This window comes from Podarcis liolepis (genome assembly GCF_965112155.1).
Source record: "Podarcis liolepis genome assembly, chromosome: 9".
Classification (NCBI taxonomy): domain Eukaryota; kingdom Metazoa; phylum Chordata; class Lepidosauria; order Squamata; family Lacertidae; genus Podarcis; species Podarcis liolepis.
The window spans coordinates 70,924,412-70,995,778 of NC_139564.1; the positions used below are offsets into that span (position 1 = coordinate 70,924,412).

Genomic DNA, 71,367 nt, shown 5'->3' on the forward strand with positions numbered 1-71,367 from the left:
TATGGTTTTTCCTGTAGTGATGTATGGAAGTGAGAGCTGGACCATAAAGAAGGCTGATTGCTGAAGAATTGATGCTTTTGAATTATGGTGCTGGAGGAGACTCTTGAGAGTCTCATGGACTGCAAGAAGATCAAACCTATCCATTCTGAAGGAAATCAGCCCTGAGTGCTCACTGGAAGGACAGATCCTGAAGCTGAGGCTCCAATACTTTGGCCACCTCATGAGAAGAGAAGACTCCCTGGAAAAGACCCTGATGTTGGGAAAGATGGAGGGCACAAGGAGAAGGGGATGATAGAGGACGAGATGGTTGGACGGTGTTTTCAAAGCTACCAGAATGAGTTTGACCAAAATGCGGGAGGCAGTGGAAGACAGGAGTGCCTGGCGTGCTCTGGTCCAGGGGGTCACGAAGAGTCAGACACAACTTAACGACTAAACAACAACAAGGAACCCTGAGGAGTCCAACCTTCTGCAGTGCAGGAATATGAAGCCGTCCCAAAGGGAGATTGAACCTGCAACCTTGACATTCACAGCACCATGCTCTTACCAGCTGAGCTATCCAGATTCATAAACCACTTCACAGCCAGAAGCCACTTAAACTGCATACAGCAATATTGCGTATTAATGAAACTAATGTGTAGATTTAATTTGTGCTTTAGAAAAGTTTCGATGTGTTGCCCATAAATTATCTTCATAATTGTTAAAACAACTTTATAGGGTACAGCAATATCAGAAGCAGCTTTTTCTAAGCTCAGATACCTCTTCAGTGCTGAAATACCAGTGGCCTTCACACACACACACACACACACACACACACACACACACACACACACACAGTGGTACCTTGGGTTAAGTACTTAATTCATTCCGGAGGTCCATTCTTAACCTGAAACTGTTCTTAACCTGAAGCACCACTTTAGCTAATGGGGCTTCCTGCTGCCGCTGCGCCGCCAGAGTACAATTTCTGTTCTCATCCTGAAGCAAAGTTCTTAACCCGAGGTAATATTTCTGGGTTAGTGGATTCTGTAACCTGAAGCGTATGTAACCTGAAGTGTATATAAACTGAGGTACCACTGTATATATTTAAGGTGAACAAAATATTCCTATATACTGTCTTTGAAATGGCATTTTGGAGCCTTAGCCCACCAAGGCAAAAATGATTTTGGAGCACACTACGACTGATTAAGACAAGTCCTTTTTCCCCAAACCAGGTCTATCAATTCTCCGAACTGAAAATAAAACCCTGATTAATTTTAAAGGAACAGAAATCCCTTTCCCAATAGTACAATAGGACCGATTATGTTCTAGTTCACACTATTTCTGAATCTGAAAATAAATTACCTCAAGTTCTACAGGACACTAAATCTGAAGGTCCTTCCTCCTTGAATCAAAGTGTCCCCTTTCTAACCAAATTTTGGGTGAAACCTTCAAGGCTGCTTCAAGCTCAAGCAAGGAAGTGCTACAACAACAGCATAGCCCACTCCCATGGTGAGAGCACCCGCCAAGTCGCAAAAGGGGGGGGGGGTCCAAATTGGCGTAGAAAGGGGAGGTTTCTGTCTCCTGAAGACATCAGAATGTCATTTCTTGAGAAAATGCATGCCTCAGCTGCTGGAGCGGGGATGCTGAGGATTCAAGACATCCTCCTCTGAATTATTTGACACAGTAGGTTCTCTGGGCTCTGCTGGTCTTGTCTCACTAGTATTTTCCTCTGTGGAAGAGAGTTCAGCTGGAGCCTCTTCAGGCATTTGTGATATCCGGCGATGAACAACTGTTGGAACACACAATATAATACAGCAGATAAAAGTAGTGTTATAGATTAGCACGCCCACCATCACTCAGGTGATGCAACTATAGGGTTGCAGCGCTCATCTCGCTTTCAGGCCGAGGGAGCTGGCGTTTGTCCACAAACAGCTTTCCGGGTCATGCGGCCAGCAGGACGAAACAGCTTCTGGTGCAACAGGACACCGTGATGGAAACCAGAGCGCACACAAAACAATTTACCTTCCCGCTGCAACGGTACCTGTTTATCTACTTGCAGTGGTGTGCTTTTGAAGTGTTAGGTTGGCAGGAGCAGGGACAGAGCAATGGGAGCTCACCCCGTCATGAGAATTCAAACTGCCGACCTTCTGATCGGCAAGCCCAAGGGGCTCAGTGGTTTTGATCACCTCTCCAACAAGGAGGACTACGTACACAGCTCCAGATCCTGAAGACACCCTTTATGAATATGGAACCTGAATCAGTATTTAGATTCGCACACAGAACCCACATTCCATATGCAGATGGCCTGGAAGAGCCCTAGCGTAGCATCCTTTTCTTAAACGGTACCTTGCATAGCAGAACTGTCGAATGTACTTTGCCCTTTTTAACTTCTGGATTCCTATTCAAACATTTCTTATGGTGACTCTTCTTTTGATTTAGATTTGATGGTCAATTCAGTTCCCGATATGATTTATCATTTGCTTAAAAGCACTTCTAAACCACTTAATCTTTCAAAAGTCTCTAAGCAGTGTTCAAAAACCTCTGTGTGGCATCATCATCATCATCATTTATTCAATTTCATACCCACCCTTCTCCAAAATATTCAAAGGCAGTTCACAGCCAGTGGAAATGACAATATTAATAGAAGTTCAAAACAAATACCAAATTCTCCAAATTCCCTTCCTTCACTAACATACTTTGTGTTATGTACTGAAGTTCTCACCCTGGGCCAGCAGGGGGATACTGTAGATAGTTATGCAAATAAGGGATCAAAAGTGACGTTCAGTGATTGGATAGTTTTAGAAAATTGTTACAGTTACGTTGTACTGGAGCTCTATATAAGTAGGCTGACTGAGCCGTTCAGTTCTGTTCTGGCCTCTGAATAAACAAGAGCTGTTTGAAGAATCGCTGTGTCATCTGATATGTTCACCCACAACTTAACACTTTGCCTCCTTTGCCCATTAGAGTAATGAAAGCTTATACTAATGGCAAAATCTAGCAAATGCTAAGCACAATCCACTAAAAGCTATGGAATGGGAATTAAGTTGTTACTCCTGTTAAAATAAATGACTAAAGTGCACTTAACATGTAGGATTGTGGTTTAAGCGGTCTGCAAAAATGAGGTATACACTTTCAGTGTCTCCCAGATTTACTACTGTGGTCAAAACACCTATCGGAACACGGTTACATATTTCAGATCACTCATTTGCTGCCTAAACACTTTAACTCTAGTCTTATTAATTCTTGCTTATAGCTTTGCACACTCCCTTCTCACCTCTTTCGGGGACTGATGCTTCTTCACCTCTTATTGCAAAATAATTTTCCTTTCTGAGCTAATCTGGGATTTGCCATCCCCATCCCTATTGTAAAGGTAAAAGTAAAGGGACCCCTAACTGTTAGGTCCAGTCGCGGACAACTCTGGGGTTGCGGCGCTCATCTCGCTTTACTGGCCGAGGGAGCCGGGGTACATCCCTATTAATAAAGGTAAAGGATCCCTGACCATTAGGACCAGTCGTGGCCGACTCTGGGGTTGCGGCACTCATCTCGCTTTATTGGCCAAGGGAGCCGGCGTACAGCTTCCGGGTCATGTGGCCAGCATGACTAAGCCGCTTCTGGCAAACCAGAGCAGCGCACCAAAACGCTGTTTACCTTCCCGCAAGAGCAGTACCTATTTGTCTACTTGCACTTTGACGAGCTTTCGAACTGCTAGGTTGGCAGGAGCAGGGACCAAGCAATGGGAGCTCACCCCGTCGCGGGGATTCGAACCGCTGACCTTCTGATCAGCAAGTCCTAGGCTCTGTGGTTTAACCCACAGCGCCACCCGCGTCCCGATACGTCCCTATTGTAGAAGTCATTAAACTCTGCACAGCAAGGTAAAGGTTAAATTGCAGGTGAGGTTCCAAGTTCTTATGCTGAGCGTGTGTGTGGACTCAATGTCAATTTATGCTCTCTGCATGACATTTCAATACCATCCTTGAGTAAACCGCATTGATCTGAATCGTAGATAACCTTAAGATTACACTGTAAAATAATCAACTGAATCACAGTTCCATCAGGTGAGAAACATGAATGTTGTAAAGAAAATTGTCTCTTCCTGCTATCTTGTCTTGTTAATATTCTACCAACAATCCTTTTTTTTTAAAAAAAAAAATCTAGATGAATGCTTTAGTTGAATACTGACTAGAAACAGGTTTAAACCAGCTTTATTTGGCTTTCTCACGCTCGGAGAGCAACTGAACCACAAGTAAAAAATAAAAAAGGTTAAATACCGGTTGCAAAAGGGACACGGGTGTTGCTGTGGGTTAAAACACAGAGCCTCGGACTTGCCGATCAGAAGGTTGGCAGTTTGAATCCCCGCAACGGTGAGCTCCCGTTGCTCGGTCCCTGCTCCTGCCAACCTAGCAGTTCGAAAGCACGTCAAAGTGCAAGTAGATAAATAGGTACCGCTCCGGCGGGAAGGTAAACGGCGTTTCCGTGCGCTGCTCTGGTTTGCCAGAAGTGGCTTAGTCATGCTGGCTACATGACCCAGAAGCTGTACGCCAGCTCCCTCGGCCAATAAAGCAAGATGAGCGCCGCAACCCCAGAGTCGGTCACGACTGGACCTAATGGTCAGAGGTCCCTTTACCTTTACCTTACTGGTTGCAAATAAGACTGCATAAAATCTTTACACCCACCCATACTGGCAACACCCGCCTCCCTTTCCAGGATTTGGGTGAGGGAACAGGAAGTGCTGTACAGTGGTGCCTCGCAAGACGAAAAGAATCCGTTCTGTGATTCTCTTCGTCTAGCGGTTTTTTTGTCTTGCGAAGCAAGCCCATTGACGGATTAGAGAATTAGCGCTATTAGCACTATTAGCGGCTTTTAGCAGCTTATCAGCTTATGGGATCAGCTGATAAGCGGCTTAGCGGCTTAGAAAAAGGGGGGGGGGAAACCCGCAGGAACTCGCAAGATATTTGGTGACTATGGATCAGGGCATGACTTGGAGCGCAAATACCACTGCTCTGGTGAAGAAGGCCCAGCAGAGAATTTATTTCCTCAGACTTTTAAAAAAGAACAATCTGAGTGAGAGACTGCTGGTGTCCTTCTACCGAGGCTCCATAGAGAGCATACTTACATACTGTATTTGTGCTTGGTTCTCCAGTTGTACAGCTAGGGAGAGGAAGGTGCTCCAGAAGGTCATAACCACAGCCCAAAGGATTATTGGTCACCCTCTCCCACCTTTGGAAGAACTGTACGGTTCCCGTTGCCTTAGGAAAGCAAACAACATCCTGCAGGATCCATCTCACCCGGGATACAGTCTGTTTGCACTACTGCCTTCTGGCAGGAGGTATAGAAACATCAAGTCAAGGACAAATAGACTGAAAAACAGTTTCTATCCAAGAGCTGTGGCCTTTTTGAATGCTGTAACTCGATAGTGAGACCTGGGAGTTTGATGGGTGTGGGTGTGGGTGTGGTTGGAAGGTGGTTTGTTTGGTTGTTGTTGTGTTTTGCTTTTGTTGTTTTTAAGGGATGGCATCCAATTTCGTTGCACTTGTGCAATGTTGCACTAGTGTAATGACAATAAAGAATCTATCTATCTATCTATCTATCTATCTATATTTTTGTCTTGCGAAGCAAGCCCATAGGAGATTCGTTTTGCGAAGCACCTCCAAAACGGAAAACTCTTTCGTTTAGCGAGTTTTCCGTCTTGCCAGGCATTTGTCTTGCAGGGCACCACTGTATAACGTAACTCCCCCCAAAAGCTAGCTGTGTCATGCTTGTATCAGTGAAAGGAGAAGAAATAATTGTCCTTCTCTCTCACCCCATCCCAATAGATGAAAGAGGGTTGATTTCTTTTATTCTTATAATAATTTTCTTTTATTCTTATATAAGAATAAGAATAAAAGGAAATTATTATAAATTAGTTTGGTATTTAATGCCAGTCAGACTAAATCAAATAAACAAGGAATATTTGGCGTTATGTTGGCAGGGGATGCCAGGAAACCGGGAATTATGTTCACATGTGGTGGGGGTGTAATGATGCACATTTTTTCTGGCAAAGGGTGTTTAAGGAGATAACAGAAATCACTGGGTTAAAGCTGACCAAAAGTCCAGAGGTAGCCTTATTATCAATTTACGATGGGGTGGAAGGTTCGTAGGCTATGAAGGACTTGCTCACAAATTTATTGACAGCTGCACAAATTATTATATAGCCAGGAAGTGGAAGGGGCAAACAGAATATAAAATGGAAAAATGGTATAAAGAGGTGTGGGATATGGCTATTAAGGATAAATTAATATGTGCTATTAAAGTAATACAGGGAATATGCAGGAGAAATGATTTTGAGGAGATACAGAGGGCGTTTGTGGAATTTGTACTGTTAAAATGGAAAGGGGTCAAACCATCGCGAGAGGTGTTGAAATTTTGGGAGACTGGATAGTTATAATGGAATGGTCTCGGTGGTGGGGTGCACATATTTCTTCTTATTTATGTATGATTGTTACTTTGTCAAAATAGAAGAAGAAGAAGAAGAAGAAGAAGAAGAAGAAGAAGAAGAAGAAGAAGAAGAAGAAGAAGAAGAAGAAGAAGAAAGTTGGTTGAATACCTCACAATGTGGAAATGCAACAGAACTATCCACTCTCAGAGGCCGTTGCTCACTAATCAGCCATGTGGGCAAGTCCTTCAATCAGGAGACACTTTTAGGTCCATGACTCCTGCAGAGACACCACTGGGCAGTCTCTTTTGAAGGGAGAAGTGGTTCTGGAGGAAGATTGGAAGAAATTTAAAATTTATTTGCAGAAATACTGTAAAATTTATGAATGTTAAGGACATTGAAAAGAATCGCAGGGGCTTTAGCAACAAAGTAAAATGTAAGATTGGACCAACAATAGATAAATTAATAGGATATGAATTTGCTGAATTGGTTTTTAAAAAAAGGGATACAAGAACGGGAGATGTGAGGAAGTCGGGAAAGTAAGCTAATTGAAAATGAGAAATTAAGAAAGAGGGAATTTTTGTTTTTTGTTATTATATGAGTTTTTATCTTTTTTGATGTGTTTAATGTTTGTACTTTTCTTTTGTATTGTATTGTTTTTTGTGATTTTCTTTGTTTATGCTTGTCTATTGTGGAAACTTAATAAAACATTTACAAAAAAAGAAGAAGTGGTTCTGCACTTTTGAGGAGTAAGGTCAGTTCTTACACAGTATATAATCATGGGAAACAAAACGAAACAACAAACCCTGTGCCTCAGCTTAGAAAACACAAATGTAGAACCTCAGCATTGTTCATATTCCTTTTATTACTCCACGAGAAGTTCCACAATTACTTGTCTGGAATTTATATAAGCAATATATTGAAAAAGGGAGGTCTCTAGTTACTGGAAGGGACGTGGGTGGTGCTGTGGGTTAAACCACAGAGCCTAGAACTTGCTGATCAGAAGGTCGGCAGTTCGAATCCCCGTGACAGGGTGAGCTCCCGTTGCTCGGTCCCTGCTCCTGCCAACCTAGCAGTTCAAAAGCACATCAAGTAGATAAATAGGTACTGCTCCAGTGGGAAGGTGAACGGCGTTTCCGTGCGCTGCTCTGGTTCGCCAGAAGTGGCTTAGTCATGCTGGCCACATGACCTGGAAGCTGTACACTGGCTCCCTCGGCCAATAAAGCGAGATGAGCGCCGCAACCCCAGAGTCGTCCACGACTGGACCTAATGGTCAGGGGTCCCTTTACCTTTACCTAGTTACTGGTGGTATCGGGCTAGGCTATACAGTCATACCTCGGGTTGAAGTAGCTTCGGAATGAGTATTTTTGGGTTGCGCGCTGCAGTGACCTGGAAGTAATGAAGCGCATTACTTCCCGGTTTCGCCGCTCATGCATGCACAGACGGTCAAAATGACGTCATGCGCATGTGCGGAAGCGGCAAATCGTGACCTGGGCACACGCAGCCACAGGTTGCGTTCGCTTCTGGATGTGAACAGGGCTCCGGAATGGATCCCATTCGTATCCAGAGGTACTACTGTACGTGGTCCCTTTTTAAAGAGCTGCTGGTTCACAAGGTGTGAACCAAATGAAATAAATCAAATAAATAAATCAAAATGTGGATCAAAATGAAATAAATAAAAATAAAATATGAATAAAATCAGAACTGTGCAAGGCTACATTTTCATTCCATGCTTTTATTATTTAAGCTGGCATCCGATCTCAATTCTTTCCCCTCTGTAGTGAAAAAGTAACCTAGGCTTTTTGACCTGTTTGCCTTCAGTAGTTTTTAAAAATCTAGTTTGATTCCTTTTTCTATCGAGGAAAACAAATGGGACAGAGCAACAGCTTATGTAATCAAACACATGGAATATTCTAATTAAAAAAGCCTTGTACACCTGTGATTTTATTATTATTCTTTTGTTCTTCAGCTCTATGGCTGCTGCTAGATACTTACCCAACACAGCCCGGAAACACAGTATGACAAATACAACCAATGCAGAGACAAACAAGGAGCCCAGGAAGTAAATCTGCAAGGAATTCAGAACCTTGTATTAGCCAGAGCACAAAATGCCAGGCATTTACTCAAAGAACAGTGGAGTTGTACGCACCAGACTAGAATGCAAAGTTGTCTTCCAGAAAACACGCAGGTGGAAATAAAGCAAAGCTAAAGTGCATGGACTGATTGATTCTTGGTTGCTATAGCTCCAACACCTACGGACAACAATAAGAAAGACATCAATGTCAAATAAAAAATATGCCTAGGACCCTCGTACCTACGGGACCACCTCTCCTGGTATGTCCCACAGAGGAACTTACGGTCTTCAAACAAAAACATCCTGAAGGTCCCAGGCCACAGAGAGGTTAGGCTGGTCTCAAATAGAGCCAGGGCTTTTTCGGCTGTGGCTCCAATCTGGTGGAACACTCTGTCACAAGAGACTAGGGCCCTGCGGGACTTGACATCTTTCCGCAGGGCCTGCAAGACGGAGCTGTTCCAACAGGCCTTTGGCCAGGGCACAGCCTGACTTCCTCCTTTGGCAATCTTCACAGAACTCTAGCCCAATGGTTGCCATCAATTTGATTTGAATTAATTTTATAATGAAATGATTTTAGAATGTTGTACTATTTTATTGTTGCTAGCTGCCCTGAGCCCGGCTTCGGCTGGGGAGGGTGGGATATAAATAAAATTTATTATTATTATTATTATTGTTGTTGTTGTTGTTGTTGTTGTTGTTGTTGTTGTTGTTGTTATTATTATTATTATGGCTCTCAGCAGCCTGTCGCAAGAGCAGACAAGGACTATGCAGATGAAGGAGTAAAGCCAGGCAGATAGAAGGCTGGAGTCTTAACTGGGGCCATCAGTGACAGGGCACAGACTTTCCTTCCACATCAAAGAGCCCATCATATGGTCTTCCACCACCACCTTATGACATGTTCTCATTTATTAGTTGAGCTACTGTGATTAAAATTATGACCAGCTGTTCAGGTAGCTTGAGGAAATGGGTGCAGCTCTGATGAGAGTTGAGGAACAATCAAAAGGTTCTCAACCATCTAGAACTTGAAGATTGCAATCCTAAAGCTACTTCCGTTGATGTCAAATTCAGCTTCTTGGCACGAAATTTTGAGTAAGCATGCTGCCTAGGCTTGTGGGGAAGTTTTGGATCTTGCGTTGTTTTGGAGAGAGAGGTCTTCTTAGTCAGTGGTGGCTTCAGAGCCTCCTTCAGGCATTCTCACCTGGGTAATTACAGTCATGAGGTGGAAGAGAGTGGGACCGTGTCCACAGGCCCCAGAACTGTCATCCATGTGTTAGAAGGGAAACTCTGAAGAGCGAAGTCTTTTTCTGTGCATGTAGGTTCTCCTCGTGATTTAGAACATGGTGAAATCCATAGTCTGAGTCAAAGGCCAGCAGGAGAAAGGATATATGCACAGAGAATGTTTTTCCTCTTCAGGCCTTCTCAATGTGGAGGACTCCCTGGTCCTGAATGGGGTAACTGTGTCCCTGAAGGATCAGGTGCACAGCCTGGGAGTCATTTTGGACTCACAGCTGTCCATGGAGGCGTAGGTCAATTCTGTGTCCAGGACAGATGTCTACCAGCTCCATTTGGTATGCAGGCTGAGACCCTACCTGCCCGCAGACTGTCTTGCCAGAGTGGTGCATGCTCTGGTTATCTCCCACTTAGACTACTGCAATGCACTCTCCGGGGGGCTACCTTTGAAGGTGACCCAGAAACTACAACTAATCCAGAATGCAGCAGCTAGACTGGTGACTGGGAGTGGGTGCCAGTCCTGAAAGACCTACATTGGCTCCCAGTATATTTCCGAGCACAATTCAAAGTGTTGGTGCTGACCTTTAAAGCCCTAAATGGCCTCGGTTCAGTATACCTGAAGGAGCGTCTCCACCCCCATCGTTGTCCAGCTGAGGTCCAGCTCCGAGGGCCTTCTGGTGGTTCCCTCACTGTGAGAAGCGAGGTTACAGGGAACCAGGCAGAGAGCCTTCTCAGTAGTGGCACCCGCCCTGTGGAATGCCCTCTCAGCAGATGTCAAAGAAATAAACAACTATCTGACTTTTAGAAGACATCTGAAGGCAGCCCTGTTTAGGGAAGTTTTTAATGTGTGAAGTTTTGTCGTGTTTTTAATATTCTGTTGGGAGCCCCCCAGATGGGTGGGATTTTAATAATAATAATAATAATAATAATAATAATAATAATAATAATAAGTTGTTGTTATGTGTAGATGTCAAGGAGGAAGGGCCAGCAGACACAGGAGAACACTTGAAGAGGCCTAGCATTCTTTTGGAAGAGTACTGTGGCCCAACAAGCCACCCTGTTTTGCTGTTCTTGGTGGCTTGTCATAACTTTTCCATTCCCCAAGACCAGGAATTCTCAAGCTTTCTACCTTCAGGAAAATATTTCCCCCAGGATTTGCTTGCCAGAGGAACTTCATGGAGCTCAGGGAACACATCACTTCACAATGAGCATGGGCCCATTCTGAGGGTGCTCAGAGCTTCTCCTGCAACTTGCACGCTGCATGGAGAAAATAGTGGCAGACAGAGAGTTGTCTTCCAGGAAAGGATTTGCCGTTACTGATCTTCTCTTTGAGGAACTCTTGGTATGCTTCTGACAGACCCCAGGGTCCCCTAGAATACGTTTCGAAGACCACCATCTTAGGCATTTTAATGTTGTTGCCAATTTTATGGCATCTTGCTATTATTTCTGTTGCTTCACATTTCACACCGTGCTAAATAAAAACCTGTTCTTAACGTTTTAAGGACGGCAGTGATGGACAAGAACAGTCTCACCTTTCATAAAGCTCCTGGAGCACGTTTGCATTACTGGAGTTGACGGTCCTGTCAATTCCTAAATGATCTAAAATGTGATGAGGGATGGAATAGCCTTCTTCCAGGAGAACAGCCAAATTAAAGAACCCCTGCAACGAGCAAAACAAAGGCATTTCCAGTCAAACAATTAGTACTCCATGGCTCTGTGGCAAAAGGTGTTGGGCATTTTTGCTTTTAAAGGGGACAAGGAGTCAGAGAAGCTGGTGAATAATTCACCAAGACAGATAATTCAGCCCAGGAGCGAGAAGCTCCCTTGTCAATTCATAAATTACAACCTGCAAGAAATCTCAACAGCTTTAGCCTCCCCACCCCCCAAATTGGGGGCACTGGGCGTTTTTTTGCACCCCGGCGCTGCATAGCGTGTTCTCTCTCATGGAGAGCACAGGTTGCGGGCGGGGCTGACGAGACACCTCACTGTTGCTAGGCAAATGGTTTGGCCATCCTTTAAGCAGGGCCCGGCTGTTACTGGGGAAATCTAGATGTTGCCATTTGTTGATTGACAGCCCTATTTGTTAAATACAATGCTCGCACCGAAGAACTTCCTCTTTTCATTGCGTGTTTCGGATCAGTAATTTTAGGCTGTTTGCTTGACCTTGCTATGCCTGTCATGGGGTCGTCTGCTTTGGGGCAGGGGTCTAGTAGGAATTTTGTCCATTTGGCTGATTAGTGTGTGCCATTTGGTTTTTGCCTACCGCGTAGCAAATCGTCACAACTTGTAAGGTTTGCGGTTAGGCATTGGTCTGGAATTGGTTGGTGGAGGGATATGGATTGGGCTGTGCCTGCCCCTCCAAAATGCTGCTGCTGCTGCAAGGGTTTTCCGTTAAAGGAACCCAGGGGCTCCCCCATGCTTTTGTCCGAAACCCCTGGCAAGGGGCTAGGGCCACGCAAGAGCCCCTGGGAGCATTCTGGGGAGAGGTGAGGCATGGTTCCCAGTCCCGTCTCTCTCCCCAGGTGACTTACCCTTGCTGACTTCGCAGGGGGTGCGAATGTCAGAGCTGTCCCCGTGCGGGGGCAGTTAGTGCTACCAATGCCTAAGCAACCACTCACATTGCTGTAATTTGAATAAAGTTGTGGCCAAAATTATGCCAAAAACCTTAAACAAAAATTAAGTGTCAATTGTGTTTTTCTTTGGGGAGTGTCTTGGGGACTTTGACGCGCAAATGCTAAAGACGGCCCTGAACGTGACAGGGGTTTGTGGGACACTGCAGATCTCAAGAGTCTTCAGAAAAGGCCTCAGGTTTTCTGCTAATCAGCTCTTTCATTTCCCAACCAGCAAGAACCTACCTGTGCGTCTCCATACAAGGCAGCTTGTGCATACATCTGTACTGAGATATCCAAGTTTCTGGACTGATTCCGATATCCATAGTAGTAGAAATCTCCCACCTTCAGATAAGCTGTGGAAAGAAGCAGCTGCATTAAAGACTGTGCAGGTGATTCCCTCCTTCGCAGCTCAGGCTATGACAAATTCCAGTGGTCCTGATCAATGATCTTTTGCAATGATCTTTGATTGATTGCAAACAAGCCAGAAGGTGGTCATTTTGCGCCCAGAGATGGAAAGAAAATAAAGTCCCTACCAGGACAGAATGGCAAATTAAGTTGGTGGATTATGCCGAATTGGCAAAAATGACCGAAGGAATCAGAAACCAGGAAGGCCAGAATTTTAATAAGGATTGGGGAAAATTTGTAACTTATCTTAAAAACCCATTGCAAACAGTTAAAATCATTAGTAGGATGGGAATAACACACGTAGTGTAATTGTGAACTTTGGACACAATGGAAATGTAAAATATCTGGATTATCATAAAAGATGCAGGAGGAAATGATTAACAATACAACCCACAAATGGAATGAGAGAAGTCCAGGAGTATTGTTTTTATGTTGTATATTGGATAAAAGGTAAAGGGACCCCTGACCATTAGGTCCAGTCGTGGCCGACTCTGGGGTTGCGGCGCTCATCTTGCTTTATTGGCTGAGGGAGCCGGCGTTCAGCTTCTGGGTCATGTGGCCAGCATGACTAAGCCGCTTCTGGTGAACCAGAGCAGTGCACGGAAACGTCGTTTACCTTCCCGCCGGAGCGGTACCTATTTATCTACTTGCACTTGGACGTGCTTTTGAACTGCTAGGTTGGCAGGAGCAGGGACTGAGCAACGGGAGCTCACCTCGTCGCGGGGATTCGAACCACCAGCCTTTTGATTGGCAAGTCCTAGGCTCTGTGGTTTAACCCACAGTGCCACCCGCGTCCCTTGTATATTGGATATATGATTGTAAAACTTTTATCTGAAAACCAAATAAACCAATTATTTAAAAAAGGGAAATAGGAGGTGATTTTGCAACACTCAAAAGCACACGAACAATTTTATCTTTAACGGGTTGTTATACGTACCAAAGGAGGGAGCATTTTTCTGAGAAACCGAGAAATTATAATATCTCCAAATGCAGTCAACATCCATGTATCTTTCTGTCATATTCTAGAACACAGGATGTGGGAGAGAAAGAATGACTCATTATGCTTCCAGTAAAATATTTAAGGATTTAAAACAAGAGGGTGTGGAATCACATATACTTACTGGCCTCTCTTCGCAGAGATGTGCCAGGTTTGTCTGTGACACCTCGATTCCAGTCTCTGCAGACAGAAGGTAATAAAGCAGGGCTTCATGCCTAAAACCCAAGGGGTGTGAGAAAGAGAAATGCAAGGTGAATACAAGGAAACTTCAGAAATAGTTTGGCACAGTGGTTTCAAACAGAGGCAGAATACCGATAACTAGGAAACACTGGACCGCGAGCGCTCCCATTGGAGAACAGCCTTTGCAAGTTCAGACCTTTAAACCTCCCCCTTAAATAAATTCAGACGAGACTCAAATTTTTGGTTTGGTTTTTGGCAGAATTTAGGCCACAACTTTATTGATTACAGAAAGTGACTGGTTGCATAGGCTCTTGCAGGCAGTGCTGATCCAGCATAGGTCAGCCAAGGGTAAGCACCTGGATAAGTGGAAAGCTGGGCATGGACTAACTCCACCACCCAAATGTCCCCCTGGACTCAGGCACAGGCACAACCCCCTCTCAGGGGTTGACCAAACCATCGAGTCCCTGGATTCCTTTAACGGAATACCCTTCACATAGGGATGGCGAGAGCGTTCTCCCATCCCTATCACCTGAACCAGAGCCTATCTGCAACCTTACAAGTTGTGACGATTTGCTACATGGCAGGCGAAACCCAAATGGCACCAGCCATTCAGCCAAGCGGGGAAAATTCCTGCCATGCCCCTATCCCAATGACAGACGACACATGACGGCATAGCAAGGTGAAGCGCACAGCCCTAAATATAGGGAGAGGTGGGCGAGTGTTCCGATGCACGCACCGAAAGAGAAATCTCTGGGTCACGTGCATAGGCATATATAGGTCCCTTGATCCATTTATCTTGTGTCCCATTGGCCTGATTGAACCCAGCATCAAGGGACCTACCAACTGGGTGTTGTGGATATTCAATCAAACCCACCCACAACACAGGGTTTGGTTGCCAGATCTCACCGCAATACGTGCCCTCTTTAAGGGAGGACCCGATTTACCAAAGGTGCCATGGGCTTTGAAGACGTTCGAACTCAGGACGAAATGGTGGAACGTGCTAAGAGGAAGGAACGCTTGGCAAACCCTCACCGTGATCAACTCCCGCCTGGAAACCTATGTCCCCACTGTGGAAGGATGTGTGGATCCAGAATGGGCCTCCACAGTCATTTACGGGCTCACTGTTAAGACCATGTTTATGTAAGACAATCTTACTTGGCTATCAGTGATCGCCAAAGAAGAAGAAGAAGAAGAAGAAGAAGAGGAGGAGGAGGAGGAAGAAGAATAGAGACAGATTGTTCAGCAGTACTGATATTCCTCCTGGAATGTGCCACAGCAAAAGAGTCTTAAGTCTGTTTTAGGGCACATTCTCAATTGACACAGGATAACAATAAGGCCCGAGGAGCTCAAGGAAGCCACATTCGCTCTTCATTCCCACATCACAACATCCCTGTGAGGTAGCTTAGGCAGAGAGACAGTGATGGGACAGGTTAGAGTACACACCCTGAAACATTCTACAGAATCATCTGCAGAACACAGGCCTTGCTTGGAAGAGAAGGAAGGGTTCTGAGAAGACAACGGGTTTAAATTAAGGGCAAAATTAGAGATGATATTGGCATCGTTCCATTCAGCTCATGCAGAACTAATACAAGGTGGGGAGCTTTTGAAGTGCAACCGTGTTGTGCAGGTGGCAGCAGTTGAACATCTGACCTACCCATGCCAAAAAAACAACAACACAAAAACCTTCTAAGAAAATCTCTTCTCCTCTCTGAGTGGTGCAGCAGTAAAATGGATAGCAAATTTGCAAAGCTAAGCAGGGTCCAGTATGGTTTCAAACTGGATGGGGAAAGCATATTGAGATTCCTGCACTGCCGCTAGATGATACTTAGGGCCTCCTCCAGTTCTCCAGTTCTCTGATTCTATCCTAATATTTCTTTCCATTGAGAAAGAAGAGACTGGCTGAAAAAGCTGAAAGCAGGGGAAAGCTCTACCTTATTCCGCTTCATGTAAATTTGGGGATTACCGTATTTTTTGCTCTATGACTCACTTTTTCCCTCCTAAAAAGTAAGGGGAAATGTGTGTGCGTCTTATGGAGCGAATGCACGCTGCGCAGCTATCCCAGAAGCCAGAACAGCAAGAGGGATCACTGCTTTCACTGCGCAGCGATCCCTCTTGCTGTTCTGGCTTCTGAGATGCAGAATTTTCCCCCCCTTGTTTTCCTTCCTCTTGTGGTCTGGTGCATCTTATAGAGCGAAGAGTACGGTATCTAATTCAGATACATGAGTCCACTCCTGTTATGTCTAGTTAGGCCCTAAGAGTTTCGGAAAAATGACACATGATACGGAATGCATCACTTGTAGCTGAATTAATTTTAAGAAAGCAAACTGTAAATAGCTGCTTGTGCTCCCACCTTGACCCCAGCCCATGGTCATGGTTAGGACTATGTCATGAAAACTCTCCCTGCCTGCAGAGATGCTATTAGAACTTGAAAAGAAGATTCCATTGGTGCTTCCCTCCAATCTGAAATAGGTTGTGGCTTTTACAAAGAGCTGGGGAAGAAAGGTTGGCACTCCGAATCAACAGCTACATCTACTGGTCAAAACTTAAAAGTGAAGGATTAGGATTAGCAGCTGGTTTAAACTTTGGCAATCTGCCTCCTAGCTTTCACATGGATCCTTTGCATGTAGAGTTTCACCAAACTGTAGCCAGAAAATGCTCTGGGAGTTCTGCGTGTGGATTGAGATACACTAACTTCAGACTATCATTAAAGGGCAGAAAGTTGTCTGTGATGGTGTTTATTATTATTATATTTGTGATGTAAGGGTGGTGCTGTGGTCTAAACCATTGAGCCTCTTGGGCTTGCTGATCAGAAGGTTGGCAGTTTGAATCCCCACGATGGGGTGAGCTCCCATTGCTCTGTCCCAGCTCCTGCCAACTTAGCAGTTCAAAAGCACACCAGTGCAAGTAGATAAATAGGTACCACTGGGGCAGGAAGGTAAACGGCGTTTCCATGCACTCTGGTTTCCATCATGGTGTTCTGTTGCACCAGAAACAGTTTAGTTATGCTGGCCACATGACCCAGAAAGCTGTCTGTGGACAAATGCCGGCCTGAAAGCAAGATAAGTGCTGCAACCCCATAATCCCCTTTGACTGGACTTAATCTTCCAGGGGTACTTTACCTTTACCTAAAGGTAAAGGGATCCCTGACCATTAGGTCCAGTCGTGACTGACTCTGGGGTTGCGGTGCTCGTCTCTCTTTATTGGCCGAGGGAGCCGGCGTACAGCTTCCGGGACATGTGGTCAGCATGACTAAGCCGCTTCTGGCGAACCAGAGCAGCGGATGGAAACGCCGTTTACCTTCCCACCGGTGCGGTACCTATTTATCTATTTGCACTTTGTGCTTTCGAACTGCTAGGTTGGCAGGAGCAGGGACCGAGCAACGGGACCTCACCCTGTTGCGGGGATTCGAACCGCCGACCTTCTGATCAGCAAGTCCTAGGCTCTGTGGTTAAACCACAGCGCCACCCACGTCCCTTTACCTTTACCTTTATTTGTGCTATAATGGAGGGTTCATTAGGTTTTTCTGCTTTGAGCACTGAATTGTTTTAGGTCATACTGAGGGCAAAACTAGAGGGAATGGTGGAGATCTGATTTGCCAAAACCTAAGAGACTGGAGATCTAATAATAGGTTGCAAATGTCTCATCTAGTTTGTCACTGAGTTTTTCATATCGAGCTAATGATTTGGCCTTTGCGCAGATATATCTGTTGGGAGCACAGTGTTAGGAAAAGGATAAATCAGTCAATTGTTCTAATTTAGCTACTATTAGGTGGCCATTTCACAGCACAGAAGTATAGAATTCCCATTCTGAATTGCATTTATCTTTTGTTGTCATTGTGTTATTTCACTTTCTCAGTTCTCTTGCATATAACAACAACAACAACAACAATAATAAATGTATTATTTATACATACAGAAAAGGAGCACCAGACCTACCAAGACAATTCCAGATAAGCGTTGAGAGCTTTTTGAATGACGTGGCCTAAATAGCCATTCTTTTCTGCCACATATTTTGCCCAGCTGAAAATAAAAACAGAAACATTAGCATTTGAAGTCTGCGGCCAACTTCGCGGCAGGCAAACGCCTGCACATACCTCAACCCGAATCAATGAACTCTAGGAGAATCGCCTGCTTCCCAACATGCTGTTTCTCACGTTCTTCTAGCCCCTTGCTTTCTTGACCGTCTCTGCAATGGCGGACACCTGCCAGCAGCCCTCACATTGTGAAGAAGTATGAGACTGGCCCCCAACTCCATTATGTACCTCCAGGTTAGGATGAGATGGGGACCTTCTTGGGGGAGAAGAGAAAGGAAGGAAGACATTTGCTTCACTGCCAATGTAAGACTCAGGGCTCCCTCCCTCCATGAAATGTGCAATTTAAGCTTCAGAAATGCAAATCCCCTCAGCCCAAAAAGTGACACAATGAACAGGGTTTGAAAAAGAAAGAAGAAAACAAGTATAGGTTTGGAACGTCAAGGTCACTGAAAATTGGGTTCTCCTCCCAGAGAGCACATGTTTGCGGTGAGGTCACCACAACTGACTTTCTATTGCTGGGGTGGGTACGTTTGGATTGCCAGAGCTACCCGATTGGTCTCTCGGAAGCTTGAGACTTGTTCTGGCCAATGGGGTTGCAGAAATTGCTTCCGAGGGACAGATATATACCGCTGCACGTTGCGTTGAGATTCCTCTGTTTCGCTTCGCGCACCGGATCACCCGTCCCCCCTCCCTATATTTAGGGTCCGTGTTGACCTTGCTATACCATTGTGGGTCATCTGCTTTTAGGGCAGGGGCCCGGTAGGAATTTTTCCCACTTGGCTGATTGGCTGGTGCCACTTGGGTTTTGCCTACCATGTAGCAAATCGTCACAACTATATAAGGCTTGCGGTTAAAGGTAAAGGTACCCCTGCCCGTACGGGCTAGTCGTGTCCAACTCTAGGGTTGTGCGCCCATCTCACTTAAGAGGCTGGGGGCCAGCGCTGTCCGGAGACACTTCCGGGTCATGTGGCCAGTGTGACGAAGCTGCTCTGGCGAGCCAGCACCAGCGCAGCACACGGAAACGCCGTTTACCTTCCCGCTGTAAAGCGGTACCTATTTATCTACTTGCACTTAGGAGTGCTTTCGAGCTGCTAGGTGGGCAGGAGCTGGGACCAGAAGACGGGAGCTCACCCTGCCACGGGGATTCGAACTGCTGACCATGCGATCGGCAAGCCCTAGGCGCTGAGGTTTTACCCACAGCGCCACCCGTGTCCCTCAGGTTTGCGGTTAGGCATTGGTTAATGCTTGTGGAGAGCATGAGGCGTGTCTGTGACTTGTCCCTCTGATGGTTGCTGCGTAGGTATTTTGTTAAAGGAATCCAGGGACTTGCCATGATTTTTTCTGACCCCTGAAAAGGGGATAGGGCCACGCAAGAGCCCTTGGGAGCACTCTGGGTGTGATCTTAGGGATCTGCACCCATCCCAATCGATCTCCCGGGGTGCTTACCTTGACTGACCTCTGCAACTGACAGTTGTCAGTTCTGCTCCTTGTGGATAGTCTGGGACAGGTTCAGATAGTCTGAACCAATGCCTAAGCAAACCAATCAATAGCCTGTAATCAATAAAGTTGTGGCCAAAATTATGCCAAACCTCAAACTAAAAGTTGAGTCATGTGTGAATTTATTTCTAGGCAGTTTTGGTGATCTTAACATGAAACCATTTTTATTATTTTTTTTGCAGTCACAATGATTCCGGGTTTAAGAAATTTGATTTTTTTTTGTTCTCGATGCATTTCTTACCACTACTTACATTACTGCCTTTTCAGGATCCCTGGGGAAGCTTGCTAAGTTTCCTGTGATATAATATTGTGAACACCGTAATGTGCCTTCCATGTGACCACTTTCCGCCGCTTTCAAGAAATAGTCAGCAGCAACAGTCTGCAAAGTGGGGGAAAAAGCAGCAGAAAAATAAAACTTTTGCCTGTTTCATCTTTTTATAATGTTAACAATTTGTGCATAAGGAAAAATGCAAGTTTTTTTAAAAAATTGAAACAGAAGTTATTAGCTACCATTTGTGTACTGATCGCCATTTGAAATGGCCACCTCTCTATTAAAATTTTGAGAATCCAAAGAGAAAATTGTTGTTTAATACTTATCTGTGCTGCAATATCACCAGAAGGTAAATAAACAAACAATTTACACTCACTCTATTTCTCCCAGTTATTCCTGGATAAGCTCCATCTAAATATAAGACGCCGAGGTTGAAGGATGAATCAGGATTGCCCATAGCTTCAGCTTTTAACCAGTATCGGGCTGCTTTCGCATAGTCTCTTTTGAAGTTATGATAATACCAACCCAGCCCATTCAGTGCTTGAGGCAGTCCCTGCAGGCAGAAAGGGAGCAAAAGGGGAAATCCTAAGAACTTTCAGGCTGAGAGTGTTTCAGTCCCTGATTTCTTTTGTTCAAGGACCCAACACCTTAAGCAGGGGTCTGCAACCTTTAAGACAAAAAGAGCCACTTGGACCCGTTTCCGAAGAAAAAACAACAACTGGGAGCCGCAAAACCATTGCGACATTTAAAACAAATATATCTCCGGAGCCACGATCTGACAGCGGACGGGAAGGTGACGTTGGGACGGTGCCTGACTAACGCATGCACCGCCCCCATGCAACGTCACAGCCAGTACAGCGCCCGCCACAGTGAGGAGTGTCAGGGTGCACAATGCGCTTCCTCCCCTCGCTAGTATCTGCCCCGGAGCTGCAGCAAAGATGTAAAAGAGCCACATGCGGCTCCGGAGCCGCGGGTTGCAGACCCCTGACCTTAAGGAAAGACATGGGCCTAAGTCCAGGTTGCTCTCAGATAAAATCCCCGAGGACATCTCCCACATTTTGTTGGAAGCTGCCCAGAGTGGCTGGGGAAAACCCAGCCAGAGGGGCGGGGTATAAATTATTATTATTATTATTATTATTATTATTATTATTATTATTATTATTCCCAGCCAATTGTCAAGCAATCAAATCAAACCTGCAGGACGAAGTTACCTTGGATGCAGCTTTCTTCATCAGATGTAAAGCAAGTGTTCTGTTCTTTTTCACACCTTGGCCCTAAAGCAATGACAAAAATCAGGATTATACAAAGCCTTTCCTATTCTTCTCACTGAAAAGTCGCATTAGAGGGACAAAAATTCAGATGTAACTTTCAAATGTGCAGGATTCTCCCATGATTAATTGGTATCCAAGCAAAAAAAAAGGGAGTTTCTTCCTCCTCAAAGCACCCAAATATCTTTTATGCTCGTGAAACATCAAAAACCTCGTATCCAATTGACAAATGCAACCTCCTCATCCCACATTGATATTAATGTGTAAAAGGTAAAGGTTAAAGGTAAAGGACCCTGGATATTAATGTGTTGTTGTTGTTTAGTCATGTCTGACTCTTCGTGACCCCATGGACCAGAGCACGCCAGGCACTCCTGTCTTCCACTGCCTCCCGCAGTTTGGCCAAACTCATGCTGGTAGCTTCGAGAACACTGTCCAACCATCTCGTCCTCTGTCATCCCCTTCTCCTTGTGCCTTCCATCCTTCCCAACATCAGGGTCTTTTCAGGGAGTCTTCTCTTGAGGTGGCCCAAAGTATTGGAGCCTCAGCTTCAGGATCTGTCCTTCCAGTGAGCACTCAGGGCTGATTTCCTTCAGAATGGAGAGGTTTGATCTTCTTGCATTCCATGGGACTCTCAAGAGTCTCCTCCAGCACCATAATTCAAAAGCATCAATTCTTCAGCGATCAGCCTTCTTTATGGTCCAGCTCTTACTTCCATACATCACTACTGGGAAAACCATGGCTTAACTATACGGACCTTTGTTGGCAAGGTGATGTCTCTGCTTTTTAAGATGCTGTCTAGGTTTGTCATTGCTTTTCTCCCAAGAAGCAGGCGTCTTTTAATTTTGTGACTGCTGTCACCATCTGCAGTGATCATGGAGCCCAAGAAAGTAAAATCTCTCACTGCCTCCATTTCTTCCCCTTCTATTTGCCAGGAGGTGATGGGACCAGTGGCCATGATCTTCGTACCAGTGGGTAATTCCACACAGAGGCACGTTCTGTTAAATGGAACTCTTGCCCAAAAAGGGAAAGGAAAAATGTACCCAATACAAGATGCAAAAAAAAAAAAAAAAGGGGGGGTGTTAAAGCCAGCAATAAAAGAATTGTTTAAATAATTCAGGAAACTGGCTAAGGGAGAAGTCAGGACATTTGATGGCAAAGCAGCGAAAGGGTTGCTAACGGAGACTGCAGAGAAATTGCAGAATAAGAAGGGCAGAGACTTGTTCCTGAAATGACCATTTCCAGCATTGCTCTTTTCGCTTCCTCCTCCAGCGCTATGCAAAAGCTAAAAGGTAAAGGACCCCTGGACGGTTGCGTCCAGTTAAAGACAACTATGGGGTTGTGGTGCTCATGTTGCTTTCAGGTCGAGGGATCCAGCGTTTGTCCACAGACAGCTTTCTGCGTCATATGGCCAGCAGGACTAAACCACTTCTGGTGCAACGGGACACCGTGACGGGTGCCAGAGCGCACAGAAACGCCGTTTACCTTTCCACCGCAGTGGTACCTATTTATCTACTTGCACTTTGACATGCTTTCGAACTGCTAGGTTGGCAGGAGCTGGGACGGAGCAACGGGAGCTCACCCCGCTGTGGGGATTTGAACCGCCAACCTTCTGATCGTCAAGCCCAAGCGGCTCAGTGGTTTAGACCACAGCGCCACCCGCGTCCCAGCTCTATGCACTTTTCAAGGGGATGGGGGCAGACAGCAGCATCTTGTGGTGGGAGGGGGAGGGTACCATGGGAAGGCTACCTGTCCAAATGTGGTATTTATGGGCAGAAGAAATAAATCAAGGGGCTCGGCTGGATTGCTGGGTTGGTGGTTGTTACGTAGTGAGTTGAATAGGATCCAAAAGGCAGCAGTCTGATTGGTCCTAGAGCAATAGGATTCAGAATGCAGCAGTCTGATTGGTCCTAGAACAATAGGATTCAGAATGCAGCAGTCTGATTGGTCCTAAAACAATAGGATTCAGAATGCAGCAGTCTGATTGGTCCTAGAACAATAGGATTCAGAATGCAGCAGTCTGATTGGTCCTAGGACAACAGGACCCAGAATGCAGCAGTCTGATTGGTCCACAGGAGCCACCCAATCCAGCTCCAGGTGGAAGTGAATCCGCAACCTGATTGGCCTAAAGGAGAATCCCGGAATTAGCCAATCACGTGGGGCCCATTGTGTAAATAATGTATATAAAGCAGATACTTTGGGGGAATTTCCATTCCTCCTCACCACTACGAGCTGAATAAAGAGCATGAAATCCACTCTCGACTCAGTGGTGGAAATCACTCATTTTACACCGGAATGTTTATTTTGATTATGTAAGGTATGCAAAGAATGCTTCTCTGAAATGCTGTCACATTCTATAACAAAAGCAGCAGTTTCTCTATTTTACCTTGAATAACACGATGGAATAATCATAGAGAGATACAAGGTCTCCTGTCTCCAAGGCTCCCTTTGCATACCATTCGACAGCTGCTTTGGTGTTTTTCCCCACTCCTTGCTGGCCCCAGAAAAGCATCTGTCCTAAACGTTGCTGAAACAAAAGGAAATATGTTTGTAAATCTCAGGTGTGTACGTGTCAAGATCCATTTCAGAATTTCGTGAATCTATGCGAGTTTTCGTAAGTCCAAGGGAGGTGCTTAAAGTAATCTAAAAATTCCCTAGCAGAGAAGAGTGGCAGATCAAGTTGATGGACTATGCTGAAATGGCAAAAATGACCGGGAAAATCAGAAATCATGAAGATCAAATCTTTAATAAGGAATGGGGAAAATTTATAACTTATCTTGGAAACCACTGTATACAGTTAAAATCGTTAGTGGGATTGCAATAACACTCGTGATGTAACGAGAACTATAGATGTAATGGAAACATCACAATTTGGATTACTATAAAAGACGCAGCAGAAAATGTTTTAGAACAGAACCCAGGGAGGAGGGAAGTCCAGGGATTCATGGGAGTCTTGTATTTATGGAAGGTGTTGTGGTATGGGTGTAAATTTTAATATGGAAAACCAAATAAACAGATACATAATAAAATAAAATAAAATACCGTATTTTTGCTCCATAAGACAGACTTTTTTTCCTCCTAAACGGTAAGGGGAAATGTCTGTGCATCTTATAGAGCGAATGCCTATGGATGGCGGGGGAATCCTGCTGCAGTCGCGAGCAGAGGCTCCTGTCCGGTTGGCTCCTTTAAAGCACATGGATCCTCAGGATTTTTACATTGGGTCACCCCAAGTTTACCATCAGATCACATAGCATGTCCATGGCTACAGCCTGCACCAAAAAAACCCATGCACCCATTGTTGCCTGCGGCCACAAAGGCACAAAAACGTGGTTACAAAGGACAGATCCACATGGATTCTCAGGATTTTTGCATTGGCCTACCCCAAACTCACCATCAAATCACATGTCTGTGGCCACAGCATGAACCACAAAAATCATACATCCACTGTTTCGTTCAGAATATTTTCTTTCTTGTTTTCCTCCTCTAAAAACTAGGTGCGTCTTATGGTCAGGTGTGTCTTATGGAGCGAAAAATACGGTAATCTAAAAAATACAGCTAAGCAGTCAAATGAGGAGAGAAGAAGAAGAAGAAGAAGAAGAAGAAGAAGAAGAAGAAGAGTAGTAGTAGTAGTAGTAGTTTGGATTTGATATCCCGCTTTATCACTACCCAAAGGAGTCTCAAAGCGGCTAACATTCTCCTTTCCCTTCTTCCCCCACAACAAACACTCTATGAGGTGAGTGGGGCTGAGAGACTTCAGAGAAGTGTGACTAGCCCAAGGTCACCCAGCAGCTGCATGTGGAGGAGTGGGGACGCGAACCCGGTTCACCAGATTACGAGTCTACCGCTCTTAAGCACTACACCACACTGGCTCTGTGGTGGGCTGTTTCAACAGGCTAATCACATTATCTTGCAGTGGTGGGAACTGTGTATATCTGAATCCCCTTCAGTGTGGTTTGGAATACAGTGTGAGACCATACATCCCTGTCAGCTGTTGTGGGTTGAGCACCCGGCCTTGCTTGCCACAACCTTGATTTTAGCCAAGTGAGAAGAAGTTGCCCTTCGGTTCAGTTTCTAGAGAAAGGACGATTGTTCAGGTCTACTAGCAAAAACTCCACCTGCGCAGCTGCGTTTCCTCTTGTCGCTTCGTGCTTCAACCACATGAAGATGTCGCCATTTTCTTTCGTTTGAGCTTTCAACAACTCTTCGTCTCGGAGCCTGATGGTTTCTACAAACGCCTAGGAAAGAAAGAAAACATTAAACAGACCAATGGCGAGAGGGGAAGAGGAGATCTCATTCATAACACTGAAAATGTTAGGTGCTGTCTAAGCGCTCTTGCACTCGGACCTCTTAACAGTTTGCCTTTGAGTCAGTCAGCGCTAAGGAAGGCCAAAGAAAATGGACTACTATTGGCTCTGCCATCTTGATTCAAAATGTTCCCCAACACCCATGTATCCATGTAGACTGCCCCTCATCCCCACTCAGGATTCCTCTTGTCAAGTAGGGCAATGATATATTGAGAGGTGGTCAAAGCTATGTCAAAAAAGCAGTGTCATGTCAAAGTGACATTTTGGTTTGCCATCTTGATTCAAAATGGCACCCAGTGTCCGAATGGCCACAAAGTATCCCACTCCACCTCAGGAGTCCTCATGCTAAGTGTGGTGACAAAATATTGAGAGGCAGCTGAACCTATGCAAAAAAAATTTTGGGAAAGACACACCAAAGTCACTTTTTGATCTTGATTCAAAATGGCATCCACCAAAGAGCAATGTGTTACATGCAGAAAGCACCAAAGTTATTCCCTGACATCTCCCACCAGAGCAGGGTTTGGAGCTAGTAAGATGGCTGCCCCTCACAAGAGGTTTTTTTTCTCTGCCTCTCCGCAAGACTGATTAAAAGATCACAGGCAACAAAGTTGAGCAACAACATTTTCCCGAAACTGATTGCAGCCAGTCAGAGTTAATAACAGTACTGGGCTCAGTGGAGAGATGTTTTGAATTGAGCTCAGGCAGCCCTGTACGTTCAAGCTGAACTTAGTATCAACATCGTCATTTTCTTTTGGGAATTATAGGGACAGAAATACCTAAATTGTATAGAAATTTATTTATGTATGCTACTACAGCAGTATGGGACGCGGGTGGCGCTGTGGTCTAAACCACTGAGCCTAGTGCTTGCCGATCGGAAGGTCAGGGGTTCGAATCCCCGCGATGGGGTGAGCTCCCGTTGCTCGGTCCCTGCTCCTGCCAACCTAGCAGTTTGAAAGCACGCCAGTGCAAATAGATAAATTGGTACCACTGTGGTGGGAAGGTAAATGGCGTTTCCCTGCGCTGCTTTGGTTCGCCAGAAGCAGCTTAGTCATGCTGGCCACATGACCCGGAAAAGCTGTCTGTGGACAAACATCAGCTTCCTCGGCCAGTAAAACGAGATGAGCGCCGCAACCCCAGAGTCATCCGTGACTGGACTTAACGGTCAGGGTCCTTTACCTTTTTTTACTACAACAGCAAGAATGCTACTTGCCCCAAAATGGAAAGAAGCAGAAGTCCCAGCAAAGTAAGAATGGATACAAAAACTTACGGAATATGCAGAAATGGCGAAACTTACCGGAAGAAAAAGAAATCAAGATAAACTTTTTATAAAAGAATGGAAATGGCTTATTGAATATTCACAGATAAATTGCAAACAGATAAAAACATTGGCAGGATTATTGTAATAACCTGCAGTTTCATAAGAGTTTATATTTAAAATAGATGAATTTGGATATGCAGAAGATATTAAGAAATAAATTTAAGGAACCGCAGAAAGAGGGGGAAGGAAGTCAAACTTTGAAATGTTAAAATGATTGTAGAATTATTGAAATGTATAAATTTGAAAAGTATAAATAAAAACTTTTTTTAAAAAAGGCATTGTCACTTCAGATTTCAGTCAGGAGGGTTATTCACTACAGTGATTTGGCAAAAAATTTCCCAGTAATGTATTTGGAAACATTCCATTTTCAGAAAGACGGGGATCAAATCTCAACTCTACCTCTCTTTCAAATCAGGACCAGTGAAGGTGGTGAAGGTCCTGTGTGAGTGTCTGGAGGCGGTTGGAGGATGGATGGCGGCTAATGGATTGAAGTTGATTCCTGACAAGACAGAAGTACTGTTTTTGGGGGACAGGGGGCGGACTGGTGTGGAGGACTCCCTGGTCCTGAATAGGGTAACTGTGCCCCTGAAGGACCAGGTGCGCAGCCTGGGAGTCATTTTGGACTCACAGCTGTCCATGGAGGCGCAGGTCAATTCTGTATCCAGGGCAGCTGTTTACCAACTCCACCTGGTACGCAGGCTGAGACCCTACCTGCCCGCGGACTGTCTCGCCAGAGTGGTGCATGCTCTAGTTATCTCCCGCTTGGACTACTGCAATGCGCTCTACGTGGGGCTACCTTTGAAGGTGACTCGGAAACTACAACTAATTCAGAATGCGGCAGCTAGACTGGTGACTGGGGGCAGCCGCTGAGACCACATAACACCGGTCTTGAAAGACCTACATTGGCTCCCAGTACGTTTCCGAGCACAATTCAAAGTGTTGGTGCTGACCTTGAAAGCCCTAAACGGCCTCGGTCCTGTATACCTGAAGGAGCGTCTCCACCCCCATCGTTCTGCCCGGACGCTGAGGTCCAGCGCCGAGGGCCTTCTGGCGGTTCCCTCATTGCGAGAAGCAAAGCTACAGGGAACCAGGCAGAGGGCCTTCTCAGTAGTGGCGCCCTCCCATCAGATGTCAAAGCGATAAATAACTACCTGACATTTAGAAGGGACATTTAGAACTTCAGGGAAGTTTTTAATCTGTGATATTTTACTGTATTTTTTGTCTTTGTTGGAAGCTGCCCAGAATGGCTGGGGAAACCCAGCCAGATGGGCGGGGTACAAATAAATTATTATTATTATTATTATTATTATTATTATTATTATTATTATCATTATTATCAACAACTGCATGTTTCTTTTTACCTGGTCTCCTTCGGAAGCATGTTGATCACGTGGCGTCTTTAAGGCGACATCACTATAATAAGCATATGACAATTCCAGATCTCGTGGGTAACCATTAATGGCTTGATAATGCTTATATCCGAGGCTCATCAAGGCCAGCCTATCACCGCCCTGAGCTGCAACCAAACTGTACAGAAGCCCCTGGTAAAAATTAAAAGAGAGGAGCGTAAATTTAATCGTGGCCAATAGAAAAACCCCAGAGAAAGAAGAATATCTACATTGCGAACCATAGATTAAGTTCAGTACAGTGGTACATCTGGATGTGAACGGGATCCCTTCCGGAGTCCCGTTCGCAACATGAAAAGAATGCAATCCGCAGCGGCACATCTGCGCACGCGCGGGTTGTGATTTGCCGCTTCTGCACATGATGTCATTTTGCGCTTCTGTGCATGTGCGAGCAGCGAAACCCGGAAGTAACCCTTTCCGGTACTTCCGGGTCGCCGTGGGACGTAACCTGAAAGAACGTAACATGAAGCGGACATAACATGAGGTATGACTGTAAATAGCAGCAAGCGTAGAACGGCAACTGTAAGCTCTGAGGGGGTTTTGCAATCCTGGCCATAGCTGTCAACTTTCAGATTTGAAAATAAGGGATCAGCAGCCTCACCTGTCCCGGGGACAGTCTATGGGATATCTAACAATCCGGGATAGCAGCGGGAAATGGTGCTGGAATAAGGGAATTCCCCATCCCGCAAAAAAAGGGAAGGTTGACAGCTATGATCCTGGCCCTGTCATGACTTTCTGCCTCAGATGAAGATGAGGAAGATTAGGTGGGTTGTGAACACCCCCTTCCATTATCAGTATTTCTCAAAACGTTGGACTACAACTCCCATCAACCCTGACCACTGGTCCTACTAGCTAGGGATAAGGGGAGTTGTAGTCCAACAACAGCTGGGGGACCCAGGTTTGAGAAACGCTGCGTTAGCGAGAGGGCCTGCTGCCACCCTTGTGGCTGATGACTGCCACGACTGCCACTGCGCCTCCCTCTTTGCCACCCACCCGCTACCCACCTAGGAAGTAGCAGCGATGCCGGCACACCATGCCTCATCCTGAGGAAGGGGTCCTTCTGGGTGAGATCACAGAAGGAGCTCTCACGCTGCTTTCCTCTGCTGCGAGAGCAGGAGATTCTCGTTTGAAGTTAGCGCAAAACTTTCCAGCTGACTTCAAAAAGCAACACGCTGCCGTTTGTGCAGGCGGCAGTGGCACAGGCCCTCTCTGGATGATCTCACCTGCAATGCTTTGTTCTGAGAAAGGCTAGGTGCCTCCTCAGAATGAGGCACAGAGTGGCCATGCTGTCACACGGGTGGCGCTGTGGTCTAAACCACTGAGCCTCTTGGGCTTGCTGATCAGAAGGTTGGCGGTTCGAATCCATGCGGTGGGGTGAGCTCCCGTTGCTCTGTCCCAGCTCCTGCCAACCTAGCAGTTTGAAAGCGCACCAGTGCAAGTAGATAAATCGGTACCACTGTGGTGGGAAGGTAAACAGCATTTCCGTGTGCGCTGGTTTCTATCGCAGTGTTCTGTTGTACAGTGGTACCTCGGGTTACATATGCTTCAGGTTACAGACGCTTCAGGTTACAGACTCCGCTAACCCAGAAATAGTGCTTCAAGTTAAGAACTTTGCTTCAGGATGAGAACAGAAATCGTGCTCCGGCGGCGCGGCAGCAGCAGGAGGCCCCATTAGCTAAGTGGTGCTTCAGGTTAAGAACAGTTTCAGGTTAAGTACGGACCTCCGGAACTAATTAAGTACTTAACCTGAGGTACCACTGTACCAGAAACGGTTTAGTCATGCTGGCCACATGACCCAGAAAGCTGTCTGTGGACAAACACCGGCTCCCTCAGCCTGACAGTGAGATGAGCGCTGCAAGCCCATAGTCGCCTTTGACTGGACTCAACTGTCCAGGGGTCCTTCACCTTTTACCTTACCATGCTGTTGAAGCAGGAAAGGAGGAGGAAGTGAGGTGGCAGTGGCAGCAGGGAGCAAGCGGAGATGTGGTCTCAGGTGGCACATCGTCTTGTGCCAGCTCTGCTTACAGTTATGTAAAGTAATAAGGCCAGTAAGGGGCAAATGAAGCAATGGTTTTTCAAGAGAGCTGAAAGGGATATAGCAGAACCTTTGCTTCCCAGTGTATAAATAAACGTTCCTTTGTCTCTCTGTCTTCTTTTGACACACACACACACACAGAGAGAGAGAGAGAGAGAGAGAGAAAGGAGTATCAGAACAAGATTGTGAGAACAGTCAGTGTGTTTGTAAGAGGGAGCTGAGAGGGATAGGCTGTCCTCAGTCCTGCCCTGTGCTGATTTTGAGTCGAAGAACAGAGACCAAAGTGACTCTTAGTCCTACTCTCTGGAGGAAAAGGGGACCCAGAACACATTGAGAGGTTGTGGTCTTGCGGAGAACATCACAAATAGAAAAAGATGCCAAGTGTTTCAATCAGAGGTGAAAGGTGGAAGTGTGGAAACACCACCTTTGACTCTGAAAAAACCGTCTCCAACCTAAAAGTGGGATTTGGGAGACGAGATAGCAACTATTGCTAATTCTCAAGCTGTTCTTAGGCAAATGTGAGGCATCCAAATTCTTACCTGAGCTGGGTCTGCAGGCCTGCCCAATCCTATTTCAAAGATCACGCCAAGAGCATAGGACGCTCTGTGATCTCCACAGCAGCTGGAATCCATCAGGGACAAGACAGAAGAGTTTATATAACGTAGGCCATCAGCTCTGGAAAGATTTTGAGCCGCCGTCTCAAATAAGCTGCGCCCAATTTCTAAAATGGCGTCCTTTTGGCCTTCAGGTGCTAAAATCATAAGATATAAATGTTCAATTAAACTACTGGCTGTGAAAACAAGCAGGTTCTGATTAGGTAGCGTTAATTTCCCACACGCTTACTATTAAGTAGATTCGGTGCCTAATCCTAAGTTACTATAAGGGGGTGAGGGGGTTGCAAGACACACCAATAATGTTGTAACATGTATATTGTGCCATCATTTTCACAGATTCACAGAGGTTATACATATAGCATCCCAGTCATGTGGCAGTTATCCTTCACTTTCCAGTGTAATTTATTATTGCTTTTCTTAGTGCAAAAGGACGGCAATTTTTACAGGGGAAGGGGAGTGAATCTGTTGTCCAAAACAAATTTAGTCCTTGCTATTTATTGCAGGGCATTCATTTTCTTTGTGGTGACAGAAATGAAACTGCACTCTCATTCCACAAAGGGCACATACTACTTGTTAAGTTGTGGGTGAACATATCAGACGACACAGCGATTCTTCAAACAGCTCTTGTTTATTCACAGGCAAGAACAGTACTGAACAAGGGTTCAGCCAGCCTGCTTATATAGAGCCCCACTAGAACGCAACAGTAACCATTTTCTGTAACTATCCAATCACTGAACGTCACTCTCAATCCCTTATTTGCATATGTGGACCTGAGTGAAAACTATCTACAGTATCCCCCTGCTGGCCCAGGGTGAGAACTTCAGTACGTAACACTAGTATCTACCTTAATGTATCAGAAATCCCCACAAAGTGTGGAAGGAGCCAAAGATATCTCTTTGGGTCTGGCATCTGATGTGATTTTCTCCCTGTGCCACTAATATACAACCCTGGGGGCTGGTATGCCACAATGGAGAGTGTAAGAGCAGAACCTTATTCCTAACACAATTGTTTGTTAAAATGTGGTCCAAGGAGAACCAGCAGTCTCTAAGATCACGGCGAAAACGAAAGAGGAAAAAGCTGAAAAGCCACATGTTTCTTGCAAAAGTGAAGTGATTGATAAAGAAAAGGAAAGAAGTAAAATCTCCAATTACCTCCTGATAACTGTAGACCTGTCTCTTGCAACTGTTTAAACATGTTGTAGTATTTCTCCAAAAGTTCTTGTCTCCAGCTGAAGGCTGCATCCTTGTGGCGTCCTCCATATTTATTGATCATTTCCAGATAGTAGTTTTCATAAAGGCCTGGAGAAAATGAAAGCGAGTCATCTGAAGGCAGCCCTGTTTAGGGAAGCTTGTAATGTTTTATGTATTACAGTATTTTAATATTTTTTGGAAGCTGCCCAGAATGGCTGGGGAAGCCCAGCCAGATGGGCGGGGTATAAATAATAAATTATTATTATTATTATTATTATTATTATTATTATTATTATTATTATCCTAGCTGTATCTGTGAAACTTCTCACATATAGGTGTCCACCTTCCCACTTCAGAATTACTTAATGCCGTCACAAAATCACTTGATTTTGGTTTTAGATTGTGTTCCCCTGGGTCGATTTTAAAGTGCCTGAACCTAAGACTGTTGATACAACTACACCAAAGACATGCAGCGTGATCCTAAACTGTCAGTTTGCATTTCTTAGTGCAGAAAGGATTAATCTTATGTGTAGAGATCTTTCTGATTCTAATTTAGTTAAAGAGGGTTCTGGAAGTTTCTCTGTGTGAAAGAAACAAGCAGAAGGTTCATGGTGTTTGGGTTATACCTTCAGAGAAGCTGAGTAAAAAGGTAAAGGGACCCCTGACCATTAGGTCCAGTCGTGGCCGACTCTGGGGTTGCGGCGCTCATCTCGCTTTATTGGCCGAGGGAGCCGGCGTACAGCTTCCGGGTCTTGTGGCCTGCATGACTAAGCCGCTTCTGGCGAACCAGAGCAGTGCATGGAAACTCCGTTTACCTTCCCGCCGGAGCGGTACCTATTTATCTACTTGCACTTTGACGTGCTTTCGAACTGCTAGGTTGGCAGGAGCAGGGACTGAGCAACGGGAGCTCACCCTGTTGTGGGGATTCAAACCGCCGACCTTCTAATCGGCAAGTCCTAGGCTCTGTGGTTTAACCCACAGCGCCACCCACATGCCCAAGCGCCACCTGCATCCCTTAGTTCCACATATTCAGCCTCAATTGCCTATCCTCACAGCTTCTTTTAAATTAAACAAACAAACAAACAAACGAAAGGAGATCCTGTAACCCTACATGATACCAAGTTCAGTCCTTGCTACTTGCATTTTTGCTCTTTTTTGTGTTTCTGCACAAATCCATGCCTGGGCGATGTGCTCTGGACAGCGAAACATTTTTGATAGTAAAGGTCAATTCTTTCCAAAATGTCTTCTTTGTAGAAAGGGTTAGAAATCTGTGGGTGAGGGGAAGAGTAGTAATTGTATGCGTTTCCTATAAAACCGTTGCACATATTTTAAGAAATTGCTAAAATGCAGGAACACCATTTTTTATTCCTACTGCAGAACACAGGCAAGTGACCACAGACGTTTGCAGATCGGCGTAATACAGACAAACTGCCTATTTTGAACACTTTATTTTAGATGACGAGATTCTCCCTATCCACCTGAAAGGGGTGTAAAGCATGCTTGATATACATTTTTAATATAAATGCTAATGGGATGTTATTGCCACATATTCATGCAAGCTTCTAAAAAAAACTGCCTGATCAAGTTCTCACATAGAGGAATAAACTATTCCATCCAAGTGGCTAAACTGGTCATCAGACTGTCTGTGTGGATTCTGTCATCTAGTTATATATTTTTCTTATTTTAATAAATTATTAGTATACCTAAGAATAATATAAAGTTCATCAACTTTATATTTAAAAAAAGCTTACATGGTTCCATTGTAACAGTATCATAACTTTGATATCATAAATAAGAAAAAAATATATAACTAGTTTATTTATATAAAATGTGATGGGGGAATGACTGTTCAGACCCCTGGGCTCTCACTTGTGGGGTGCCTCAGGGTTCTGTCCTCTCCTCCATGTTTTTTAACATCTACATGCAGCCACTGGGAGAGCTCATCAGAGGGTTTGGGCTGGGTGTTCATCAGTATGCGGATGATACCCAGCTCTACCTCTCTTTCAAATCAGAACCAGTGAAGGCAGTGAAGGTCCTGTGTGAGTGCCTGGAGGCGGTTGGAGGATGGATGGCGGCTAACAGATTGAGATTGAATCCTGACAAGACAGAAGTACTGTTTTTGGAGGACAGGAGGTGGGCAGGTGTGGAGGACTCCCTGGTCCTGAATGGAGTAATTGTACCCCTGAAGGACCAGGTGCACAGCCTGGGAGTCATTTTGGACTTGCAGCTGTCCATGGAGGCACAGGTCAATTCTGTGTCCAGGGCAGCTGTTTACCAGCTTCATCTGGTACGCAGGCTGAGACCCTATCTGACTGCAGACTGTCTCGCCAGAGTGGTGCATGCTCTAGTTATCTCTTGCTTGGACTACTAAAATGCTCTCTATGTGGGGCTACCTTTGAAGGTGACCTGGAAACTACAACTAATCCAGAATGCGGCAGCTAGACTGGTGACTGGGGGCGGCCGCCGAGACCATATAACACCGGTCTTGAAAGATCTACATTGGCTCCCAGTACGTTTCTGGGCACAATTCAAAGTGTTGGTGCTGACCTTTAGAGCCCTAAACAGCCTCGGTCCAGTATACTTGAAGGAGCGTCTCCACCCCCATTGTTCTGTCTGGACACTGAGGTCCAGCTTTGGGGGCCTTCTGGCAGTTCCCTCACAGCGAGAAGCCAAGTTACAGGGAACCAGGCAGAGGGCCTTCTCGGTAGTGGTGCCCGCCCTGTGGAACACCCTCCCACCAGGTGTCAAAGAGAAAAACAGCTACCAGACTTTTAGAAGACATCTGAAGGCAGCCCTGTTCAGGGAAGCTTTTAATGGTTAACGGACTATTTTATTTTAATATTTTGTTGGAAGCCGCCCAGAGTGGCTGGGGAAACCCAGCCAGATGGGCAGGGTATAAATAATAAATTGTTGTTGTTGTTGTTGTTGTTGTTGTTGTTGTTGTTGTTGTTGTACTTTTGGTTGCCGTATGGTTTAGGCACTAGGTGGCATTGGATTTAATTGGATTTAGATAAGTCAGGAGTTTCCTGTTCTGTGCTTGCTGGAGTGGCGAAGCTTTAGCAAAATTTCCTTCAATTGCTTGGTGTCAAGTCAAGTTTTAAACCTACAGATTTCTAACAGGACAAGGAAAATGGCACAGCCCTTTGCAGCAGTAAAGGTAAAGGTAAAGGGACCCCTGACCATTAAGTCCAGTCGTGACCGACTCTGGGGTTGCGGCACTCATCTCGCTTTATTGGCCGAGGGAGCCGGCGTACAGCTTCCGGGTCATGTGGCCAGCATGACTAAGCCGCTTCTGGGGAACCAGAGCAGCGCACGGAAACGCCGCTTACCTTCCCGTCAGAGCGGTACCTATTTATCTACTTGCACTTTGACAGCTTTTCAAACTGCTAGGTTGGCAGGAGGAGGGACCGAACAATGGGAGCTCACCCTGTCGCGGGGATTCGAACTGCCGACCTTCTGATCGGCAAGCCCTAGGCTCTGTGGTTTAACCCACAGCGCCACCCACGTCCCTTGCAGCAGTAGCCTTTGCCTTTAATAGTCCTGTATCGTGGCCACAAAACGACTCAAGGAGGAAAGAACAGCGAATCTGAGTTCACTCCTTATGCATCATAACCGATAGCCCACCCGAGTTACAGTACTGCCTTGGAAATGAATGTCAACGGCAGGCACAGGTAACTCTAGATCCATATTGACATATTTGTTACCTTCTGTTCACTCACCTTTCTGGTCTCTAGGCCATTAAGACGATAGTATTTCACTGGACCAAAGTATCCTTCAATACTTGATGAATAGCCGCTGCCTCCAAGAGCCAAGTAACCGGAAGTGTCATCGAAATAGAAATCCTCCCTAAAACTAGAAAAGTCAAGGTTTTGAAACATTCTGAAGCAAATAAAACCTCTGATTTGCCGGGCAGGCAGAGGACTCTGTCATGGAATAGTCTGGAATATATTTTAAACAAGATGGTTTGGAGGCTTACAGGGACACAAGCAGAGTGTTCTCTCTAAAGACCCCTGCATTGTGAGGAGAAATCTAGTTTGACATCGGTCAACAAAGCTTTTTTTTAAATGAAATCTGGAAAGGTGCCATAATAATAACACTGGGCAACAATTTTTTACTTTTGGAATGTTGTCTAGATTTCTACAACTGATTTAGGGTATTTTTGCACTGCTGAATCAGGAAATGGCATCCGTTTCTCTCCATCAGGTCAGGTTTTTGTGCTATGTTGATTTGAAAAAAAAATCAGATCTAGTGACAAAATCGATTACATTTTTGTGGCATCATCAGCTGATTCTTGTCAACACATATCATCCTAAATATGTTTTTAAGAGAAAAAAATGTTTTTCCAACAACATATATTGATTACCTGATAGAAACATTGATTACTGTAAACTGAATGGTGGGCATTGATAAAGGTATGTACATGTAAATTGCATGTTGCTTCACCATTTTTCAAACTTCAGGGCTTGAACATCCATTTCTTGGAACTCCTGGAATGCTCAGCGGCAGGGAGGTCTCTCTTCAGAGTCCAACAGTAGTCAGCCATCATGACTGCGTCCCAGCGACCCTGATACCTGGTCTCCATCTCTTTCATGTCCTGATGGAATCTCTCCCCCTGCTCGTCACTCACTGAACCCAGGTTCTCAGGAAACCGGTCCATATGTGAAAATAGGTAGTGCATCTTGACGCTCATGTTGCAGCCCAGGTTTCTGAAAGCAGTCAGCATGTTGTTGACAAGTTCTGCGTAGTTTCTGGCCTTATTGTTGCCAAGAAAGTTCTTCACTACCAGAACAAATGCCTCCCACGCTTCCAGTTCCACTTCGTTCATTGAGTTTCCGAACTCTGGATCTCTGATGAGCTGATGGATCTGAGGACCGTCAAAGATGCCAGCTTTCAACTTCTCCATGGTCAATCCTGGAAAAGCCTGGCACAAGTAAGTGAAGCAGTCACCATCCTTGTCCAGAGCCTTGGTGAACTGCTTGATTAAGCCGAGCTTGATGTGCAGTGGTGGGAAGAGTGTTCTGTCTCTGTCCACCAGAGGGTCATTGATGATGTTCCTTTTTCTGCAAGGCACCAATTCCTCCCGCACAGGCCAGTCCTTCTTCGTGTAATGCTGAGCACCAATTGATGGAAGATTTCGAGGTTTTATGACTTCAAACTGATCCCTTTTCGACATAATCACCCAGAACTATCGGACCTGAATACTTCTTGTCATTAAAATAATAATTTACAATCAAAACAATTATTCGACATGGCATTTTACCTCCACCAACTTCTTCTAAAATGCTCCACACAAGCGTACATGTGAACAAAAACATTAAAAAATGACATGTGGCTATAGCTCAAAAACTTGACCTGATTGAGCAAAACCAATGTGATTTTTGGATTCAGCGCATCAGATTCGTCCTAAATCAGCTGAAAAAAGTGCAGACAACAAATTTGTTGTTGACCAGTGTAACAACAACAACAACAACAACAACAACAACAACAACAACTTATTATTTATACCCCGCCCACCTGGCTGGGTTTCCCCAGCCACTCTGGGCAGCTTTCAACAAAGCATTAAAAACAGAATAAAACTTCAAACATTAAAAGCTTCCCTAAACAGGGCTGCCTTCAGATGTCTTCTAAAAGTCAGATAGTTGTTCATTTCCTTGACATCTGATGGGAGGGCGTTCCACAGGGCGGGAAGAAATGATTAACAATAGGACCCACAAAGGGGAGGAGGAGATTTTGCCTTTATGTTGTATGTTGGATATGTGATTGTAAAATTTTAATCTTTTTTTAAAAAGAAAGAAAGAAAAGAATACAAACTACTTGTTAGAATGGAGGGCAAGTTAGTCTTACATAAAAGTTTGATGCCGATGAATTTTCAGATTCTTTCCAACACTGGTAATTTCTATCTAAAACAAAAATAAATTAAATTTTAGTTTTGAAAACATACATGTGAACCAATGGAAAATAGGTTTATTTCATCACGGCTTGCAAAATGCAACAAATTCTTGCCAGGATGGTCAGCTGAACCACAAGAATTCACTGTCTTTATATATGGACACGGGTGGCGCTGTGGGTTAAACCACAGAGCCTAGGACTTGCTGATCAGAAGGTTGGCGGTTCGAATCCCCGTGACGGAGTGAGCTCCCGTTGCTCGGTCCCTGCTCCTGCCAACCTAGCAGTTCGAAAGCCCGTCAAAGTGCGAGTAGATAAATAGGTACCGCTCCAGCGGGAAAGTAAACGGCATTTCCGTGCGCTGCTCTGGTTCGCCAGAAGCGGCTTAGTCATGCTGGCCACATGACCCAGAAGCCGTACGCCAGCTCCCTCGGCCAATAAAGCGAGATAAGCGCTGCAACCCCAGAGTCCGCCACGACTGGACCTAGTGGTCAGGGGTCCCTTTACCTTTACATATGGATGCACCTAAGGGCTGAAAACATCAGCATAAAGCTGAAGGGAGACCTAATATAAGATCGGTGTAAGAGCCAAGTCAGTCTTCAGTCACCAAACCAGCCCAGCACACCAGGAATTTTCCCCACTTGGCTGATTGGTGGGTGCCATTTGGATTTTGCCTGCCGCGTAGCAAAAAATTGTCACAACTTGTAAGGTTGCGGATAGGCTCTGGTTCAGGTGATAGGGATGGGAGAGCGGTCTCGCCATCCCTATGTGAAGGGTATTCTGTTAAAGGAATCCAGGGACTTCATGGTTTGGTCAACCCCTGAGAGAGGGTTGTGCCCATGCCTGAGTCCAGGGGGGCATCTGGGTGATGAACATAGTCTGTTCCCGGCTTTCCGCCTATCCAGGTGTTCACACTAGGCTGACCTATGCTGGTGCCCTGGGTCAGCGCTGCCTGCAAGGGTGCAGGGAGCTAGTCGAACCAGAACCTATGCAACCACTCACCCTTTGTAATCAATAAAGTTGTGGCCTAAATTCTGCCAAAAACCAAAACTAAAATTTGAGTCATGTGTGAATGTATTTAGGGGGGAGGTCTCTGGGTCTGAACACTCAAATATGTTTAGACTGAACACTGATTGTGTTATGTACTGAAGTTCTCACCCTGAGCCAGCAGGGGGATACTGTAGATAGTTCAGGTCCACATATGCAAATAAGGGATCGAAAGTGACGTTCAGGGATTGGATAGTTACAGAAAATGGTTACTGCTGCGTTCTAGTGGAGCTCTATATAAGCAGGCTGGCTGAACCATTCAGTTCAGTACTGTTCTGGCCTGTGAATAAACAAGAGCTGTTTGAAGAATCGCTGTGTCGTCTGATATGTTCACCCACAACTTAACAGATTGTCCTTACAATTCTGACAAGGCTACTTGAGCATCTCCATTCACAGGTACTTGCAACCCCTAAAGACATTCTCCTCACACTCAGCTATGAGAGGGCAGCCGAGGCGACATAGATACCTGCCCGCCGCTAACGGAGAGATCAAGTCGAAGCCACTGCTTCAGAGGAAGGCTGAAGGTCGTCTTCACCGCCACATCTCCCCCTTTGAGAAGATGCATCTGGATATGAACGTCACCTGAAAAACAAATCCCAAGAACCTTGTCAGTTATGCAAAGGCCGCAAATATATTGACTTGATCGATCCAGTTTACACCTGCTTTGCTTCGGGAATGTCAAAGTCACTGAATGTTTCCAGAATATTCATTGGGTCCAAAACTGCCTAGGGTCAGTTCACACAAGGTGGTCCCTACATAACTGCCTCAGGAAAGAACGGGGGTTCATACAAAAGATAAGTTCGGTGACGTGAATAGCCATGTTCAAATATATAAAAGGATGTCACATAGAGGAGGGAGAAAGGTTGTTTTCTGCTGCTCCAGAGAAGCGGACACGGAGCAATGGATCCAAACTACAAGAAAGAAGATTCCACCTAAACATTAGGAAGAACTTCCTGACAGTAAGAGCTGTTCGACAGTGGACTTTGCTGCCCAGGAGTGTGGTGGAGTCTCCTTCTTTGGAGGTCTTTAAGCAGAGGCTTGACAACCATATGTCAGGAGTGCTCTGATGGTGTTTCCTGCTTGGCAGGGGGTTGGACTCGATGGCCCTTGTGGTCTCTTCCAACTCTATGATTCTATGATTCTATGATTCTATGATTCTATGATTCTATGATTCTATGATTCTATGACGTGTTGCTTTTGCATCGGTTGTACACACGCAACTGGTTGCCATTTTTCAGCAGCTACAGTTGTATGCTTTGGGGTGGCCGCACAAAAGCCGCTTATAAGAGTGAGCTTCATCTTCTCTCTATAGCTTTTATTAATTTTTTCTAATTTGCATTTCAAGATACTCATTTAGACAACCTTACATCAATGACTTCCCTTCTTCTCTTTCCTTGGTTCATTTTGCATACCATACATCCCCGCGTATTTTACATGAACTAAACCATTCAGTAATCCATTATTACACCACTGAAACTTATTTACGCTGTTGAAGTTATCTTAATGCTACCAGCCTTTTTAAATGTACACAATTTCCACCCAACTAATCAGTAAACATTTTTCATTCTTGTGTGCTTTGGGGTGACCGCTCAAAGGCCACTGACAAGAGTGAGTTTCTTCACACAAAGGATGCCTTAGCATGAGCTCGGTGGCAACAACACACACTTCTGTGAAGACTGCGTGGAGAGCACCTCACAGGCAAAATGTCCCAAAGACAGTGATTAAGCAACTGGTAAAAGTTGCCTAGCTGAGTGTTTCTCAAAGGGCATATCTATACTGCAGTCCTGTATCAGTTTTATACCTCTTTAATGTCATGGTTCCCCACCCAGCAAAGAAAATTAGGGTTCCCAGAGAATAGGGTCCTAACTTAAGTGTAGAGCAGTGGTTCCCAACATTTTATTTTTTTTGCCATGCTCCACTTAAGCATCTCCAAAATCCTGGTGCATGCCTCCCCACCCCCCCTGGTGACATATAATTCCTATTATTCAAAAAGTGAACTCCAATTCATGTGGAGGAAGCCTAGGTAAAGGTAAAGGGACCCCTGACCATTAGGTCCAGTCGCGCATGACTCTGGGGTTGCGGCACTCATCTTGCTTTATTGGCCGAGGGAGCCGGCGTACAGCTTCCGGGTCATGTGGCCAGCATGACTAAGCCGCTTGTGGCGAAACCAGAGCAGCACACGGAAACGCCGTTTACCTTCCCACTGGAGCGGTACTTATTTATCTACTTGCACTGGTGTGGTTTCGATCTGCTAGGTTGGCAGGAGCAGGGACCGAGCAACGGGAGCTCACCCGTCGTGGGGATTCGAACCGCTGACCTTCTGATCGGCAAGTCCTAGGTTTAACCCACAGCGCCACCCGTGTGCCTGGAGGAGGCCTAAAAGGCCATTAACTGTTAATAACTCATTCTCATTGCCCCCCTCAAAAATCAAATTGCCCCCCTGTGGGGCGTGTGCCCTACGTTGGGAACCATGGGTCTAGAGGCTAGTTGTAGCAAAAGTAGGACGCGGGCTCTCCTTTGACAGTGCAGGCTTCCTCCTTTGTGTGTTTTGACTAAAGCAGTACAGTGGTACCTCGGGTTAAGTACTTAATTCGTTCTGGAGGTCCGTTCTTAACCTGAAACTGTTCTTAACCTGAAGGACCACTTTGGCTAATGGGGCTTCCTGCTGCTGCCGTGCCGCCGGAGCACGATTTCTGTCCTCTTCCTGAAGCAAAGTTCTTAACCCGAGGTACTATTTCTGGGTTAGCGTAGTCTGTAACTTGAAGCGTATGTAACCCGGGCTACCACTGGACTTGAATATTCACCCAGCCATTGCCAGTTCAATCTCCCTAGTCTATATAATGCAAGAGCCTTGAGTTTTCCACTCTCTGTGTTAGTGCAAGCACTTGGAGGGGCAGGGAGACCATTGAATCAAATGCCTCTTTTGCACATTCTTCTTCCTTGCCCCCATACAATCCTATAGCCCTGTTTGCTCCCTTTTCTATCCATTTGACTGCCCTTCATTGAAGGCTAGGGAGGATTTTGAAGAATGATGTGAATTAAATTTGTAATGCCTTGAGAGAAGGCATTACAAATTAAACTTGGTTGTTGACTTGGGTAGCCTTGAACAAGAGAAAGTGACATCATTATTATTATTATTATTATTATTATTATTATTATTATTATTATTTCTGTCTGGAGCCCCCCCCCCCACTTACCTTCATTCGTTAGAAACACAGCAGGAGTACTGTACATTTCCTCAGAATCAATGAAATACAGTATTCCACACAGTGGTTTTCTGCAGTAACGGAGTAAATAAAGCCACACCGAAAAAGTAAAGCTGTACAAACAAAAAAGTCTGATGAGAAACAGAATATTGGCAACAAAGACAACTTTAACATTATTCAGTTCATTGGTCTTCAGTGTGGAAATAGCACAATTTTATGCTGGCAAGTAAGGGGGGCGGAAGAGGAGCCAATTTAGACAATCCCTATTAAAGTAGTATATGTTGTTGTTTAGTCGTTTAGTCGTGTCCGACTCTTCGTGTCCCCCTGGACCAGAGCACGCCAGGCCCTCCTGTCTTCCACTGCCTCCCGCAGTTTGGTCAGACTCATGTTTGTAGCTTCGAGAACACTGTCCAGCCATCTCGTCCTTTGTTGTCCCCTTCTCCTTGTGCCCTCCATCTTTCCCAGCATCAGGGTCTTTTCAGGGAGTCTTCTCTTCTCATGAGGTGGCCAAAGTATTGGAGCCTCAACTTCACAATCTGGCCTTCCAGTGAGCACTCAGGGCTGATTTCCTTCAGAATGGATAGGATTGATCTTCTTGCAGTCCATGGGACTCTCAAGAATCTCCTCCAGCACCAGAATTCAAAAGCATCAATTCTTTGGCGATCAGCCTTCTCTATGGTCCAGCTCTCACTTCCATACATCACTGCTGGAAAAACCATAGCTTTAACTATACGGACCTTTGTTGGCAAGGTGATGTCTCTGCTTTTTAAGATGCTGTCTAGGTTTGTCATTGCTTTTCTCCCAAGAAGCAGGCGTCTTTTAAAAGTAGTATATACTCACACACATATATATTCAGGCTATCCCATGATTGGGTAAGAGAGGCAGGGGAGTTCTTTGCGCCTAGCGTTTGAGCAGAGAAGGGTTCAGTCGAGGGAGCTAGGTCTGCACACAAGGGGAAACAGCAACTCGATTGGAGAAGCAGAGCTCAGAGAAGCTATACATCTTCCAGAGAAGGCTCTCAGTACTAATATAAGGCAGGGAGCAGTAGTTTGTGTGCACTAAATGTTATGTACTGAAGTTCTCACCCTGGGCCAGCAGGGAGATACTGTAGATAGTTATGCAAATGAAGGATCGAAAGTGACGTTCAGTGATTGAATGGATACTCTACATAGTTATGCAAATGAAGGATCAAAAGTGGCGTTCAGTGATTGGATGGATACTGTAGATAGTTATGCAAATGAAGGATCGAAAGTGACGTTCAGTGATTGGATGGATACTGTAGATAGTTATGCAAATGAAGGATCGAAAGTGACGTTCAGTGATTGGATGGATACTGTAGATAGTCATGCAAATGAAGGATCGAAAGTGACGTTCAGTGATTGAATGGATGCTCTACATAGTTATGCAAATGAAGGATCGAAAGTGACGTTCAGTGATTGGATGGATACTGTAGATAGTTATGCAAATGAAGGATCGAAAGTGACGTTCAGTGATTGGATAGTTTTAGAAAGTTGTTACAGTAACGTGGTACTGGAGCTCTATATAAGCAGGTTGGCTGAACCCTTCAATTCAGTTCTGTTCTGGCCTCTGAATAAACAAGAGCTGTTTGAAGAATCACTGTGTCATCTGATATGTTCACCCACAACTTAACACTAAATCTGTACACTTAGCAGGAAAGCCACAGAAATGATGGCAACCAAAGACAGGTTCAGAGTTTCTGCCCACCGCTCAACACCTTATCAGATCAGCTGATAAGCGGTTTAGCGGCTTATAAAGGGGGGGGGGAGGGAAAAAAACCAGCAGGAACTCGCAAGACATTGTCGTCTTGCGAAGCAAGCCCATAGGAAATTCATTTTGTGAAGCACCTCCAAAACAGAAAACTCTAGCGAGTTTTCCGTCTTGCGAGGCATTCGTCTTGCGGGGCACTACTGTATATAACTGGGAACAGACAAACTTCAGAGTAATACCGTATTGGCCCGAATATAAGCCACACCCACAAATAAGCCACACCTTTAAAATTCAAGGGGGGAGGGAGAGAAAAAAAGACAATACCAAAATATAAGCCGCTCCCTTAAAAAATCTCCAGGCACTCACACCCGTTCCGTTTTCCCGTACGTCTGTTTCAGCAGCAATACCGTCAAAGTCAATTTTTGTAAGGTCGCGAATTTAAGCCGCGCTTTATCTTTTCACAGTCGGAATTTGGAAAAAAAGAGTGTGGCTTATATCTGGGCCAATACGGTATTTTGAAGCAGATTTCACCTGCAACTATTTCCCACTTATTTGTGTACACATACTCACATGCATATATACATAGACACACTTTGGCTTTGTTCATTTTCAATAACAGCATTAAAGTAAAAACAAAACAAAAACAGATTAACAAACAGGCTATGGGTTATGTCAAAACACAAAATCTTTACTCATGAAGATTAGAACACTCTTACGGAACATTTGCTCAGTTATTTCTGGTGGGGTCAAAATTTTCCCGGTGAATTTTTAAGGACTTAAAAAAAAAAATGTTATTCCTGCCACTTAACGCCAAACTGACTGTTTCTCTCTCCTTTTGTCAGGAGGTGATTGGGGATGGAGTAAATCTCAAAGTGGGCAGATTTATCACTGTGGTCCAATGAGGAAGAAGTGCGTTTCAACATCCTTTGCCGCTCAGCGATGCCTTTCTAAGAGGCAATTGCTTTTCAGAGTCTGGCATCGTCATCGGTCCATGAGACTTAGCAAGTCCTGCAAATGTGTCACAAGGCAAATAAAGGAGCAGCTTGTAGAGATTGCAGGAAGAAAAGAACGTACACAAAAAGCTACAGTAGTGTAAATATCCGGTAACTTTCAGAATACAGAATTTGATAGCTATGGTAGTTGGTTGTGTTTTTTTAAGCGTTTGCTTAATGTGTTGGACTACCCTCAAAATTCCATACCTGCATCAATAGCAACTTTTAACACTGTGCATTTAACACTGACGATTGGCTCTGCAATTCACTGGCTATCTTTGCACCCTGTTTGTGAGCTTGCCAGAGGTATCTGGCTGACCATTCTTGGAAGCAGAACGCTGGGCTGGGTGAATCTTTGGTCTGGTCATCCAGTAAAGCCATTTATTCTTATGAATTACACTTTCAGGCCAATATTTAGCTTCACACTAAAACTTTCACAAGCAGGCGAAAGGTTTTGGGTACAATATACAGCTTTCATCATGGGAGAAGTTATAGAAAGAGGATTTGAAATGTACAGCATTGCACGTTGAAAGAAGATTATTTGAAAATGATGCACCGTTGGTACTTAACTCCCAGTAAGTTAGCAAAAAATGTATATCTGTTGGAAATGTAAAGAAAAAGAAGGCACCTTTTATCATATGTGGTGAACATGTAAGGTAACAAAAACATTCTGGGAAACAATATATAATCAATTTAAAAAAAAATGTTTAAAATAACCTTTACAAAAAAGCCAGAAGCTTTTCTTTTAGGAATTTTAAGTGCTGAAATCTGAAGGGAACAGAAAAGATTGCTTATGTATTGTGACCATGGCTGCGCGGATGTTATTAGCTCAGAGATGGAAAGAAGACAAAGTCCCTATGAGAGAAGAATGGCAAATCAAGTTTATGGGCTATGCCGAAACGGCAAAAATGACTGGAAGAATCAGAAATCAGGAAGACCAGAACTTTAATAAGGAATGGGGAACATTTATAACATATCTTAAAAACCATTGTAAACAGTTAAATTCATTAGTGGGATTGGAATAACCCTTGTAGTGCAATGAGAACTATGGATGTAATGGAGATATAAAAATTTTGGATTATTGCAAAAGATGCAGTAGGGAAGGTTTAACACAGGCTTCCTCAACCTCGGCCCTCCAGATGTTTTGAGACTACAATTCCCATCATCCCTGACCACTGGTCCGGCTAGCTAGGGATCATGGGAGTTGTAGGCCAAAAACATCTGGAGGGCCGAGGTTGAGGAAGCCTGGTTTAACAATAAGGGGAGGAGGGAAGTCCAGGGGATTTGTGGGAATTGTGTTTTTATATAATATGTTGTGATGTGAGTGTATTTTTATATGGAAAATCAAATAAATAAATTTGAAAAGAAGAAGAAACTTTCACATGCTGCACACTCAAGTACAGTATTATGATAGTACTACTGTTGATATGTTTGGCAGTCTGGGGTCCTTTGGAGGAAGATCTGAGGTAAAAATCTAATAAATGATTAAAAGAAATTAAAAGCTTTCTATCAGTTGAATATCTATAACTACACACCCATGTGTCTCACAAGCTCCACCAGGAGGTAGTATCAGGAACGTAATGTACAAAACCTGGAAGGAACCGACTGAAGTTTCCTCAGGGGAGGGGAACTGCATAAACAAGCCCACAGCACCCATATAATTTATGACATTTTCCACGACAAAATAGGATTCCGACAAACAGAAAGGCAGCCAGAAGAGGCAGACAGCTGGAAGGAAAAGAATGCATGCTTTAAAAGAGCAAAGGCAGTTATTTTTTTAGGACATTTTTAATTTTCTTACTTTGGGTAACCGTTCTGGCGCTTTCTGATTATTTCAAGTTCTCTGTTCTCAAATTTCTGAAACTTCTTCACAATTCCCGTCATCTCTCCACCAGAGGCGTACGGAAAGCTGAGGACCTCAACGACATCTGCAAAATGCAATCGTTCGTAATGTGCCGGGAACTGCAAATAGCTGGGAGTTGTAGTTCAAAAGATAAGGAGGGGCACCAGGTTGGGGAAGCCTATATGCCCTATTTTCATACACAACTCCAATTTCTATGCCAGTGCATAGCTGAACACTTAACTTTGCAACACGGGACAGAGATTATAACTGAACTGCTTTGTAAATAACGGAGGTTAGGGTGAGACTATCTTAACATCTCCCTAGTTTATAATAAGTTACAATATTGGAAAAGATTATTCGGCAGGTGGTGCATGAGATTTCTGGCTGCTATTTAAGACTGTGGCAATTGCGTGTGCTGCGTACTTTGAGATTACAAACTGGGACAAAAATGAACAGCAACTTGCCTTTGTCCTATGCGGGTTTGCTCAGAATTAAGTCCTACCGAGTTCAGTGTCTCGAATGATTTCCCAAATAATACACCAGTAAAAAAGGTAAAGGACCCATGACAGTTAAGTCCAGTCACGAACGACTCTGGAGTTGTGGCGCTCATCTCGCTTTACTGGCCGAGGGAGCCGACGTTTGTCCACAGACAGTTTTTCCGGGTCATGTGGCCAGCATGACTAAGCAGCTTATGGCGAACCAGAGCAGCGCACAGAAACGCCGTTTACCTTCCCACCAGAGCGGTACCTATTTATCTACTTGCACTTGACGTGCTTTCAAACTGCTAGGTTGGCAGGAGCAGGGACCGAGCAATGGGAGCTGACCCCGTCGCAGGGATTCGAACCACCAACCTTCTGATCGGCAAGTCCTAGGCTCTGTGGTTTAACCCACAGCACCACCCATCTCCTAATACGCCAGTAGCTGGACCTTATTAAAACAACTGTTGAAGCAATGAAGTGCTGAGGATGAGGGCAACAATGGCTGGACCATCGCAAAGCAGCAATGCCAACTGATTCAGAACAGTGCACTGGTAAAATGATGTGGATAGGCCTTTGTAAGCCTCCTTTGCTACCTACAAAACAGTATAATTGTACTAAATTGTTGCACAGTGCAGCACTGGGCAGGGAAAGGCTACATCAGATAATCCCTCATTGCATTACAATTATATCATTCTACATTGTTCATAAATCTTTGCTAATGAGATCACGCATGGCAAGCAGTTTAATAGTTTTGGCACCATGAGATCAGCTTGGAACTTCACTGCAGGTGAGCTTTATGCACCATTCCAGACACATTATCTACAGGATCTAGGTTCCAATGTGAATTTTTGTTCTTGGTAGTGTTTACAAGTAGAGATCCGCGAGATATCGTTCTGCTGTTTGCACACCAGGGTTTGTTCACGTTTCCTCTTGTCCTGCCACTTTCTCCCAGGAAAGCCCCCCTGTTTACGGCTGAATCAGAACAAATGTCAATTGGTTTTTCCCAACATTTGTTCTGATTCAGCGGGAAACAGTGGGTTTTCCTGGGAAAAGCGGCAAGACAAGCAAAAAACCTCTTGGAAGCAGAAAAACTCTTGAACCTGTTGCTTTCTAGTGTGGAAAAATGACACAGCTGCTTTCATATCCCTCTTACAGAGCCAGGATGAAGTTCCTTTTAATTCTGGGTGCAGTTTCAAAACAAGTCAGCATCTGAAACCAAGGTCTGATCCAAGCTTGCTCAAACAAACAATCATCTAAATAACCCACAGTTCCTTGAGTCTGGATGTTAACAGAGAACAGCGGTTTGTTTAAAAACGCAGATGAAAGCTTCCAATCTTCTCCTTGTAGACATGAAGAAGGAGAGGAGAGGGAAGTTGGGAGCCTGAAAGCTCACGCAGGATCATTCACATCACTTGGTTTGTCAATAAATCTGAAACAGCCTGTTGACTAATATACAATTTCTATGATATTGTAAGTGGGAGTTTAGTCACGTACATGCCCCCGGCTTTAACCATTTCATGTGGGCAGAAGCGATGCCTTCAGAAAACTGAGAAGGAGGAAGATCAGATACAGACATACATTGGAAGTCAAACAGAATCGATTCCGGAAGTGTGTTCAACTTCCAAAACATTCAACTTCCAAGGCGCAGCTTCTGATTGGCTGAGGAAGCTCCTGCAGCCAATCAGAAGCCTCAGAAGCCCCGCTGAATGTTCGGCTTCCAAAAGAACGTTTGAAAACCGGAACAATCACTTCGGTTTTCAATCATTCGGAAGCCAAAACGCTTGGCAACTAAGCCGTTCAAAAACCAAGGTATAACTGTACTCAGGGCAATCTATCGTCTTTCAACTCAGAGGCTTTCAGATGTCCCATCCCTCTAAGAAAAGCAGTAAGAAAAAGGCTCTCAAAATGCTCAGTTAAGGACCTTTGTGACAACATCAGCCAGTAGACAATTCTTCTCCATAAGTCCTCTCCTCGTACGCTTGAATAATCCACACGCAAAATGTCAATTGAGTCCAGGCTGCAGATTTCAAAGATGCACCACCAGGTGAGCTGAGCACCTTGCTAGCTGCAAATTCATTCACACAATGTGAAAAATTCACACAATAAGAAAAATACTTACCATTCTCATGGGGACACCAACGCATTATGTTTGCCTGCAGCCTCCAGGTATATTCCAGGCTCCATTTCATACACACTCGGTGTTCTTTGTAAGGACGTTCGAAAGGCGGAACAGATTCCAGCAAAGTGTAGTCCTTTGCAATTGCCTGCAAGTAGCCTTCCTTTCGTTTACCATGGGGGATCCCTCTTTGTTTGTGAATAATCCATGCATAGAGTATCACTGTGTGTACGATGACGGAGCGCCTGATGAAATAGTCATCTCTGAAAACCATGCTGTTTGGAAATTTCAAGTTCACGGTTCTGTTTCTAGTGGTGTGGAGATATTTGTCATTCTCCCACCTCTCCTTATAGACAGACACACCAGTTCTGAATTCCAGTGACGCTACGGCTTCTATAGTAACAGTGCAAGGTTCTGAGCATAAATAGTCGACAGAGATTTCAGTATCATTGAGAACTCTTTTGTTCAAAACATTCAGATGAATGAAATCTTCGTAAAACACATCAGGTTTTGGCTGCGGAGTGACAGGTGTTGTCAGCAATGTGTCCTTTCCAAAAGATGGCACACTTTTCTAAGGGGAAAAAAAGATGCCATATGTTAACTTATTTAATATTTAAGGGCAACTGATGCAAAAGTGAGCTCTAATTATCTTCATTAAGATGTTCCTCACTCGGAATTTTTGCAGAGTTGTAAACCAAACGGTTGGTTACGAACGGGATCCGTTCCCGAGCCATGTTCGCAACATGAGCAGAACGCACCCCGCGTCTGCGTGTCTGCGCGGGTCGCGATTTGCCGCTTCTGCACATGCGTGTGACGTCATTTTGAGAGTCTGAGCATGCGTGAGCGGCGAAACCCGGAAGTAACCCTTTCTGGTACTTCCGGGTCGCCGCGGGACGCAACCTGAAAATATTTAACCTGAAGCAAACGTAACAAGATGCATGGTTGTATTTGATGTTGGGAAAGATTGAGGGCACAAGGAGAAGGGGGCGACAGAGGAAGAGATGGTTGGACAGTGTTTTCAAAGCTACTAACATGAGTTTGACCAAACTGCGGGAGGCAGTGGAAGACAGGAGTGCCTGGCGTGCTCTGGTCCATGGGGTCATGAAGAGTTGGACACGACTAAACAACAACAACTATATTGCTGTCCTATGGCTTTTGGGGGGAAATGTAAAACAAAATGTTGGTTTCAAAAAGGAGGATGAGGAGAAGAAGAAGAAGAAGAAGAAGAAGAAGAAGAAGAAGAAGAAGAAATATGCACAACTTACAGACTTAACATATAGAATAAGAGAACAAGAAGAACGTACGCTTAGAGAAGATTGGAAAGAGCTTATTGAATATATGGGGAATAATTGTGTACAGCTGAAACCACTGGCAGCATTAAGATAAATTCAACAGTGTAAATAAGTTTTGATGCGTACAATAATGGAATACTGAATGGTATAGTTTTGTAAAACATGTAGGGATTTCTGATATGCAGTGCTTTTTCCCCTTTAAAAAATGTTTAGGGGTACTCTCATTTTCCTACTCATATTGAAATACAGTGGTACCTCGGTTTAAGTACTTAATTCATTCTGGAGGTCCGTTCTTAACCTGAAACTCTTCTTAACCTGAAGCACCACTTTAGCTAATGGGGCCTCCGGCTGCCGCGGCACCGCTGGAGCACAATTTCTGTTCTCATCCTGAAGCAAAGTTCTTAACCTGAAGCACTATTTCTGGATTAGCGGAGTCTGTAACCTGAAGCATCTGTAACCTGAAGCGTATGTAACCTGAGGTACCACTGTACTGCCCTTCAATGAGGCCAAACTTAGATTCACAAAATGTTTAGGGGTATGCGTCCCCCCAGAAAAAAAGGCACTGATATGTAAAATGAACCATGGAAAGAGAAGAAAGGAAGTCATGGACATCTTAAGGATGTAAAATGAGTATTTTAGATTGTAAAACAGAACATGTCATAAAAATTATATAGAAGAAGGAGAAGGAGAAGAAGTGAAGTGAAGTGGGCGCCAAGCACCCCAAACCGATGGCACAATAACTTTGCCCCCCTCTCCCCCAGGCGAGCACCCACCTGCCCACCCCACGTGGCAGGAGACCCGAGAAGCCAACTCACCAGGAGCAGCCAGAGGAGGCAGAGGCATCCGGCAGCTGCCCGGAGGCGCACGGTGCGCCCCACGGCGCTCTCCATGGCTGCGCCCGCTTCTCCTCCCTCTCTTCCTCGGGGGTGACTTGGCCGAGCCGGGAAACCCTGTCCCGGAGCGCGATGGGTGTGTGGCTGTGTTTGCGACACGGATCCGGCTTCCTGGCAGGCGATGCCTCCGGCTTGGAGGAGGAAGCAGGAGGAGCCAGCCGGGCGCGGCAGGTGCGCCTTGGGCTGGGCGCGCCACGGCGGCGAAAGGAAAACCCCGATGGTGCCTCTGAGCGCGTGCAGAGGATTTTTTCCCGGGCGGCTGCAACCAGCTGTCAAAGGGCGACTGAGAATCGCTGCTAACTGGGCAGGGGACCCCAGGGTCATCTAGTCTAACCCCGCGCAACGCAGGACTCACAACCAGATCGGACATGGCAGGTGGCTTGGAGCCAACTCTTTCGGGTTGAGGTCCCTTCGGGCGCCCCCCATAAAATATTCCAGGGGGCTGCTCCTCCTCCGAGTGCCATTCAAATAGTGTGTCTTGTGATCGATTATGGGGGGCGGGACTTACCTGCCCCCCCCCCCCATATTTTAATTCAAATTGGCACCCCTGGTAGGTGGCCACCACCTCTCCTTCCATTGTACTAATGGGTTGGGTTCCTCCCTCCAAAGAACTCCCTGAGACATTAAAGCACCCCTGTGACAAATCAATACAGATTTTTCTGTGCCTCCTGTATTACTGTCGCGAATTATAGTCTGTCCAGATCTGGCATGACAGCGGGTTGAGCTGGATGACCCCCGGAGACCCTTCTAAAGCAAAGGGTGTTGGTACGCCGATGGCAGCCCTTTTCTTTATTCATCTAAGCAAAGATACGCACGGAGACGTTTAATAGAATTCTGAGCATCCTTAAGACCCGCTGGGCTGCCTCTCCTCCAGTGAATGTGCAAAGGATGGTGTGCGGAAGGTTAAAGATGCCTCTGCCAGCCATTCAGAGATTTTAAGTTTTAGAGAGCTCCAGATGAAGATGCTGAACCCCAAAGAGCTACAAAGGAGGGTTGTGGCTTTTCAGGGCTAAAACACCATGCTTTGGGGTGCAGAAAAGTCCCAGGTTCAAGATCTGGCACCTTCACCGGCAAGAATGTTAAAGGTAAAGGTAAAGGGACCCCTGACCATTAGGTCCAGTCGTGACCAACTCTGGGGTTGCGGCGCTCATCTCGCTTTATTGGCCGAGGGAGCCAGCGTACAGCTTCCGGGTCATGTGGCCAGCATGACTAAGCTGCTTCTGGAGAACCAGAGCAGCGCACGGAAACGCCGTTTACCTTCCCACCAGAGTGGTACCTATTTATCAACTTGCACTTTGACGTGCTTTCAGACTGCTAGGTTGGCAGGAGCAGGGACCGAGCAATGGGAGCTCACCCCGTTGTGGGGATTCGAACCACCGACCTTCTGATCGGCAAGTCCTAGGCTCTGTGGTTTAACCCACAGCGCCACCCGCATCCCTAACAAGAATGTTACTCACCCCAAAATGGAAAGTAGCAGAAGTCCCACCAAAGAATGGACACAAAAACTTATGGAATATGCAGAAATGGCAAAACTTACCCAAAGAATAAGAAATCAAGGTAACAAACTTTTTATAAAAGAATGGAAATAGTTTATGGAATATTTACAGATAAATTGTAAACAGATAAAAACATTGGCAGGGTTATTGTAATAACCTGCAGTTTCAGAAGAGTATATATTGAAAGAAGATGAGTAAATGAGCAAATTAAGTTAATTTGGATATGCAGAAGGTATTAAAAATCAAATTAAGGAACCGCAAAAAGAGGGGGAAGTCAAGATTCGAAATGTCAAAATGACTGGAAAATCAGTGAAATGTATAAACCTGAAAAGTATAAATACATATTTAAATAATAAAAAATGAGATCTGGCACCTTCACTTGAGGGGTCTCACATAGCTGGGCTGGGAAAGGCAGCTGCTCCAGTCAGAATAGACAGTGCTGGTGTAGATGGAGCAACAGGGTGACTCAGTGATGGCCAAACCAGGGAGGTGCTTGAAAATAGTAAAGGTAAAGGGACCACTGACCATTAGGTCCAGTCATGGCCGACTCTGGGGTTGCGGCACTCATCTCGCTTTATGTGGCCAGCATGACTAAGCTGCTTCTGGCGAACCAGAGCAGCGCACAGAAACGCCGTTTACCTTCCCGCTGGAGCGGTACCTATTTATCTACTTGGACTTTGACGTGCTTTCGAACTGCTAGGTTGGCAGGAGCAGGGACCGAGCAACGGGAGCTCACCCTGTCGCGGGGATCCGAACCGCCGACCTTCTGATCAGCAAGTCCTAGGCTCAGTGGTTTAACCCGCAGTGCCACCCACGTCCCTGCTTGAAAATAAGGCACCTTATAAAGAGAGAGTTGGGATATATGTGCACAGCGTGAAGTTGCAGCAGGACCCTAGCCAGAGCACCTTAAGGATATTGTATAAGAGCCCTTAGGTTTCACAATCCATTTGTTTCCAGGGTTAACCTGCATGGATATGTTTCCTAGCCAAAGGAGAGGTTTTGTTTGCTAAGGACTTCTAGTCACAACCTGCAACTCTTTATTGAGGTGCAAACTTGTCTTTGAGAAAATCCGGAATGGGAACACAACTTAAAACAGGGAGACAGTTATGCAGTGTGTTGTGTGATGCTCTTCTTTCCTCCCCAGGTCCAAACCACATTTTAAACATCACTCACATCTACAAATGTCTTCAAGATCCAGATCAAAGCCCCTCCCAACTCTACAATTCTGTGATTATATGAATGTCGTTCCATAAGAAAACAACAGAACGTCAGTCCTTCTATTAAAGGCCAGGTTAGACACAATGGGAAGCAGGTGGCGCTGTGGGTTAAACCACAGAGCCTAGGACTTGCAGATCAGAAGGTTGGTGGTTCAAATCCCCGTGGTGGGGTGAGCTCCCGTTGCTCGGTCCCTGCTCCTGCCAACCTAGCAGTTCAAAAGCACGTCAAAGTGCAAGTAGATAAATAGTTACCGCACCTGCGGGAAGGTAAACGGCATTTCCGTGCGCTGCTCTGGTTCGCCAGAAGCGGCTTAGTCATGCTGGCCACATGACCCGGAACTGTACGCCGGCTCCCTCAGCCAATAAAGCAAGATGTGCGCTGCAACCCCAGAGTTGGTCATGATTGGACCTAATGGTCACTTTACCTTTACGTAGACACAATGCAAGAGATTTGGAGTTTGGATTTGATATCCCGCTTTATCACTACCCTAAGGAGTCTCAAAGTGACTAACATCCTCCTTTCCCCTCCTCTCCCACAACAAACACTCTGTGAGGTGAGTGAGGCTGAGAGACTTCAGAGAAGTGTGACTAGCCCAAGGTCACCCAGCAGCTGCATGTGGAGAAGCGAAGACGCGAACCTGGTTCTCCAGATTACGAAACTACCACTCTTAACCACTACACCACACTGGCTTGTAAAGAGGAGGAAAGAGAATTTGGAGCAGGACTACAGGGAGGTGTTTGTAACCTTTCCCTGCAATGTTTTTCCTGTTTAAATCATCACAGAGAGATAGAAACCGTAAGAGCAACGACTGTATATGTTTTCCCCTGCAAGGCAAATAGCAGCATTTAATTAAGGGAAACAGCGCAGAGGGGTTAAAGGACCCCATGGGCTCCTTAATGAATGCTCTCTTGTGTTTTTTTCTTTTTAATTAAAATCAGGAGATCTTGTTCACATCAAGCACTACGACAAGTCTGATTTAGCTGTGAGTGTGTAAAGAATAATGTGCCGTATTTGGTAGCATTTTCTGGATTTTCCTCTGTTTAGATTTGTCATCAAACTGAAGACAAGTGTCAAGCTAAAGTAGAATATGCTTTTTTAAAAAAAATAATGGTTCCCTTTCATGTGATGGGAAGTAGTAAAAGAGAAAAGATTTTCCCTTTGAAAAGATTTTATCCAGCCTCAGCTGACTTTATGAGAGGCTTGAACCGGTTGAGCAGGAAATATTCCACCGCAGGAGCAATCTTCTCATATTCTTGGCCCCATGCCCTTCAAGCAGCCCTCCCCCCCCATGCTGCAAAAACAACCAATGTTGCAATTGTGCACCCTAAAATGTGCATTGCCATTATCCCCGCCCCCCCCCATTTAATATAGTAAAATTGAAAATGGGGGAGATAATGTGTTCTGACATACGCTGGGGTTGTGAACTATACTCAGAGTCGAGAGTGGATTTCATGCTCTTTATTCAGCTCATAGTGTTGAGGAGGAATGGAAGTTCCCCCAGAATGTCTGCTTTATATACATTATTTACACAATGGGCCCCACGTGATTGGCTAATTCCGGGATTCTCCTGTAAGCCAATCAGGTTGCGGATTCACTTCCACCTAAAGCTGGATTGGGTGGCTCCTGTGGACCAATCAGACTGCTGCATTCTGGATCCTATTGTTCTAGGACCAATCAGACTGCTGCATTCTGAATCCTATTGTTCTAGGACCAATCAGACTGCTGCATTTTGGATCTTATTCAACTCAGTACATAACACCTAGAACAATTTCAGTTAGATATGCCGTAGACTGTCCCTGGGACAGGTGAGGCTGCTGATCCCTTATTCTCAAATCTGAAAGTTGACAGCTATGCCCCAGAGGAAACCTACTGGTCTTTCCTTTCCCCCTTTTCTTGGCTCAGGGAGTGCTCCCCCCCCCCCCAAGCAAACAAATATGTGCTTGCTGTTTCAGAAATATTTTCAGTTGAAGACAGTGCCATTAGTTTTAGCAAGTTAGTGAAGGGCTTCTCCTGCATGGATTTATTTATCAAGGTGATGGGGAAAACTGAGTGTTCATTCTGGTTTGTTTGGACAGAAGAGACTGCAGGATCAGGCCAGAGGCCATTCAACGCGGGACAGCAGCTTCCCCTCCCAGGGGAGCAGCAAGCATTTATTTGCTCAGGGCAGAGAGCTGCTCCAACCTGTTGCCGTCGCTTTCTACGAAAGGCTGAAAGAGCGAGGAGAGTCAGCACAAGGGACACTTATGCACCGATTGTGGCGAGCCTGGCTGGATGTGCCCTTCAGAAATGTGTGCCCAGGGCAAATTTTGTTGTTGTTTAGTCGTTTAGTCGTGTCCGACTCTTCGTGACCCATGGACCAGATCACGCCAGGCACTCCTGTCTTCCACTGCCTCCCGCAGTTTGGTCAAACTCATGCTGGTAGCTTCGAGAACACTATCCAACCATCTCATCCTCTGTCGTCCCCTTCTCCTTGTGCCCTCCATCTTTCCCAACATCAGGGTCTTTTCCAGGGAGTCTTCTCTTCTCATGAGGTGGCCAAAGTATTGGAGCCTCAGCTTTAGGATCTGTCCTTCCAGGGCTGATTTCCTTCAGAATGGAGAGGTTTGATCTTCTTGCAGTCCATGGGACTCTCAAGAGTCTCCTCCAGCACCATAATTCAAAAGCATCCATTCTTTGGCCATCAGCCTTCTTTATGGTCCAGCTCTCACTTCCATACATCACTACTGGGAAAACCATCACTTTAACTATACGGACCTTTGTTGGCAAGGTGATATCTCTGCTTTTTAAGATGCTGTCTAGGTTTGTCATTGCTTTTCTCCCAAGAAGCAGGCGTCTTTTAATTTCATGACTGCTGTCACCATCAGCAGTGATCGTGGAGCCCAAGAAAGTAAAATCTCTCACTACCTCCATTTCTTCCCTTTCTATTTGCCAGGAGGTGATGGGACCAGTAGCCATGATCTTCGTTTTTTTGATGTTGAGCTTCAGACCATATTTTGCGCTCTCCTCTTTCACCCTTATTAAAAGGTTCTTTGATTCCTCCTCACTTTTTGCCATCAAGGTTGTGTCATCTGCATATCTGAGGTTGCTGATATTTCTTCTGGCAATCTTGGCATACTAATATGCATTTGGGAAGATGCCACCAATTTTTTTTATTTCCTCCTCTGGAAATCTCCCAAGTTGCATCCCCCACAAAAAGAAGAATTTCCAAGGTCCCTGTGATCAGTATCGTTGCACGAGAGACCTGCAAGCTAAGGCAACTTTAGGCGGCGAGTCTGCACGTCGTTTCGCGGACTTGGGTTGTTTCCGTCCTCCGCCGCCAGGGGGCAGGTCAAGGGAACTCGTTGCTCCTCTGTTCCGAGTGAGTCCGCTCTTCGCTCTTCGTCGCCCGGAAGCGGAAGGAGTTTCCTCCGAGGGCGGGAGGGGAGAGAGGTCGTACTGGGCTCCGCGGCGTCTCCTCATGGCTCGCGTGCCGCGCACGCTTCTGATCTTCGGCGGCTTCGTGGCCGTGCTGGGGGCGGCCTTCTACCCCATCTACTTTCGGCCCCTGATGCACCTCGAGGAGTACAGTAAGTCGAGCGGAGAGCGCGTTCTGCGCACGCGCGGCCTTCTCCCGCTTGGCCGGAGCCCCGCCCCTGTTCGAATCTCCAAGGAATGGGAAGCGGCCGTTGGCTGCGCGCGCAGCTTTACCTCAGCACGGCCTTTTCCTGCCTCCCCCTCTCGCTCTCTGCTTAACCTGACGCGGGAGCGGAGCTGCACGTGTGAACCCGACATCGAGGGTCCTGTCACGGACCCGGGTGCAAGGAAGAGTTAGATGACGAGCCGCTTAGGGCGATATGAAGGGAACTTCGGAACTCCCAGCCTCTTGAGAAATCAGGCAGGCGCCTTCGCTGTCTTTTTTTTTTTTTTAAAGGCGCCTGCTGAGAAGAATTCCTATTATAGAAAAGCCTAGCCAGGTGCTCAGAAAGCTGAGGGGATGTTTGATCCTTAAAAAACCCCAAAAAACCTATTTATCCTTTTGTAGGTTTTTTAATTAGGGTTGTATATTCCCCCCCAGTAAATAACAACAACAACAATAATAAATTAGGGTTGTAGATTTCCCCCTCAAAATAATAATTATAATAATAATAAAAAGTAGGGTTGTAGATTTCCCCCATCAATATATAATAATAATAAAGTATGGTTGTAACAACAACAACAATTGCTATTATTATTATTATTTCAGTGAATCTACTCCGCCTACGATTTAGTCAAACACAGCTCTCTGACTTTGTTACCTTTTTGTTTCAATCAATGGAAAACATTATTATTTCTATTATTTCAATGGAAACACACCCACACCCTGGGTGTTGTAGAGCAGTGTTTCCCAAGCGTTTTTGGGCAACGGCACACCTGTTTACCGGGAAAAAATCTCGCGGCACACCACCATTAAAGCCCCGCCCCGTGACGTCAGCGCGCAGCGTCACGCCGGGAGGGACGCACAAAAGTTAAAGTTTTTTCCCTTCCCCTTGCCGGGGTGGGAGGAGGCAGCAGAGCGAGGGATTGAGGGACGGCGGCAGCGGCTGTTGTGGCGGTGGCGGCGATAGCGGGCGGAGGAGGAGCCGTCGCCGGGAGTTGCTGCTGCTGCTGTTGCTGCTGCTGCCCGGACATGCCGGCCTCCTCCTCCTCCGCTGTCTCGCGCTCCTCCCTTTTGCGCGCGCTGCCCCGCCGCTCGGCACCAGCACCGCGGAGCCGCCCCCGGCTCGACGCGGATCCTCGCCGCCGCCGCCTCTCGCCGCCCGACTCGCCCGCCTCCCTCCCACGGCACACCAGCCGGTGTCTCACGGCACAGTAGTGTGCCGCGGCACACCGGTTGGGAAACACTGTTGTAGAGGATAGAACATTCCACACATGGATTTGTGATTTTTTTGGGGTGGGGTATTTGGCTACCCTGAGTTACAGTGTAAATTGGCTTCTTTGGGGGAGGCAAGTGAGATGGTCCCCAAAACAGCCCATAAGGCTTTTTTCTTCCTTAAAAAAAAAAAAAAGCCTTATGCTTCTGAACACAGTGAATGGGCGTCTCTAGTTTGTACTATAATTGCTTGATCGTAAAAAAACAAACCCCAGTATCCTAGATGAATTATGTCATAAATCTACTTCTGAGTAAATTCTATAATGAAAAGAGCATCACCCTGTATAGGATGTTGATGGTTCAAGTGTCATGTTCGCCATCACCTAAGATACAACTTCAAATCTCAGTTTAGTGGACCAAAGAAGCTTTGCCTTTGAGGAAAAAGGAAAACCCTCTCCAAGGTGCTAATACCCTAAAGGCTCATTCACATATGAAACTCGTCACTTTAACTGTGCAGTCGTTAAAAAATAAATGTGCGTGCATCTCAAGGGAGAATTGTGGTCACCCCCTTTCCACCATGTGCAAATGTAGTGCAATGCTTGTGCATTCCTTGTGCATGAAAGTGGGCGTGTTCCTCCCAATAATTGATGGGGATGTGGGAGCAATCCAAATTAATGTTGAAACAATTTTTTTAAAAGAATTCCTTCCAGTAGCACCTTAGAAACCAACTTAGTTTGTTATTGGTATGAGCTTTTGCGTGCATGCACACTTCAGATACCTGCTTCAATTTTTTTAAAAAAAATTTGACCGGCAGACCAACATGGCTACCTACCTGTAACTCAATGTTGTTATTCCTTTTGAAGGAGGGACACTCGTCTCCCTGGCTGGCATGCAGGCACATTGCACACAGTACAGTGGTACCTCGGGTTACATATGCTTCAGGTTACAGATGTTTCAGGATACAGACTCCACTAACCCAGAAATAGTACCTCAGTTTAAGAACTTTGTTGCAGGATGAGAACAGAAATCGTGCTCTGGCAGCGGGAGGCCCCATTAGCTAAAGTGGTGCTTCAGGTTAAGAACAGTTTCAGGTTAAGAACGGACCTCCGGAACGAATTAAGTACTTAACCTGAGGTACCACTGTATTTCCTTGGGGTGATGTTCTACTAGGACCGTTTTGGTTTGTGCAGCTGGGACTGTTGTGTTCAGGACCTGATTCACATATGAAATAAACAGGAGCAGAAACATTTATGACTGGTACCCATACTCATCATACCATGCTCTCCTATATATGAGTGGGGAGAAGGTACAGTGATACCTTGGGTTAAGTACTTAATTTGTTCCGGAGGTCCGTTCTTAACCTGAAACTGTTCTTAACCTGAAGCACCACTTTAGCTAATGGGGCCTCCTGCTGCTGCGCCGCCGGAGCACAATTTCTGTTCTCATCCTGAAGCAAAGTTCTTAACCCGAGGTACTATTGCTGGGTTTGCGGAGTCTGTAACCTGAAGTGTATGTAACCTGAAGCATATGTAACCCGAGGTACCACTGTATTTCAATCCTTCGACATCACAAACCGAATCATAGCTGTCAACTCTTCCCTTTTCTTGTGAGGAATCCTATTCGGAATAAGGGAATTTCCCTTTTAAAAAAGGGAAATGTTGACAGCTATGAACTGAATATGCTTTGTGTGTTTCTGTTCTCTAATTCTAATCCATGATGATTAAAATGTGTAGTTCAGCTCTGGAAGTACCGTAATTTTAAAAATAAAATGGGCAAATTGCACAGGCCGTGCTTTCTATTATAAAACCAGCAGAGGGAGCATTGACTAATGCAGTCTGATTCCAAAGCCTCAGTATACTTACATTGTAGGAAGGAATGGTACATATAATACCGTCCTGACTCTTCCTTGCTTCCTAAAGAAAGAAGGCATACATTGGAAAGATGGTGAGAAGGAATAATAAGTACAGTAATACGAGGATGTATTTCCGACAGTAGTTCAGAACCTTTAGCATTGTATCTGACACAAGAATGTTACACTTCCTATTGTGAATATTCCTTTCTGTTACAGAGTCAGATGATTAATTGTTGAAGATAAGCAAAGCAGTAATAGCACACAGTTCAGGCTCTTTGGCCCATTTTTTCCTTTTACTTTGTTATCTGATTTAAAAATATTTCCCCAGCATTTTCATTTACTATGGTGCTAATGTTTCCTGCCCACCTTGGTAAAAATCCAGTATTTGTTGGTGCTTAAACCAGTAATTCTCACGCTGTGTGCTGCAATAAATACCTTAAGTCAGGGGTCAGCAACCTTTTTCAGCCGTGGGCCGGTCCACTGTCCCTCAGACCATGTGGTAGGCCGGACTATATTTTGAAAAAAAAAGAAAGAATGAATTCCTATGCCCCACAAATAACCCAGAGATGCATTTTAAATAAAAGGACACATTCTAAAAACACACTGATTCCCGGACTGTCCGCAGGCCAGATTGAGAAGGCGATTGGGCCGCATCCGGCCCCCGGGCCTTAGGTTACCTACTCCTGCCTTAAGTAATGAAAGATACCTGTGGGACCAAAATACCTACTTATAAAGGAGGCTGCATTCTTGAACAACTTACTGCTCTGCCCTTATCTCTTTCTCACCAGCTTCATTGGTTTAAAGTTATTCTACTGTGTCTGCCTTTTCGATAGGATCATTCCGTTACCCTGAACATGGAGCAGAATTACATGCCTTCAGAGGCGGCACATCTAAAACTTGTGGGGAGTCTAGACAATAGACCAGGCTCCCCGCTGTAGATAGTTGCCCTTCATCTTGTGCAGGATGAGGAGGAAGGGGGTGGAAGAGCTGGGTGAGGGGCAGTTTTGAGTCAGAAAAGTGCCTCATATATTATTTTATAGATTGTGATTTGGGTAGATGTGTAGATGGGTGTTTTGAGCAGGCTAGTGTCCATCATTTTCTTCCCACACTAAGGGATAAATGCACTTTCTCACCTACTAATGCACTTTCTCACCTACTGTAATGTTTTGTGTTTACCAGAAAAGGAGCAAGCAATAAATCGAGCTGGTGTTATACAAGAAGATGTTCAGCCTACAGGTATAGCTCTAAACACTTAGTTGAGATGTGTTTATGTAAATTATGTATATCTTAATACTGTATTCCAATTCCAAAGAAGTTGACATGCAAAGGAGTTAATTTAGGATTTCATACAAAAAAAGATGCAACTGTATATGAATGCTTCAGTACAAAGTATGTATGTTGTGATTCAAATAGAAGGGCATGTGTTTTTCACTCGTTTCTACCTTTCAGCTACAGGCAGAGGTTATTGTACAAAGGTTATTGTACAAAGATTGGACCATAGCTTTTAGTATTTTGGTGAGAAGCAGAGTTATGGAGACACACAGATTCCCTTTATGCAAGGTCCAGTACATTGTATTCTCTACTAATATAGTCATATGCCTGTGCAATAAATTCTGTAAGAAATTCCCTTTGATCTCAGCAGAACTGTTGAAAATACTGTTCTATCTTTCATATAATTCTGGTAATAGTCACTTTATCTATTTGAATGAGTAATATTCCAACGTGTTCTCATTTGCAACAACTCAGTCAAAAATATCCCTTTCTCGAGCAAGATGCTCAAAATGTTCAGATTATTCAGATGAGGCAAATTATTGTGACTCATTTCAGTCTGCATTCATGCCTGGTTTTGGCACAGAACAAGTTTTGTTTGCCCTGATGGATGACTTGCATTAGGAGAAACATGGGGTCTGTAACCCTGTTGATTCTCCTTGAGCTCTCAGTGACTTGATAACATCTGTATGCTGTCCTATGCATGTGGGACCAAGAAGATCACATTCCATGTTTCAGACTCTCTTCAGACATGGTCCTTGTCCAGTTGTTCAGAATACGTAATGTACTCACATGTATAACTTCACGCAGAGAATCTAGGTTGTAGAGAATACATGCATTTATTGACATTACAACAGCCTTCTAAAATGCTTTTTTATCTCTCCTGTTTTATCCAAAGGACTAAAAGTATGGTCTGATCCATTTGGAAGAAAGTAAGGACTTCTTTGGGTAGGATCTCACCAACGAATGTATTTTCCCTTATTCCATCAGTGATGCTTCTGGTTCTTTGAGTCAACCAAGATCATGCAGAAAAAGAACTCCACACGTGGAATTGTTTTATAATATCACTTTACATAAAGAGCAGTAGCAGCTGTTGGCTCTCAAGAGATAAAGCCCACTGTTTCCCCAGTGATGTAGTAGGAAACGCTGCACTGAATGTTTTCTATTAACCAAATGGAATAATTGCCTTTTTCTTCATTGGAGGAATGAAGGAGAATTGCTTTGGTGAATGTAGTGTAAACATTACCAGAGTAGATTATGGAACTAATGAGGTGTGAGAGAGTTTTAAATTATGTACATTGATTGTAACATTTTTGTTGAACTAAACTGTAGTACTGCAGTTCAGTTTTCATGGATTTTGTTGTTAAGAGAAAAACTCAGTTTCAGATAACTTATTAATGTGTAAACTCGCTGTTCAAAAGTAAAGATTTGGATACGTTGACTTATTTCTGTATATAAATCTTTTGAATGACTACACAGCTTTTTGTCTTTTCCTGGAACTTCTGTAAGTAGTTCTTTTCATAGAAAACCTGGCAATGCTTTTAATTTTTTTCTACTAACCTGGTTTCAGTTTGAAACTGCAGGAATGGCCAACTACTGTCTTCTCAAAGGTCACTCTAGTGTCCAGACAGTGGTCCATATGTCATAAATATATGTGCTGCACAAGCTGACATCCAAATGGGTCAGTTGGCACCTTGTAATAATATGGGCCTTCTCTCTATAAGCCATATAGACAAATGAGTAACCAGTTACATACAAAATTCAAATGAGATGCAGTATTGTTGGCAACTTGAGTCTAGAGAGAATGGAGTGCACCTCCAAGAGCTAAGTCAAACTGCTGTGTTAGCAGCATTGAAGTGACCTCCCTAGGTCACAAATTTGAGTAGTGTGCATGGAGGTCCTGAGCTGCCCTGACAACAAGACGTCCCTCTCAGCCTCGCTGGTGTGGTCCAAAGGAAAGCAGAGCAATATGCTTGGCACAGCTTGGCTGCAGGAGTTGCCAGAAGGTGTCATCCGACCATCTTGGGGACTCCACTCTGGATTTGTGCAGGGTTTACTCCTGAGCCTTCTCTTGAAGATATCCCACAAGCAGCAAAGGTCTAAGATCAGAATTTTCCTTCTCCTAGATGAGCGACTTTCCCGCTTTGACAAGCTCCATCTGCCCCTTCCCTCTACAGCACGTGCAGAAACCACCTTCTTGACTATTGGACCCACTATTGGTCTTGTCTGCTCAATCTGCTGGAGCCTGTCTTCACATGCAGGGAGAGTCCCTAACACACTGAGGGTTTGAGACCTATCGGCTACCCTCACCTGGTTTAGCCACCCAGTCGAAGCTATTTCCAAGGGTGTAGCCACTGTCTCATGCTGACAGCGTCTAGAAGCCACAGGTTGAGAGTCAAGTTCAGGATGGGGACCAAAGGTGGACAAATAACCCTGGAAGGAGCATGATGCGTCCCCCACCCAGAGGTACTACACCCCCATACACCTTGGTGCAGCATTAAAGTGTGGGAGCTATATTTGTTATTGCTTGACAACATTTCCCAAACCATAGTAGGGCTACTATGGACAAATTGCTTTGGAGGTTAGGTATATTTTACTAGTAGACCATTCCTAGATAATAATAAGAGGCTGCCTTATACAGTCTTTTCTCCCCTACCTAGGGATGCTGGCAATTGAACCTTGGACCTGTGCCTGTGTTCTAGGAATTCTGAGGTCTTAAATATAGAATAAATGTTGAATTGCACAAGGTAAACACACATACATAAGTATATAAACCACATGTCTAAAATAGTACAGGAGAGCAATCCAAAAGCCATCTTTGCTCTCCTAAAGACTCAATATTTCCTCTGCCTCCTTAATCTCCCTTACCTGAGAACAGGTAGGCAGATAGCAATCTGGAACTTCCTGAAGGGATTCCTTTCCTATATCTATGAACCTCCATTGTCATTGTTTGCCCAGATGCTTCATTGAGGGATGTCTGACAGGCATCCTGATTGTCTTATCAAACGCTAATGTTCTGTGTAAACTGTCTGGAACTATGTAAAACTTGCTAAATCCTCAGGAGTACCACACCTCGGCCTGTCTGAGCCACAGCAACCCCACCTTACGTGTGGTGTAATTTCTGACTGTAGAGGGGATGTCCTTCTCCACACCAAAGTGCAAACCCTTAAAAGAGATGTTTCTTCTTGGTTCTGGATCTCGCTTGCCTCCTTGATAGGAGTGGAGGGAACTCTGTTGCAACAGAAAAATAAAGATCTGCCTTGCTTTCACTGCATCCTGCCTCCATCCATTCAGTCCCTTGGGTTGCTGGGCAGCAAAAGCCAACCACACCTCTTTTTTCTATATCACATGGAAAGCAGATGCTCTGTTACTGACCTAGGACACCTCCAGATTCCTGCCATTAAGGATGTAAATCCTTCCAAGTAAAATTAAAATCCAGTAATAAAAACACAAAGGCAGTACTGGAACATAACTTGTCTGGACACGCCAGGTGGAACAGCTCCTAGTGCCATCTTTCTCACTTCCAAATGTACATTGTCCAATTAACTGTCTTTCAACCATTGCGCTGCTGGGAAAGACTGCTTTCCATTTATACGTCTGTGCTTATAGATGTGAAGCTTTCTGCAGCTGATTACCAGTGCCTGTCAATGACTTCGATACGGGATCTCTAGAAAACAACCACCGATAAAGTACATATGTTGCCAGCTAATACCAACTCTTCATAAAGGTTTTATGAAAAAGCAAGTAATACTTGGAACGAAAGTGAAAGCAAATGTCCTTTTGTCACCCCCTTTGATCCTAACAGAAGAAAATTCAGAGGTGTCAGACACAAAAGGTGATGGAAAAGGTTCTCTTTTTCATAATGCTTCTAACTGGTGCTATTGATATTTGAAGGTGTATTTTGCCCATTCTCAGCGTGTTCATTATTCAACTGCAGCAACAACAACAGGTTTATGTTATGCGAGTGAGTCATCCGCAGAAGAGGGCTTCTATGCTATGCAGCAAGGATGCAGTGATGTGCTTTGGTAACCTTCCACAAGTATATTTCCAGAAAAAGACATTTCTTTAGCCATGAGTGCAAAACTTTGAATTAAGAATACATGTAACAACTGCTGGTGTTCAGCAGTACATCAGAGGGGTAAGATAAGCATGTTTCGCCCAAGATGTGTTCAGGTTAACAGGCTGAAAGCTGAAAATATATCACTTGCTTAGCTTGTATTTGTTTTTGTCCCAGAACCACTTGTGGGAGCTTTCTTGCATTGTGCTTTAGCAATGATTAACTGCCATTTTTCCCAGAACTGTGTACAGTCAGTCTGACATCAATTATACTGCTTCATCGGCAAACGTAAACCAAAAGCAGCTGTATTTGGCCTCTGCTGTGCTATAGCTGAGTTCAATAACATGTTTTGCTAAAGCAAGGTCACACTTTATTTGAAAAAATTGTGTTTCTAAGCTTTTTAGGAACTACAGCAGACTTCGGTGCCATTGATGCAATGGGTTGAGCTAGCAGGAAGAAATGGAGCTGTACCATCAAATCAAATCTTTATGGTTGAAGTCAATGATCAGCATTAAAGAAGCAAGATAAGAGGCACATAAAACACATCCACGTGTGAAGAACAATAAAAAAGGATAAAGTAAATAGAAGTAGTGTAAAGGTAAAGGGACCCCTGACCATTAGGTCCAGTCGTGGCTGACTGGGGTTGCGGCGCTCATCTCGCTTTATTGGCCGAGGGAGCCAGTGTACAGCTTCCGGGTCATGTGGCCAGCATGTGGCAAACCAGAGCAGCGCACAGAAAGGCCGTTTACCTTCCCGCCGGAGCGGTACCTATTTATCTACTTGCACTTTGACGTGCTTTCGAACTGCTAGGTTGGCAGGAGCAGGGACCGAGCAACAGGAGCTCACCCTGTCGCAGGGATTCAAACCGCCGACCTTCTGATCGGCAAGTCCTAGGCTCTGTGGTTTAACACACAGCGCCACCCGCATCCCGAGAAGTAGCATAGAGTTAAATAAATAGGGCACCAACATTTTAAAAGATATAATCATGCCATGAACTTCAAAGAGGGAAATTGCAGAAGGTCTGAGGTCAGTTCCTGGAGAATTTGGCTTGCTGTAGCACAGAAGTGGGCCACACGGATAGATGCATCTTGTTTGGAAAGGAGTAGAAGGCCATAGAATTCCACTGATCATCCTGGCAGATTTAATAAGTTGCTTGATAAAGATTTCAGGCAAATCTTAATATAAAGAGCCGTGCAGGAGGATATGGGTCACTGACCTCTCCAGAATTGCAAGGGCACTTGTGTTCACGATAGGGCTTTAAAAAAACCTATCTTCCCTCTAGAATAGCAATGGGGAGGACAGAAGTTGTACCATGACAGTCATTGGTAGAAGATCTGAGCTCCAAGTTCAGACGCTTGACTAGAAGGTTGGTCTGCCGACCCTTCTTTTGCCTTGCCACAGCTGTATAGAGTTCAAAACCCCTTGGCTTGGTTGTGGGTGAGGGTAGTCTGTGATACGGTATAGCCAAATGGTTCTTCGTGTATTCAAGATTGAATTCAAATATCGCCTGACAAACTGAATTTGAGCCCAAGAGCCACTCACCACGTTACATCAAAGATTTCCCCTATAGCCAATCACAAATTTTCTAACACACCTTTTCATGCCAAAAGTGTGCAGCAAATATGCCCCAAGACTGCCCACGTGTGTGTTCTATGAGCATTTTCAGAAAGCTGGATTCCTGTCCAATATTGTGAAAAGTCAATATTTCTGGCCATCTGAAATGGAAATGTAGGACTCTAATTTTGCTGTAAAGTTGCCCAAAGATATTTGAATTAAAAAGTTCTTATAGAATGTTGTTCATTCTTTGTCCACTAGATAGAGCCCTCAAACCCCTTCTCATTATTTAGGACTCGGGGCAGAGTGAGTTTCTTAGATCATACTGTATTCTCTTATGTACAAATCTGTGGATTTGGAGCAGCCAAATGACAAACTGCAAGGACAGTTGATGGGGCTGCTCTGAAGAGCTTGACAAGGAAGGAAGAAGGTATGTGTAGAGAGATACCCAAAGTACAAACATTTCACAAAAGTAAGAGTAGCACCCATGCGTTCCTACGAAGCTTCCAACTGACTGCATCCAGGCACAACCTTTCAGTACAAAAACCACAGATTAAGATGGGGGGGGGGGATTACATCATAACTGCATAGTAAAACCATTGTCAAATACCTCTCTTGTAATGTGGCATCATGAAGAACTAACTGAGAAGCTAGTCAAGACACTTAAAAAGATGAATGTACTTTTAAGTTTCCTAGAATCGATGATCAAATTTCCCCTGACGATTACCAAATGACAAATATCGTGTGTTAATTTCTACAGTTAATTGTGTGCAAGATGTAGGTTTGCTGTAAAATGTCTGCCAACGGCTTAGTTGTCAACCTTCCCTTTTTTTGCGGGAAATTCCCTTATTCCAGTGCCGTTTCCTGCTGCTTCCTGCTGCTATCCCGGATTGTTAGATATCCCGTAGACTGTCCCCGGGACAGGTGAGGGTGCTGATCCCTTATTTTCAAATCTGAAAGTTGACAGCTATGGCCAACGGAACAGCTATAGTGACTTAGGTAAAGGTAAAGGGACGCCTGACCATTAGGTCCAGTCGTGCCCGACTCTGGGGTTGCGACGCTCATCTCACTTTACAGGCCGAGGGAGCCGCACAGACAGCTTCCAGGTCACGTGGCCAGCATGACTAAGCCGCTTCTGGTGAACCAGAGCAGCGCAGGGAAACGCCGTTTACCTTCCCGCCAGAGCGGTAGCTATTTATATACTTGCACTTTGACGTGCTTTCGAACTGCTAGGTTGGCAGGAGCAGGGACCGAGCAACGGGAACTCACCCATCACAGGGATTCAAACCGCCGACCTTCTGATCGGCAAGCCCTAGGCTCTGTGCTTTAACCCACAGCGCCACCTGCGTCCCTTATAGTGACTTAGAGCATTTGCTAGTACTGATGCTACTAGGTAACAGCCCAAACTTAAAACATGCTAGCTTGGAATCAAGTGATCTGAAGTTCAGCATAAGTGCATCGTTCCTCCTTCAAGACTTGTCTTGGTTTCCCCCTTCTGTCTAGCAGAAGCAAAACTCTCGCCTCACTTGCAAATGCATAGGTGTGCGCTTTTAACTTCCTGCCTACATTTTCTCCCCACCCACTGCAAACAACACATGCCATTCTAGGAGGACAATTGGTTTCACACTGTTCGCCGCATCAAGGTGACATCTTGACATTCAGCCCGGCCACGCAAACAAGTCGCTGCCCTTTATCTTCCCACTCTCTCAAAATGATACTACTATGTTGTGTCTGTGTGGGAAACAATTGCACAAAGAAGATGTGTCCTTGCATATGAGTTGTCATGTCAAGTCAAGTTTTATTGCGGCCAAAGCCAGTGACACTAAACACCACAAGATCAGACAACAAGAAATCAGCAACAACCTCAGAAAAGAAAAAAGGTTACACAAGGGAACTTCACAGTGTGCCATTCAACAGAAGAGATTTACGCTTCCTAATTACTAAAGTGCAAAATTTAGCCACCTCATATGATATTGAGCTTGAGGAATCTTTCAGGAGGTATTTTCGAAGAATTTCAGGGGAGGATTCCAAATAATATTGAAGGGGTATAAATTTTGATAGAAGCGGTAAAATAAGTTGAACTCGTTCTTCACTATAAAATTCGCAAAATAGAAGAATGTGTGTGACAGATTCTACCTTATTAGACATACAAGGGCAGAGACGTGCATGCATTGGTACCCACGTGAATTTGCCGTACAGCACTGCTGAGGGCATTGTAGTTGCCATGTGTAATAAAATGAGTCAGATTTTTATTTTTTTGAGGCCAATGGCCATTGCAACAGAAATCACAAAATGCAAACACGATAATTCCAGAGTAAGTTAAAAACCTATCAATTTTCTGAACTGTAAATTATCAGAATTCAAACTTCCCTAAATTATTTAGATTAAAACAATTCCATTGGCAGTTGACATTGTTTTGGATTTTAAAAAATCAACTTTCCTGTTGCTAATGCATAGAAAGCTATCCTGTAGGTAACAAACTTGTCTTCGTCAAACCGCAACTGTTTAATTTTGAAATCGTCTGATCTAGAAAATTCTGAAATGAACAGAGGAAGTTGCCCCTAGGTGAACTATGGAAAGGGCAACATAGGATATGGTGCACAATATCTCTCACCTGATCTACATACACAAAGGCAAAATTTACTAGCCAAAGACTTTGTGGGCATCGCTTGAAATCTAAGCTGGGAAAATGCATGCCTTAATGTAGGGAGGAAGTTAATTTCTGCAAATAAACAGCTCTTTTGTGGTTCAATTTAATTTTAATGCAGGTAGCAACTGTTTTAGGCATATCCAATACTTGTGCAACTGCACACACACGCATCACACCAAACCCAGAAATATCTTCTGCTGTGCAGGAGTCTATAAACACCAGGTAGCAGTTAAGAATTCACCGTACAACGGTATACATGGCTACACTGAAGTAAGTCTCTGTGTTTAGTGGGACTTACTCCCAGTTAAGTGGATACAGGACTGCAGCCAAGGCTTAGGTTTACGGTTAGCACTGGGGAAAACAGGTTTCTTGTGCCTTTGACTAGCAGCTGTGTGAGAGGCAGAAATCCAACAGGTTAAGTCCTTTCTAGCATGGAAAATAAAAAAGGCTGATTGCCGAAGAATTGATGTTTCTGAATTATGGTGCTGGAGGAGACTCTTGAGAGTCCCATGGACTGCAAGAAGATCAAACCTATCCATTCTGAAGGAAATCAGCCCTGAGTGCTCACTGGAAGGACAGATCGTGAAGCTGAGGCTCCAATACTTTGGCCACCTCATGAGAAGAGAAGACTCCCTGGAAATGACCCTGATGTTGGGAAAGATGGAGGGCACAAGGAGAAGGGGACGACAGAGGACGAGATGGTTGGATAGTGTTCTCGAAGCTACCAGCATGAGTTTGACCAAACTGCGGGAGGCAGTGGAAGACAGGAGTGCCTGGCGTGCTCTGGTCCATGGGGTCACGAAGAGTCAGACACGACTAAACGACTAAACAGCAACAGCAATTATGGGGGGAAAGCAATTACGGGGGAAAGCTTCACCTCTTCACAGACATTTTGTTACGTGTGCAACCACTGATTTATTTTGGGGTCCTCCACCTGCAAAAGAGGGCACAGGTGGACAAACGGCGCAAATTATGTGGAAATCTGTGTCCTTTGCAAGTCAGAGGGGCCAATCCACAGGCATTGTAGCCTTCTCTGCAGTGGCTCCCCGTCTGTGGAATGCTCTCCCCAGGGAAGTTCGCCTGGCGCCTTCATTATACTCCTTTAGGCACCAGGCAAAAACGTTCCTTTTTAACCAGGACTT

At 44.9% G+C, this 71,367-nt stretch overlaps 2 protein-coding genes across 2 annotated transcripts; one reads left to right on the forward strand and one right to left on the reverse strand.

Annotated features, from left to right (window-relative positions):
- Positions 1–611: 611 nt before the first annotated feature.
- On the reverse strand, positions 612–51,425 carry SEL1L3 (SEL1L family member 3). The gene is made up of 24 exons (XM_083460431.1): positions 51,224–51,425; positions 49,120–49,687; positions 46,480–46,606; positions 41,950–42,071; positions 39,219–39,334; positions 37,664–37,719; positions 35,539–35,671; positions 32,961–33,087; positions 31,781–31,927; positions 30,555–30,766; positions 27,936–28,115; positions 25,068–25,187; positions 23,339–23,479; positions 20,899–20,961; positions 20,064–20,240; positions 19,668–19,795; positions 17,822–17,905; positions 13,831–13,921; positions 13,647–13,731; positions 12,548–12,657; positions 11,225–11,352; positions 8,538–8,640; positions 8,384–8,456; positions 612–1,765 (listed from the first exon to the last, which is right to left on the reverse strand). The coding sequence occupies exons 1-24, from the start codon at positions 51,296–51,298 to the stop codon at positions 1,599–1,601; spliced, it is 3,333 nt and encodes a 1,110-aa protein (XP_083316557.1). The 5' UTR covers positions 51,299–51,425; the 3' UTR covers positions 612–1,598.
- Positions 51,426–57,404: 5,979 nt separating this feature from the next.
- SMIM20 (small integral membrane protein 20) lies at positions 57,405–63,436 on the forward strand. Its single transcript, XM_083460657.1, has 3 exons — positions 57,405–57,581; positions 61,875–61,931; positions 62,863–63,436. Exons 1-3 carry the CDS (start codon positions 57,473–57,475, stop codon positions 62,898–62,900), a joined length of 204 nt encoding a protein of 67 aa, XP_083316783.1. The 5' UTR covers positions 57,405–57,472; the 3' UTR covers positions 62,901–63,436.
- Positions 63,437–71,367: the final 7,931 nt, after the last annotated feature.

Excerpts from the sequence above, each read along its gene's own strand:
- SMIM20 (XM_083460657.1), top strand. The coding sequence starts at position 57,473 with ATGGCTCGCGTGCCGCGCACGCTTCTGATCTTCGGCGGCTTCGTGGCC. Across the intron at positions 57,582-61,874 it reads GATGCACCTCGAGGAGTACA|AAAAGGAGCAAGCAATAAAT; the intron begins GTAAGTCGAGCG and ends TGTGTTTACCAG. Across the intron at positions 61,932-62,862 it reads AGAAGATGTTCAGCCTACAG|GACTAAAAGTATGGTCTGAT; the intron begins GTATAGCTCTAA and ends TTTTATCCAAAG.
- SEL1L3 (XM_083460431.1), bottom strand. The coding sequence starts at position 51,298 with ATGGAGAGCGCCGTGGGGCGCACCGTGCGCCTCCGGGCAGCTGCCGGA. Across the intron at positions 37,720-39,218 it reads TCTCCGTTAGCGGCGGGCAG|ATAGAAATTACCAGTGTTGG; the intron begins GTATCTATGTCG and ends TTTTTGTTTTAG. Across the intron at positions 12,658-13,646 it reads GAAAAATGCTCCCTCCTTTG|CTTATCTGAAGGTGGGAGAT; the intron begins GTACGTATAACA and ends TTCTTTCCACAG.